At 49.9% G+C, this 71,710-nt stretch overlaps 1 long non-coding RNA gene across 1 annotated transcript; it reads left to right on the top strand.

Moving 5' to 3' along the window:
- The first annotated feature begins 47,915 nt into the window (after positions 1-47,915).
- LOC121476670 lies at positions 47,916-50,226 on the top strand. Its single transcript, XR_005983974.1, has 3 exons — positions 47,916-48,210; positions 48,772-48,861; positions 49,339-50,226. It is a non-coding gene; the product is annotated as an uncharacterized LOC121476670 (long non-coding RNA).
- The last annotated feature ends 21,484 nt before the right edge of the window (positions 50,227-71,710 follow it).

Here is a 71,710-nt window from a genome sequence, read left to right as displayed (position 1 = left end):
ACATAGATGTACATAGTACATCTTTGGCTTCCTCCGAGGTGCCCAGAATAGGACCCTAAGATCCAGGGGGCACTTACTGAGCAAGACTTAGGGTGTTGGTGCTATAGGAGACATGGAGATCCCATAGGAAGGGTGACAGTTCTGCATATCATACAGGTCGACCTATGTGGGGTAGTGGCTAAAACAGAGGATTCTGGAATTTTACAGGGGAAACCATCTCTGCCTAGAGGGGATGAAGGAAACTGTATGGAGCACTGGCATTAAAAATGGGTCCTGGGATGTGGAGGTGGGGTCAGGGCATTTGAGGAAGAGGGGATCCTGTGAACGAAAGCTGGGAGTTGGGAGGGTGTGAGCTGGGCTCGGGGTCCTGGGAGATCCTATGGTTTGAAGACAGAAGACCAGTCTCCTGTCCAAGCTTCCATCTGCCCATGGGGAAACAGGCTCAAAGAAGGAAAGTTAAGGTCCAAACCCACAGACCCGGTTAAAGGCCTGTGATTAACCAACACAGGAAATAGTACAAGATGAACTATAGTTGATCACTAATTGACTAGAAGAAACTCTTGAGTTCAGAGGAGATAGAGTGCCATAGGGGACTGCAGAAGCCTTCCTGGAGAAGGTGCAAGGGAAGCTCCTTAAGGATGAGAGAAGAAGAAAAGCAGAGAACGAGACCTCACCAGGGGACCAAGGCATTGGGTCAGGCACCATATACACCTAATGGAGAGAAAGATGAATTAGTTACTATTTTTATGGACCATTTATGTTCCAGGTGTCTTATTTACACCGCCTCTGATCTTCGAAATGATCCTTCTGGGTAGGAATAATTATTCCAGTTTTGCAGATGAAAAAACGGAGGGTCACAGAGTTTAAATACCTTACCAAATCCACCGTGCTGGCGAAAGTCAGAGCCAGGAAAATCGGAAGTGATGTGCTTCCTTTACCACATTGATTCCCAAGGTGTTTGGTTTGGTTTGGTCTGGTCTGATCCAGTCTGTTTTTGCCTGTTAACATATGAGGAAACAGGTTCAGAGTAGTGAAGTAACTTGCCCAAGGTCGCACGGTAAAGGTGTGGCAGTCTCTGTCTACGGACAGAGCTGATGTTTGCTTGTTTTGTTTTGATTTGACTTTTGAACACATTCTTTCACCCCCGTGGGTTTGGATGGGGCACTGGGCATGGGCAAAGGGAGAGTGGAAAGACAGAGAATAGAGGCAAGAATAGAGGCACCCCTGCAGGGTGCTGCGGCAGCTTACCTCCACCCATCAGACTCCATGGACCTGAGGGGTACAAAGCTTTGAGCTTGGTTCCACCTCCCATTCTCACCCAATACCTTGTCTTCTCAGGCTGCATCCGGGTATCCTTTCCTCTCCCCCTACCTTGTGCCTGGAGTGATGAAAAGTTGGAATTACTAAACCCCCTCTCTTTCCGGATCTTGCACAGCGTTTCGTACCAACTCTGCAGCTCCCTAAGCTCTGGGCAAGTCAGTTCATGTCCCTGGGCCTCAGCATCCCCCTCTATGAGATGGGCGTGCCAGTCTCGATTTCCAGAATTGCACGACTACAGAGCGAAACAATGTTAATTAAGGGTTAAGAACAATATCTGATGCGTGTTCGGCCCTGGGTGCACAGGTGTCCTCCCCAGAATCTCATCAGTGGGTGATGTGGTTGCGGATACTAGTATTTTCACGTAGCCCGACTCATTCGGTCCGAGGCCCTGAGGATCCACCGAGCCTGAAGCTGCCCTTTGACGTGGGCTGACGTGGGCTGACGTGGGCTGCCTCCGAGATTGCTTGCCCCTGCGTGGCAGGAAGGCTGGAGCTGGGGCTGGGGGGTGAGGGGAGGGCTGGGGTGCCCCGGCAGCGTGGCCGGGAGTGTCCTGGCAGGAACTGGGGCAAGTGTGGTGACATCTGGGCCAGGGGCGGCGGAGAAAGGGAGGCCTGCTCCCCGGGGAACCGGGTCGGAGAAGGAAATGAAGTCTCTTTGCCCGCACTCTTCTCGGTCCTGCCTTGCCCTCCTTTGCCAGCTCTGGGCTCCAGCTGGTCTGGGAGGCAGCTCACCTCTGTCTGGCCATTAACAGTTCATTTGCTTAAATACCCATCATCATTACTGCCAACGGCTCCTCGGGGCACCATTGCATCTCAGGAACTGCCGCAGACATTCTCCTCTGACTGATGGCCCCGTGCTCGGCCCTGCCACCTGCTAATGACTCCTGGGCTGACAGCCCAGCGTGGGGGCAGCAGGACGTGGAACACGAAGGAGGCCTGCCTTTCTCCTTGTCAGGCCTTCTGACCCGCACAGTCCTGGAGAGCGCCCTTGATGCCCCAGATGCTCCCAGGAATGAGCCCAGGACTTAGAGGAGAGGGGAGGTGTCCTCAGTGCCCTCCCTGTCCCATGTCGCCTCCTGGGAACTCTGCTCGGCCTGCGCAGGTGGGAGGGGGGCCCACCCCATGGAGCACCCTGTCTTCCTCTTGCTTGCAGGATACTTCTCTGAAGTGTGCTGGTAAGTGCGAGTGTGAGAGAGAGAAAACTGGCACCTGGACTCACACACATCACGCACCGGGTCAGGGAGCGGCCCCCTCCTTTGTCCTCATCCCTGTCCTACCAGCTTGGCAGGTTTGTGCCCATTTCACAGATGAGCATCCTGAAGTCTACAAAGTTTAAGTGAGGCTCCCAAAGTCACAGAGCCAGGACCTGGAAGAAGTTCAGACTCAATTTGGTCTGAATCCAAAGGGCCATGCTTTTTTTCCTCTGCCCCCAACTGTCCAGAGTGAAGGAACCCTAGGGATTCAGGAAAATTCAGAAGCTGATAGTAAGGGCCCAATGGAGCAGCTGCCCCGTGTATGGAAGCATTTTCTCTTAAGATTTGCTAGTTCTGAGGCACCTGGGTGGCTCAGTTGATTAAACATCTGCCTTCGGCTCAGGTCATGATCCGAGGGTCCTAGGATTGAGCCCCGCTTCTCCCTCTCCTCTGCCTGCCACTCTCCCTGCTTGGGCTCTCTCACTCTCTCACTCTGTCAAATAGATAAATTAAATGAAAAGAATTTTTGCTCAGTTCTGGAGACATTTTGGGATTTTGCTTATTTGGGGGAAATTCCACTAATTTTCCCTTTCTGACTCTCTGACCCCGTCCCTCCTCTGCTTTCTGCCTCACCTCATAGGAGGTGGCTGCTCTTAATTACCACAAAGACTCACTGTTCTGTGCGTCAGGCACTTTTTAAAGAAGTTGATGTGTGTCCAGTCACTGGGTCTTCACAATAACTTTATGAAGTAGGTCTTGTTATTAGGCCCACGTACAGATGCGAAATGAAAGACAGAGAAGCTAGATAATGTGTTCAAGACCAAAGCTACTAAGCTAGAGCCCTCAGAGGGCAAGGTGAAAGGGGAATATCCCTCGGGGCACCTTTCTTGTGGCTCTTTCCCCATCTGATCTTCTTAAACCAGCTATAGCTGCTGCTGTAGTGTCAGGAGTCAGAGATCAGACGCTGTGGAATAAAACAGATTTCGAAGGGCCTGGACTCCAGACATGCTTTGCAGGGGGCTGCAGCCTGGGGCCTGACCCGGTGACGGTGGGGAGCGGGCATATTTCTGGACAGGTGGAGTGGAGGGCCCAGAGCAGGCAGGAGTGATGCCCGTGCCAACTGGCGGAGGCAGGAGGGAGCAGGGCAGGGCGCGGTTCTGGGATAGGTTCTGGGATAGGTTCTGCAAGCTGCTGGAGTCCAGTCGGCGGGGTGGCCCAGTGGAGGCCTGGCAGCCCGGGGTTAATTTTGGACCCAGGATCAGAAATGCATCCAGAGGAAGGCCTTGGGTCCCAAGGATGAATGTCTGGTCTGGCTCCCAAGCTCCCTTCCTCTCACTCCTCAGCACACTGCCCACACCCCGTTATCATACTGGCTTCTTTGTCCAGGTGGTAAAGCTGTCCATGCCATTCCTTAGTGTACGACCTTTCAGTGGCTCTCCAAGGCTGCACCATAAATGCCAAACTCCCTCACATGATTTAGAAGGTTCTCCGTAATGCAGCCTTGGATTGCACCGGCAGCTTCAGGTGCCACCCCTGGGAGGTTTTGTCCCACCGCATAGCACTTCAAATCCGCACGGCAGCAAGCTTCCTCCTGTCATCATACCAGGTGTGTAGGGATCCCTCACTTGGCGGACACCCTCACTTCTCCACCCAGAGCCCCACCATTCCCCATTGCCTCCCATCCACATTGACTCCCTATTGCCTGGTGAACTGGCATTTATTCTCCAGCTCAGAGCTTGCTGCTATGGAGAGCCAGTCTCAGATGGCTCTGCCCCAGTCCTAATGGCCGAGTCAAGTTTAAATGTCCTTGCTGTGTCCCCTAGTTTGGCACTGTGCCCTCTGGAATAAGATTGCTTATTTGTCTGCGATGGGTCGCCACACTCAGCTCCATGAGGGCAGGCACTCTATCCTTTTCATTGTTGGGCAAGCAGTATTGCTGAGTGATTGGGTGGCCGCCATGTTTTTACTTATTGGTCTATTTCTTTTCTAGAGTGACTCAGAAACTGTGTTGGAGTCCTTGTCAGGACTGAAGAGCTTCCCACAGGGTGGGTCCAGAGCAGGCAGGAATATACTTTGATTTGACTGAAGACCACACAGGAAATGGATCATGGGGACTGATTTTCTTCTGCTGGTCTGGAGTGAGATGGTCAATGAGTCATGCGCAGGCCATGGCCACTGGAGCCAGTTTGTGCTGGGCCTTGAGGTCAGTGTCAGGCTGGATTTGGGGAGGCCATGCTAAGTCTCCTCACATCCCCAACAATACCTAATTAAAAGTACCTCTGGCTGAGGACAGGTCTGGCTCCTGAATCTTGTTTGGAGCCATAATTGGTATCATGTGATTTCTCTGGAGGACAGATTGGGACCATGGGGGTTGGGACTGAGGCAGAGTCCATGAAGGAGACAAGGCAACCAGGGGAAGGTGAGGGAGCTGTGTCATCCAGTCACAGTCTGATAGTGTGTGACTGAGAGGCACAGTTTTCCCCCTTGGCTTCCCAAGGGAGAGACTGGGCTGGAGGGATCCTTGAGGGAGAGGTCCCTAGAGAGACAGAGGTAGGTGTCATGTGAGGCTCCAAAAGGAGCAGGGATCCTGTCTGAGGCGAGTCAAGAGCTGACAAAGCTGAAAGGAGATCCGTGGTCAGGTTCTGGCTGTCACTTGGCCACAGCGAGCCCGACAAGCTACCTCCTATTTTTGGACTTTAGTTTCCTTCTCACCTAAATGAGGGAGTTGAACCTACAGTCTGCAGTTACCTAACCTACTTAGTCTGGCACCTAAGACTCACTTGTATTCCTGCCAACTTTATCCAGTTTTATCCATTCAACCTTATCAAACACTAATCTGTATAGAGATAAAGAGCCCTGAAGTCAAGTCAGTCAAGGCTCTGAACTCCAACCTTACTGCTTGCTGGATGTGGGACCTTGTTCTTGACTTCTCTGGGACTGGCCTTCTCCATCTGTAAATGGGGATAGTGTTGGTACCAACCTCATCAGGCTGCTAAGAGGGTTTCATGAGTCGGTACAAATGTTGCACAAACTGGCACATGTTATGTGCTCAGTAAATGCTGGCTACTATTACTCGGCCAGAGTTCTTTGGTTTTCATGAAAACACTCAATTGATTTGCATTTATTTTCTCTTGCCTTTGGCCTCACCCTCAACCTCTATTTAAATCTAACCCTCCTGTAAGGGTGTGTACTGGTCAGAGTTCTCCAGATAAATGGGATCAATATGATGTGCGTGCGTGTGTGTGTGTATGTGTGTATGATATAAACACAATATCTATAAAGAGGCTTAAGAAATGGGCTCATGCAGCTACAGAGGCCGGCAAGTTCCAACATCTGCCGGAAGAGTTGGCAAGCTGGAGACCCCAGAAAGCCAGTGGTATAGTTTTAGTGTGAAGGTTAAGAAAAAGCTGATGTCCCAGGGGGAGGGCAGGCAGGCAGGAGAAATTCTCTCTCCTCAAGGGAGGGTCAGGCCTTTGGTTCTATACATGCCTTCAACTGATTAGGTGGTGCCCATTCACCTCTCATCAGGGAGACCAATTTGCTTAAGGTCCGTCTAGTAATTTCAATGTTAATCTTATGCAAAAACACTGCACATAAACACCCAGAATAACGTTTGAGCAAATATCTGGGCACCCTGTGGCCCAGTTGAGTCTTTATATAAAATTAACCATCACCAGGTGATTCAAGGCCTCCCTGCTCCCTAAGTGACTTATCTCAGTCTTGCATTGCCCTGGGATCTTGAACTGTCCTTTCTCTGAACTCCTAGAATATATTTGTGGTGGTTTTATTTGTCTTGGCCATCAGTCCCCCAAGACCTTGCATTATAAAAGAAGGACTGACATTTACTGAACACTTACTCTGTGCCAGCCCCAGGGGGTGGCCATTATTATTCCTGTTTTCAGATAAAGAAACTGGAGTCTACAGGGTTTAAAAAACTTACTGAAGGTATATTTTGTTAGTGGGAGAGCCAGGATGCAGATCTGGATCTGTTTGGCTGTCTCCTTCACTGATAATATTTAAATAACTCATATCTGTGTGTCTTCCCTTTCTCATTGGATTGTAAGCTACTAAAAGGGAGACCTCTGGATTTTTCATGGAGCATCTCGTGATAGTTAACGCTTGGTGAAATAAAGACTTATCTGGTCATGATCTTTTTTTTAAAAAAAGTATGGGTATGATGGGGGTGCCTGGGTGGCTCAGTCAGTTGAGTGTTTGACTCTTGGTTTCAGCTCAGGTCATAATCTCAGGGTTGTGGGATTGAGCCCCACATCAGGCTCTGTGATCAGGGAGGAGTCTGCTGGAGATTCTCTCCCTCTCCCTCTGCTCGTCCATGCAGGTGCATGCTCTCTCTAATAAATTAATAAAATCTTTTAAAAAATAAAGAAAGAATGGGTGTGACAAAGGACCAAGGGACCTTTGAGCTGCCTGAAGGCTCTGTTACTTTTTTCAGTTACCATGCACTCTGTCTTTGGTTTTCAGCTGGGGGTAGGTCTTTTGCCAGGAGACTGAGAAGCCGCTGTCCCCGCAGTTTCCACCTTGTAGTCGTTTGCTCATGTTTCCAGCTCTACCTCCCTGGTCATTCACTTCCAGGGTCTCCACCTCTCTCTCTAGACCCATTCTTGTCCTATCTTTAAGTCTCCATCTTTGCCTATTCCTGAGTCATCCTAACTGGGGCAGGAAGTATTTAACTTGCACTTTCCCTGTCCATCCCCAACACAACACTCAGCTGCTTGGGTCCAGATGTCTCTCTGGCTCTTGAGTTCATCCCACTATTCAGGTTGGAAGCACTTTGTGTCTTCATATTATAAGAGATGGTCCTGCCTTCTTATTTAGGATCCTCCTTTTCTGCTAGATTCCAGTTTGAGTGGGTTTCTGCTACTATCACTATGAGATTCCTGCCTCAAACACCTCAGACTCAGAAGTTTCATCTAAATTCCACTTGCTTTTAAAAGTCACTTGAAGAATTACTTTATGGTTAGAGTAAAGCTCATTTCAATTACTTTATTAAAGTTATCACAGGCAATTTAAGGATTTTTTGGGAAATAAAACATTGTGTCTAAGGATGTTGCAAATAGGTCAGCGTGGCTGGAACAGAAGCAGCAAAATGAACTAGTACAAGATAAATGGAGAGGAGTAACATGATCATGATGGAGGGAGCAGTTCTGCAGGACTTTACCATTAGTGAAAGTTTTTACTTAACTTTTTATTCTGAAAATTTAAAATATTTACTTAATATTTCTTTTTAAGGATATGGAAAGCCATGGGAAGATTTGGGTACAGGAGTAGCTTAGTCAGAGTAAAGTTTCAACAAATCTCTCTAGCTGGTGTATTGAAAATAGACTGTGATGGGGGAAAGGTGAGGCAGAGAGACTAGTTATCGTACCATTGCAGTAATCCAGGGAAGGGCCAGGGGCAGTCTGGGTGGTATAGTGGATTTGTGGGATCACAGTGATAGGATGTGGCAATGATGATGGTGTCTCATGGATTGAGACATATGAGATTGAGTGTCTCATATCTGCTTTGTGAGGGTAGAAGGGTGATGTGTGAGATCCCATGGGCCCGTCCCAGACAAAAACTACTACAACTTTATAAATCTTGAAATTGGCAACAGGGGTCTACTGATGACCGAACATAAGTATGTGCGTATGTGAACGTGTTACAAATTTTTATGAGGACTCCAGGTCCCTTCTTGGAAAGAAAGGATTAAGGACTAAGCCTCTGCAGGAGATAGATCTTGAAAAGAAATCAGTGGATACATGGCTGTGGGGATGACAGTGGACCCAGAAAATGGCCTGGCCATCCCCCAGACAGACTTGTGCCTGAAGGAAGTAGCTTAATGAGTGAATGTAAATGGGGGAGCCCAGGCCAGGATGGGCTCAGATGGGCTGAGCAGACCTTAGGGGGTAAGGGATCATCTCCCTGGCCTGTCGTAGAGCCACTGTGTCCTGGGCAGGGTCTGTTCTAGCATACCCAGCAAAACTTCTAGCAGGATGCTCCGCCCCATGACCCCCACGACATCCAGCTCAACCAGCAGTGAGAATGCATCTCAGCAGGGGAGGGAGTGGGCAGTAGCAGAAAGTGGACATCTGGTCGGATTTCCCCCATGTCTGAAGGGACAATGGGCCTCAATTTACACTCCTTTAATGTCAAAAGGCTAACATGGATCACGAAACAGATCTCTCTCCATCCTACTGGCTGCGACGTAATGGCAGAGCTGTCAGGAAAGACATTTGGCGGAACGCATCCTTCCACTTGGCATGATATAATTTGCACCACTTCTACAAACTTTTCGTAACTATTTCCTAAAAATAGTGCTTCAATTAGAAACTGACACAACTTCTGTTGGGGAAGGTGTGAACAGCCGTGAAATGCTCAGTAAGGGAAGGAACAGGTGAGACCTCGGTAGATCATCAAATGCCAAATGATATAGTATAATGTATGGTAATTGGTTATTATTAAAATAGTCTATTGCTTATCACACAGTAGCTAAATGGCCTTTCAGTTGCTCTATAATTACCCGGTGATGGGTGATCTGTTTTCTTCTTTGGGAGCCGGGTACCAAAGGTATCAGAGCAAAATCTGTCACAACAGAGGAAGAGAGCATGGAGAGGGGAGGGTTTCTGCCAAGGTGGGGCCAAGCCGAGTTCTTTCAAACATCCCCAGTAGGGCCAAATGCTCAGAGGGGTCTCCACAGGGCCAGGAAGCAGAGGACGAGGATCAGACTCTGCAGGCCTCCCCTCTGGCTTGCTTGGCTTCTTACCTGTCCTTGAAGCTACCTCTTCTGAAGTTTTCTAAAGGTTTCTGCTGCCGGTGGAGAGAAGACACATTTGTGTGGGGTGAGAAGAGGATGGGGTGCCAGTCCCTGCCGCTGCTCCTTCACTGAGGCCAGGCACCACAGGGGGATGCTGACGTTGAGGCTCTCGGCATGAGAAGTGAACTCAGTGGATGTCAGGGGAGGCCTGGCTTGGCCCCCCAGGGCAGTGGAGATGAAGACGCAGCCCAGGACAGCATGAGAGAGAGAGGAGAAGGCAAGGTCAGAGGACTCCAGGAGATGGGAGGTGCAGAGTGGTCATGGGGCTCATCTTTCAGCTCTCAGATGGGAGAGAGGGAGCCGGAGGGGAGGAATCTGTCCAGAGTCACATGATGTGGTGATGTCCAGAGCTGGGCTGAGGGTTCCGGTCCTCTGAGCCCATCTGGACAAGCCCAAACCTGACAGTGCTGCCAACAGGTCTGTCCTGAGGCTGGAAACTCAGGAAAGAGGAGGGACACAGGATCTGCCTCCCCCTCCTCATCCCTCACTCTGTCCCAGCTGGCCTCATCCTGGCAATATCAATGGGAGAGGTAAATCCAGATGCCTGCCCCTGGGCCTTGGAAACCAAAGGGGTCCCTGAGTCTTTTCATCCAGACCCAGGGATAAACAAGTGGTCAAGCTTGGCCAGTTGATTTCTCTCTGAGTGTCTGGTTTTTGAGTGAATGATAGATGAAAGAGATGGTCAGAGTTCACTTATCCTCACAGATCTCTGATCTGATTGCTCCTGCCATGAGAAATTACTTGTAGTTCCTAATTCTGCTTCTTTATTTTTAAAATTAATTAATTACTTAATTTTTGCTGCTAACCTACTTCTAAGACTGGTTCTTTTATGAATCCCATTGATTCATTAAGGATTTATCCTTCCAGTAAATCCCCTCATATTTACACCAGCACGAGTTGGTTTTGTTGCTGGCAATCAAAGTCTTCTGACTGATACTGTCACAAATTCACATCTGAGCCTGAGTGGGTGCCCAGCAGAGGGCCTGGACTGTCTGTGGAATAAATAAATGATGTCCGGTGGGTCCTCATTTAGAGCTGCCAGTCAGAAATGTTCCTGAAGTTACTGATTGTTTTTTCACAAAAATCACCAAAGCTCAAGGGTTTGAAAGCAAGTCTAGATTTCTCTCTTGGCATGTCCCAGACTGAGAGGAGTGAAATACATGTTCTGGAAACCTGCCAACTGCATTTGGGTGGACATTTAGACACTGGGAGGTCAGAACCCTGCCAGCCTAGAGAGCCTCTTCGGTCTTAGCCAACAGGAGGGGTGCCCGGCTGCTGGAATAGACCCACCTGTGATCAACACCTCCCCTCAGGGTGGGTCTTGGTGACAGGGAAGGCGGTGAGTGAGAAGGCGCCACGTTTACGCACACCCAGGAAAAGAAAGGGAAATGGAACATAGAGAATTTCCTTTAGCCAGAGCCACTTGATTTTCCAGCCAAGCCCTGACAATACAGGACTTTGGAAAACAAATCTTCCAAGAGAGCATTTCCCCAGGCCTCCACCATGGTGTGGAGTGGTGACGGTGATAGTTAAGAGGAAACCCAGGGCAAGATGGTTTTTGTTTATAAAGACACTAAATGTGTTGAGCTGGAGTATCTTATCCTCTCTGTGAGAAAGATGAGAACCAAACCTGTTGGGTGTAGATACGGCGTTGCCACACGGGCCAGAGTGGCCTCTGCTGCTGAACATCTCAACCCCACAGGGCTGGTGCTGGGGCTTGGGGTTCAGGTGCTGGACAACCACCAGGGCCTTGGGTGGGCACTGGGAACATTAACTGGGAGCCAGTTGTTCAGGGAAAAGGAAGCTAACTAGGAGCAGTGGAAAGAAAATGAGCTCCTCTATCACACACAGCCCTATGGGGTCATAAGAACTGTTAGGCCACTACGTCTATAAAATCTATGTCAGCTCCTTAAGGAGTACAGTCTGTGAGATAAGTGTTCTTGTACCCATTCAACAGGGTCAAAGCCGAGGTCCAGAGAGGTGAAAAGTCGTAATGGTTAATAGAGGAGTTCAAACTTGGAGATTGTTCTCTGATTCCACATCCTCTGCTCTCTCAGCTGCCGTGCTGATCCTCTGTGGTTTTGACTTTGGGAAGATCGTTTTTGCTTCTAGACTTCTGTGCCTCCCCAGTACAATAGAGAGATTGGGTCAATCGTCTTCGATCCCCTCCCCTCCAAAGTTACACTTCTTCAGGACCGAGGATCCGGGACCACTGCACCCACACACACAAAACAATAAGGCAAGCACCTGCTGGTTGATTCAAGCACCACAGGAGAAGCTGAGCCCTTGTTCACAGACGGACAAGAGCAGGTCCTCCGCTGGAGGCAGAAAGGGGGGCTAGAAGCTAGTCCGTAGACCCATGGTCTCTGATGGTGTTGCCCCAGGAACCTAGGGGAGAGAGAAGGTTAATTCTGGGGAAGCTGCATGGTGGATGGATGGAATGTAGGATTTTAACTGGCTCTTAAAATGATGGCTAGAGTTTAGAAAAGGAAAAGAAAATTGAGCGTCTTAAGCACTGATAAATCGTAATACTTGCTAAAATGGGACAAGCATCATTAATCACAGAAGACGTTTGCAAATGCTAATGGCATTTATTGACCACCGGAGTCCAAGGAGAGATGCAGTGTTATTATTTCCACTGTACAGATGGGAAGATCAAGACTTTGAAATCTCAAGAGACTTTCTCACAGTCAACACAGATGTTCAGCGGCAGGTACGGTGACCGAGGCTTCAGCGCCCGGGCTCAGGGTTGAGAGCTGCAGGGAGCGCGGAGCAGGGAGGCCAGGCCTCACATCACAGAGGAGGGGATGGAATCGAGGAGGATGTGGTCCATGGGAGCCCTCGGAGAGGTCCCACCTCGGGGGGTGGGGGGGCAGCGGAGCACAGGGCAGGCGGTGAGGACGGTTCCTGTCGGTGGGATCAGAGCAAGAGCCCGAGCGTGTTAGCAGAACGAGAGCTCTTGCCGCGTGCCAAGCATGCGTGTACTGCTCCTGAGGGTTTGTGTGCGTTAACTGCTAGTCCGTACCATGGCCCTTCGAGGAGGTCCCAGTTCTGAGCCCCACTTCAGATGAGGAAACTGAGGCACAGACAGGTAAAGGAGCTTGCCCAAGGTCTATAGGCTCAATGCAAGGCAGTCCTGCTCCAGCGCTTGTGGCGGAAGCCCTCCGCCTGCCACCCCGACAGGCCAGGCCGTAAGCCTGGGCCCGGGTCCTGGCTCCGTCACTTCGAAGCTCTGAGGGTGACCCTCTGCACCTGCAGAGCAGGAGTGCCGTGGCCTGACTCCACAGGTTTGTGTGAGGGGTGAAGGATGTGACAGTCCCAAGAGGCTTGACGTCAAAGGCAGGCTTCCCTCCAGCCTTCCAGCCCTCTCTCGCGCTCCCCAGAAGGTTTCCTCCTCAGGAATCTTAGGATTTCCAGACTCCTTTCCCAGGAGGGAAACCTCTTTTTTTCTGGGATTGTTTGTAGCAAAGCAGCTTGAGGAGTTTCGGTCCAGACTGCACTTTCCCAGAGGGGGCGGCCTGAGGCTTTCTTGTCCCGCTCTGCTCAGAGATGCTGAGAGCGTTGAAGGATCGGGGATTTTCTCACGTTGCCTGTGTCTTTTCCAGAATTGCTGTAAGATGCTCCAGAGACTCCAGTGCTTAAAATAGGCCCCGGCAAATTCCCCCGTGCCTGTAATTGAAGAGCAGTGTGGGGAAAGGTAGCTCCGATAATGGTGCCTTTTAACGTTATGGTACTAGCTGTGCTTAAGGGCCTCCGCTTTCATTCCAGAACCTGGCCTCCTCACCAGTAAAGTGGGAAGGGAGCAGAAGAGAAAACAAAACATTTTTCCCCCGAACCCACTGAACTGCAAGGCACGGCGTATTCCCAGGCAGAGAAGGGGCCGCTGGAGTTTCAGGGGGAGGCATGCCCCTAGCTGCTGGGGGATCACAGGAGGAAATCCTCCGGCAGCATCCTTAGGCTGCAGAGGACGGAGGCCCAGAGAAAGGAAAGCTCTGTCCAGTATTTAGCTCCCGTTGTGCAGTGAGGCCCGAACGGTTTTAAAGTGCTGCTTCCAGGTCAAGGAGATCCCATTTTACAGATGAGGAAGTTGAGGCCTAGTGAAGTAGGCGCCCAGGACCCTGCCACCTGTTAAACCGGAACTTGGGTTTGGGGGACCTAAGGAGCCCTGTGGACCTTATTGGCCATGACAGAGGGAACCAGATTACTCATGCAAAACGGCCACTGGCTGTCCTGCAAGCCACTTTCACTTGCCACCTCTCGCTAGCACTTAGGGCCTCCCGTTTTTCCCGCTTGCCCACCACACATTCCCGGGGATCTGGCTGACTCTCAAGCGCACAGTTAGACATGTGGGTACCAGATGTGCACCGCATTGCATCCAGCTGTGCTTTTGCCAGCTGTAGAAGGGACCAGACGCCAATTCCTACCCATAAGACATCTGGAGAACAGGGCCCACGAGGGAAGAACCTCCTAACCTGCCACTAAGACAAAGTATCTCTCTGGGCGACAGTTGCAATGTCCTCAAAACTTACTTGGAGCACAAGTAAAAGCTGGGAACTGAATTCTGGCCAACACATTCGAGATCTCCTTATTGAGCGCTTCATCTGTGAGAGGCACCTTGCTCGGTGCTAGAGACTAGTGAAAACAAGCAGAAAGGGCCCCACTTGGGAGGAAGAGAAGATCCGTGATCCCCAAAGTAGCCAGGATAATCCTTTAGGAAAGTCAACCCGATCAGGCATTTGCCCGCTTAGAGTAAAAGCCACAATCTTTACAAGGGCTTAAATAATCTTATTTTCTTCTACCTTCCTAACCTCAATTCCTAACTCTCTTCCTCTTGCCCAATCCACTTTAGCCTCATAAGCTCCTTTGCACTCCCAGAGCACACTAGGCATGTTTCTACCTTGGGGCCTTTGCACTTACTGCTTTCTCTGGTGTAAGGTGCGCAGCAGGGACTCAGTTCTTGCTTCCCTTCCTTTTCCTTTTCTTCCCTTCCCTTTGACACCCCCCCCCATCCCCAATGAGTATCTAAGTTTTAGGAGAAGTTTATCTAAGTTTTAGGAACTAAAACTAAGTTTTAGTCACTACAGATGATCAAAGAGGAAACAGAGTGGGTGATGGCTTAGTTCTGTTCCTGCTCCACCTTAACTTCAATTCAGCGTCCTGTGCCCACACTCGGAGTCATGTCCAGCCTTCAAGTTAGAGAACAGACTGCCCGTGGGCTGGCCTGCCATTCCCACCAGCACCACTAACTGGCGTCTCTTCCCTGCCCCTGAAGGAGTGAGCTGGGCCACTTTCCAGACACATCCCAGGCAACAGGCCTGCTCTGTGACACTGTCAAGAAGCGAGGAGCCTCAGGAAAGTCACAGACATAAACAAGATAAAGTCTGTGACCTTCTAGGGCACTTGGGCCTGTGGACCAGAGAGCTGTCAATGGCCCAGCCCTCGTCCTGATAATGGAAGGCAAAAACATTCCAGGAGATGTATTTATTTGTCTCTGAGCCCAAGGGGGGTGTGGGGGGGGCGAGCATCCTTGAGAAGCCAGGGTGGGGGAGGCAGAAGGGGCTGCCTCTGGGAGGTTCTCTCCGAGGCTCAGAGCCAGCCCTGCTGTGCTTGCTCATCCTGCAGCCCAGATTCTACAAATGCTAATTTACCACCCCCCCCCCATCTGGCTCGGCTAGGGGCACAGGTGCCGAGCTGCCAGGGCTCCATCCCTGATCCCTGAGGGCTCCAGAGGCTGAGCAGACCGGGGTCCATAGCCTTCCTTGGCAAAGGAGCAGGGAGCAAGGGACAGACTCCGGGGCTCTGACCAAGGAGGCGGTCATCCCGTGGGGGGCGTGGGAGTCCTGGGATGGTTCTCAGAGAGTGAGGCCGCCAAGTGGGGCCCAGAAGGGAGGGGGTGATCCCCGCGGGAGGAGAGGGCAGGGGGACCGCTGGGTGGAGGCCATGAGCTCTGCAGCCTGAACATCCTGGGCAGCTCGGGGGAGGCCCTGAGAGCTGTGGGGGCAAAGAAGCTGCAGAGGCAGATCCGGGTTGAAACAGGAGGGGCGGGGCAGCCCTGGTGGCTCAGCGGTTTAGCGCTGCCTTCAGCCCAGGGCGTGATCCTGGAGACCCAAGATCGAGTCCCCTGTCGGGCTCCCTGCACGGAGCCTGCTTCTCCCTCTGCCTGTGTCTTTGCCTCTCTGTGTGTATGTGTCTCTGATGAATAAATTTTAAAAATCTTAAAAAAAAAAAAAAAGAAAGAAAGAAAGAAAGAAACAGGAGGTGCAAGAGTTTGGACCCCACCTAGAGGCAGCTGGAGTCAGGGAGGGCTCCCATGGTGGGGCGGCCAGCCGGGCTCGGAGACGTTGCTGAGTGTCTCTTTGCCCTCCTCTAAGATGGTCGTTGGCAGCGATGAGGCCACTTGCACGTGTCTCGAACACTCGGGAAATGGGTTCTGAGGCAGGAAGAGCACCCAGGGGTAAGTCTGTGCCGCACACCTGGCCACGCAGAGGTTACTGGGAAATGCAGGTGCCCAGCCAGGTGAGCACCAGCCAGGTGAGCGCCTGGCCAGGTGAGCACCAGCCAGGTGAGCACAGGCTTCCAGGATGCCCGGGGCTGCCGGCCGCCCTTCTACTGCAGAGACCCGGCCTCACCCTCCTCAAAGCCTCCATTGGCCCCGTCACCTGCACATGAAGCCAGGATCCTTGGCTTGGCAGTCGGATCCTTGTGAAGGCCCAACCCCTTTCTCCCATCCCACCCATGGCTCCCTCCCCGCCCCCAGGGTAAGGCAGTATTTGTGACCTTGGGTGCGAGTTCAGATCACCTGGGGACCTCTTAGAGCTCCCGAAGCCCAGACCGTGCCCCAAACGGACCCAGTCACAAATCGCCATCTCTTAGATGGGACGCAGCTCCTCAGATGCCCCAGACCATCCTGGGGAGTTGGAAACAGGGCCTGCACCCCAAGCTCCCACCCCACCGCCGGCCAGCTGGCTGCCTCCGTCGCCGACTGCTGCAGAACCTCAGTGGCCAGCGACAGACCTGCTCAGGCTCACATAAACGCACCCTGAGTGGGATTTGGCTGACGACGCTGGCGGTGGCTCGGCCTCAGGCCTCAGGCCAGTGGGGTTCCACTCTGGTGATTTCGCAGGGGGTCTCATCTTAACTGGGAACAGCTGCTTCCTTGGGACAAATTTTCTTTTTCTTTTTTTTTCTTACATATTTAATATTTCAGAAGATTCATATAAGGGGATCCCTGGGTGGCTCAGCGGTTTGGCGCCGCCTTTGGCCCAGGGCGTGGTCCTGGAGACCCGGGATCGGGTCCCATATCGGGCTCCTTGCCTGCTTTTTCCTCTGCCTATGTCTCAGCCTCTCTCTCTGTGTGTATCTCTCATGAATAAATAAATAAAATCTTTAAAAAAAAAAAAAAGAAGATTCACATATAAGATAATTCAATCTACTGATACGTACAATTAGCTCTTGCAATGCCAACATCCCCATCATCATATGCAGATATTTGTATACTGCTGAACAACAAAATAAATATTCCGATGCTGTATTTCATATATCTCTAAGAATAAAATCTGTAAACTTGAATTTAGGTTTCGTATCACTGAATCTAATAACTGACAACATGAGAATCTTTCGTCATCCCTCCAGTCCAAGAATTTAATGTTTCTTTGAGGAATAGAATATAGCTCTGGAACCAGCACAGATGTATGTACCATATTCACACATAAATCTGGAAGTAATATGTGTTGATAAGTTGCTCCAGTCTCCATTGGTAAAACTTGGAAAAAAAAAAAAAAGAGGAAGAAGAATACAGTACTGACAGGGGAAATACAACAAAAAGTTTGTAGTAAATGTAAATATACCAGCCACAATATGGAGCAGACATAGAATAAAGTACTGTGAGCGTCTTTTAGTTCTGTGCTGCAGACCCTGGTGTGTATCATTTTCAAGACAACGCCAGAGCGCGAGTGCCCCTTGAGATTTTCGACTTTTTTTTTTTTAATTTTTATTTATTTATGATAGTCACAGAGAGAGAGAGAGAGAGGCAGAGACACAGGCGGAGGGAGAAGCAGGCTCCAAGCACCAGGAGCCTGATGTGGGATTCGATCCCGGGTCTCCAGGATCGCGCCCTGGGCCAAAGGCAGGCGCCAAACCGCTGCGCCACCCAGGGATCCCGAGATTTTCGACTTTTATCTGGCAACGTTTCACTTCCACTCCCATCCCGTTGGTCAAAGCAGGTGACACGGTCAAGGCCAACATCAGTGGAGCAGAGAGATGGATCCCGCTCTTCTGCTCTGTGAGTCACAGGGAAGGAGGGAGAGAGGAATAGAGAATAATCTGATCTACCTCACAAGCGTGCTTGTGACTTTGGGCAGGTCACCTCTATGAACCTGTTTCCCCATCTGGAGAATGGGAGAGTGGCACCGGATGTTCCATACATGCCTCTGTACTTCACTGCCCATCCAGCCCTTCTCATGCACACACACCTATGCACGACCATCCACTTACGTCCACACGACACATTTTAACCATGACTATTAATTTTAAATGCTTTGTAATTCCCAGAAGGCTTCTCAGTGGCCTCACAGCGGCCATATACCCATCTGCACCTACACACACTGGTACCTACACTCCTATACATGTATATATTCATTAGCATTCATTTTTTTAAAAGATCTTATTTATTTGGGGGAGGGGGGGAGAGTGTGATAGAGACAGCACAAGCAGGGTGGAGGGACAGAGGGAGAGTGAGAAGCAGACTCCCCACTGAGCAGGGAGGCTGATGGAGGACTCGATCCCAGGACCCAGGGATCATGACCTGAGCTGAAGGCAGATGCTTAACCGAGCCCCCCAAGCACCCCTATTCATGACTATTCAAAGGTATTTTCACATGGAAGTACCGTGCCTGTATGCAAATGTACCCAGATGCACCACAGGCTTGTGTGCATCATTCACACCCAGGTGCGTATATTTGCAGACCTGTTTATTTACAAGTACACCTTCTTCCACGTGCCTTTACCCTCATTCACGGGCGTGCGTGTACACACACACATATCTCTCACACATCAGAGTCACGGCTTGCTGATGATGGGGCTCTGGCCTGGCCCCCTGGGAGTTGCATTAACTCTTTGCTGCCCCCGTCAAGGCTGGCTATACCCAGTGTCCTCACGTGCAGGCCCCAGGGAACCAAGGGGCCACAGAGCAGACGGTTGGAGCTGCTTTCTCTGCAGGCCTGGGACTTGCCTGGAGAGGCAAGGCCAGGGAGGGAGAGCAGGAGACAGATGCCAGCACCGTGGACCCTCTGCCTTGGCTCCGTGCTGCCTTCCTCAACCTCAGGTCCACTGTATCTCCTAAGTAGGACCACCAGAACGCTTATCACCCAAACCAGGATGGAGCCAGCGGGGAGAGGGACATGATGCACGATTACCCAGGGCAACAGGGTCACCTGGAATTGAAACGTATGACCCTCCTACTTAGGAAGGACTGGATCTCAGCTGATGACCCTGAGCTCACCTTCTGGCATAATTCCAGTCCAGTGCAAGTTGAAGGGAACTTGAAGATCGAAACTGCTCATTTGGCATCGAGGCCCCAGGGAGAACCTGGGACTTGACTACAGTCACACAACACGACGGTAACAAAGCAGCATGTGGATGTCTGCTTCTCGGGGCCCCCAGACCAGAAGTGGGCAGGGTCCTAGGTACAGTTCCTGGGAAGCAGGTCAAGACAATCAGATTGGTGGGCAGGTGCTCACTGAGGCGCAAGAGCCGCAGTGGGACCGTGGCCTCTGCTGGTCCCAGGGGGCTGGAGCTGAGGAGGCCCTGCAAAGCTCCCCCAGATTAGGACAAGGAGGCTGCTGTTCTGCGTCTCCAGAGGGGGTGCAGCCTTAGGTGGAGAGGTGCCCCGAAGCGGAGCACAGTCCTAGACAGGGACCTAGTGAGCCCAGCAGCCGCATCCACGGACTGGGAAGCGGGCAGCCCCAGGCACCCTGCACCCCGTGACCTGGACCCCCATTTCCGGGCCTCCGCGGAGGCTGCTGAAATGAACCCCCTGGGGCCAGGCTGTCCCAGGAGCCAGGGCTGTCAGCCCCACGTTGCCTTCTCTGCGGCTGCATTTCGCTCCACAGAACCATGACTGGACTCCAGCACCCCCACCCCGGCCTCCCCGCACTGCAGGATGAGGGGAAAGGAGGGTTTGGGGAGACCATTTTCAGTGTGGTGAACAAATCAGATTCCTTTTTTTTTCTTTTAAAGATTTTATTTATTTATTCATGAGACACACACAGAGAGAGAGAGAGAGAGAGGCAGAGACACAGGCAGAGGGAGAAGCAGGCTGCATGCAGGGAGCCCGACGTGGGACTCGATCCCGGGACCCCGGGATGACACCGTGGGCCAAAGGCAGATGCTTGGCCGCTGAGCCACCCAGGTGCCTGCAAATCAGATTCTGTGACAAAATGCTGCCTTGGACCTATTCTATTTAAGGGGTTCCCCCGGCCCCATGGCACCCAGTCAGGGGAGCCCAAGTAGAGCCTGGAAGGGGCGCTCGGAGTCCTGGCCGAGAGGAATGCGGCAAGTCTATCATAAAACTGAAGACAAAAATCAAGATGAGAAATTTCAGACTTCCCGAAGGACAGGCGACATGCCACATGGGCTTCGGAGGCTAGCAACCCTCATTTTCAGTCCCAGCTGTGCTGCCGACCTACTGGGGCCTCTGCACACTTCCAAGTCACCTGCTGCGAGGACCCCACGTGGCACCGTGGGAGCCAGCCTGGGACGACGGCAGGGGCAGCGGGCACCACCCCAGCCTGCACCCAGCACCCCATTACAGATGAGCACGCTTGCTCCGGGGCCCAGACCCGAACTCGCACAGACGTGTGATTGCAAAGTCCTCGCTCTTCCAGAGTGCTCTACTGATTATTCCTGACACCAGCCATATCATCATTCCAGATTATTCCTGACACAGGACAGCTCGTTTTACTCTAGCAGAGCTGGGATAAAAATAATTGTGGTCTGTAAGCTTTACTTGGTATTTTATTATGTTTCCATCATATTGATTGCAGTCATGGAAAGGAGCAAGATCTTCCTTCTGAAAAGCCCAAGAGCTTCAGTGCCAAAAGCAATGGCTCCAGAGTTTTTCCATTTGAACACACCACATATACACACATACACACGCACACTCACACACACATAAAGCCTCAGAGTTTTCTCCTGAAGGCCCTACAGAATTGTTTTTCACAAAAGAGAACAAATGGTGCAGGGCTTTTCTGCACAACAGATCAAATGGGTTCCCAGATTTGGGGTGGAGAATTTTCCCAGTCACTGGGGCACCTGCTGGGCCAGCAGTGGGGACTACTGATCATAAATGCAGCTCCTCCAGTATGGAGAGCTGACTCTCGTGGGCCAGGCTCCCACTCAGGAGTTCATAATCTATCGGGGTAAAAAACCCAAAAAACAAAAAACATAAAAACAGGAAATTACAACAGGTCAATAAAATTACAACATGGAGTAGTGGAAGCAAGTACAAAGTCCTCAAATAACTCGGAGGAGGCACTAGCCCTATTTTGGAGACTCACGGAAGATTTGCTAAAAAAAAGAAAAAAGAAAAGAAAAAAAAAAGGAAAAAAAAAGTATCAACCTATTGAGGTTTTGAAGGGTGAATAGGAGTTTTTATTTTGGAACTATCATTTATTTTCCCATCTGAAGAGTGGAGAGAAGGAAGCAGAGGAAGGAGCCTTTTATGTGTAGTCTACGCGCTACTTGCCAGGCGGCATTTGGGGCTTTACACACATTTGCACATTATTAATTCTCACAATAGCTACGTGACATGGGATTTTCACAAGAAGAAAACTTAGGATGAAGAGGGGTAGGTTGAGTCCTTTACCCAAGGTCATAAATGTAGGAAGTGCTGGTGCCAGAAACCCATCCCGGTGCTTTTGGCTCTGATCCCCTGGCTCTTTCCCAGCTGCTGGCTTCTGTAGCTGACAGGAGGTGTGCATTAATGGGGTTTATCTGTGGCAAACTATACACTTTTAGAGATAGAATGATGCTGGGTAATTAGAAACTGATTTAGCAAATGGTCTTATTCAGAATTAACCCTACGTAGACCTTGTAATCTGTTCACAGAAGCTTCAGGACCCCAAAGTGCCGTCCTACCCACCCTGCCATTAGCCCAGCAGTATAACCAGCCCTATAACCTGGGGGTACATCACGGCCAGAGCCAGGACTAGAATCTCAGTTTCTTGACTCCCGTTCCAGTGCTCTCTGCATGACACCAAGGCTGTCCTTACCTTTTCCCTTTTGTATCTCCGGCACCATGAAGAAGGACCCCTGCAGCGGCTGGGCACTTCCTGCATCCTCGTGTAGGGTGAAATGCCACGTAACACAAGATTGGCACCGGACATATTCCTTTGTATGAAGGGGTGTGGTCTTGAATTTCCGCACTGACCACATCTTACTTGCGTGACGTTGGGCCATGTTATTCAACCTTCTAGAGTTTATCATCTGAGAAATGGGGCATGAGGATAAAGCCCATTAACTGGGGCAGTGTTTCCATGTACACAGAATATTGGTACTTACTAGGTGCTCAGTAAGTGTGATTCACCTTTTTTTTTTTTTTTTTTAGCCTTTGAAGACCTGTGTCCAGGGTAGACACGGTGAAGCTGGGGACCCACAGGGACCTTGACGTCCCCACAAAACCAGGGCAATTATTGCCTTGCACCATAATTCTCTAGCTGATGGACAGCCTGGTCAGATCATGGAACAGACTCATGGTTTTCAAACTGGGTTCCAAGGGCCCCCGGGGTCCCAGGAGGAGAAGGTGGGCTCAGGGGTCAGGACTTCAGGCCACCAGCCTCCCACCGCCTCCCCTGGGTCAACAAAAGCAACATCCTGTGATGTGCTTTATAGGTTGGGCTTCTGGGTAGAATTTTATTTTCTTGAGAGCAAGGGCCGAAGACAAGAAAGTAGAAAACCTGTGTTTGGAGAGTAATAGTTCAACGTCACCCATAGCATCTCAAAAGTGGGTTGCTTTTCTTCTGGGCTCCCTCTCTCCTGCCCTCCTGAATAGGAAATGCCCCATGGGGGCCCCCTCCCCGCCTCCAACCCCCACTCGGAGACCCACGGAGGGAGATGAGCTCCGCAGGTCTGAGCACTTGGCGGAGGCGGAGAAGCTGCCGTCTGGGCTTTCAGTCCCGAGATAGTGTTCTCCATCCTAGCACAGGCCGTGGGGGCTTGTTGGCTGAGGCAGTTTAGAGACGGGGGCCCACGGGGCCCGGGGCAGCAAGGTGAGGGCCCAGGAGAGTGTTGAAATGAGCCAGTGACTGTGGGAGGAACCCACGCCCCCCAGGCCGCTCCTCTTCCTGCCGGACACCCTGTGAGGGGGAAGACATACTGACTTTGGAGCCAACAAGAGCTGAGTTCAAATCCTGAGTCGGCTGCTGATCCCCTGCATGGCCACGAGCAAGTCAACGCCTTCCAGTCTTCACGTCCTCATCTACCACATGAAAAGAGTAAAGCTGTCACAGCACCAAGTGTGAGTGTGTATGTTAAATACAGTAAACGTGTAATAATACACCAAAATACATGCAGTTTAAAGACTGCAGCAGATATTGAATGAGAAACGACGGGTGCACACGAGCTGCCCCTGAGTAAACACAGGCCCCTTTCCCTAACCAGCTATCCTACCCGTATATTCCAGACCGTACCCTGGGACACGGGCTCCTGAAGGGGCGGAGTGACATGATGGAGGTCAGGGGCCTTGGGCAACTCCGGGCATCAGGAGGTGTTGTCTGCATACTCCCCTCCTCTGTGCAGTATGTCCTGGCCGGGCTCCTGACTCCGTCTCCGAGAGGCACCTGTCCCAGATCCCTGTTCCCATTTCTTGCATATGGACCCACCCTAATCTTACCCCCAAACAAATGAGCAAAATAAGACAGATGTCAAAGGTCCACCAGCAAGTTCCTGAGTTCCTACCCACCAAACACAGCATTTTCTGGTTTGATTCTCCAGGCAAGCTTCATACCAACCCATGACCTTGGTGTTAAGAGCCTTGCCTTCCCCCTTGTTATGATGTCACAGCTCAGAGAAATGGGCAGTTTCCTAAGGGCCCTCGGCCTGATGGGGGCAAAGCTGAGGTCTGAGGTCCCATCAGGACCAAAAAATCTTCTGCAACATCACGCCGCTCCCTGAAATGGGCGGGCTGGGAACCGGGAAGAGAGGCCTGGATCGGGGATCCCTGGGTGGCGCAGCGGTTTAGCGCCTGCCTTTGGCCCAGGGCGTGATCCTGGAGACCTGGGATCGAGTCTCACATCGGGCTCTCGGTGCATGGAGCCTGCTTCTCCCTCTGCCTGTGTCTCTGCCTCTCTCTCTCTCTCTCTGTGACTATCATAAATAAATAAATAAATAAATAAATAAATAAATAAATAAATAAATAAAAGAGAGGCCTGGATCCCAGCACGGGCTCACCATTGGCCTGCTGTACCGGAGCCTGTTTCCTCCCCTGAAAATGACAAGAGTCCCTCCTGTCCTCAACCCACATGCCTGCCCTCGGGTCCCAGGGCCAACCCACGTGGGCCACAAGCTCTGTCCTCTGTACCTTTCCCCAAGCTGTTCCCTGCACTTTGACGACCTCCCTCACCACCCTGCCTGGTGAATTAAGCTCTGTGATTTTGCACAATCGCCTCTCGCCTCCTCCAGAAAGCCATCCTAGATGACTCCAGACCGAGTCCTGTGCTCCGTCCTCTGTGCTTCCCTAGTCTTGCATCTGCACCAGAGCTATGATCCCGGTCCTGGCGTACACGTGTGATCGTAGGCCTCTCTCCGAGCAGACTGGGAGCTCTCAGGTGCCTCATTTATCTTTATGCCAGTGTCTGTCACGGGATACTTGCTCAGATAAAGCTTATGGAATGAACACATTCATGAATAAATGCAGAAAGGGAACAAGGGAGGGAGGGAGAGCATCTGTAAGTGAGTTCAGGGTTTTGTTAGGTTCCATGACTTAGGAACAGATCATTGCAATTCTTCTATTGTTGACTTGGTGTCACCACGGGGACCAAGGCCCAAAGTTCACAGCATCGCATCCCCCTGGGAATCGGCCTTGGAGCTGGGCCCCAAGTCTCTGTGACAAGTATCTGCCCCGCTGTCAGTCCCTAACCAGGACATGGGTCCTGTCTTCCTCTGGCCGGGCATGTTTCACATCCAGGGGTTCCAGTCCTCTCCCCACCTCCAGACCTCTCCCTCCAACGTGCCATCCTGGCTGTTTTCGCTGGTGGTAGGACCTGCTTGCTGCCCACGGACAGGACTCCCAAATGATGACCATGAGCCCAGTTTCCCCATACATATCTCTGTCTCCCTACCATCTAGGTCCACCTCCCTTAATTCCCCTTATGGCTGGGAGAGGGCTACATCCTTATAAGCCAGGCTTTGCCCCATATCAGCAGCCCCTGACTCCTGGGTCACACGTCCCTCATGTGCCCAGCCTGCGGGGCATCCCCAGACCAGTGCCCAACCTCTTCCTGCCTGCCAGTGACAATCGGGACCTGCCTGGTGAAATCCGGGGACGGGAGGGAGGAAGGAGGTCGGGGCTGGGGATCTCCTCCAGCGAAGGCCTGGGTGTGGGCACACATGGCAGGTGTTCAAGCTTGCCCAGGTCATGGAAAACATAAAGGTTACATGAGGTTTGTAACATAAAGGTTTATAATATAAAGGTTATAAACCTCAGGCGTGTGCCTTTGGATGACGCATTTTATTGCTCTGTGTCAAAGGGTTTTTCATCTGCAAACCGGAAGCAAGAATGCCCTATAACTAATTCTGCAAAGTGCTTTCAGGAACACGTTACCCAACGCATATTCACCCCAGTGCGTGGTGCGTGGTGAGAATTTAAAGCGTGAGCCTCTCTCCCCATCACCGTGTCCTGGAGGCCTTGTTGCTGCCGGTGTCGTTACGAAGGATGCACAGCCCGCCCAGGTATGTCTCCCGTGCTGCTGCTTTTCCTCAAACTGTTCATTAATATTCTGAAGACTAAGTCAGAGAGGCAGGAGCCACACACCAGGCTTAAAACTAATCAAATCCCCGTCAATCCAAATGAACTTTTCTCACCGATTCTCAGATCTTCTTCATCTTGCCACTGGGTGCATTTTTCCCACATAATGAAGTTTGGGCGGCCCTGGCTGCCCACTGTCAGCCCCTGCCTGGTCCCCGGGTGTGACCTCCACACAGTCACAGCTGTTCCCAGGCACTGCGCTGTGAGCCCCCCCGTCGTCTGTTCGCCTTCTCATCGGGGGACCACGCGACCCTGGAAGATTAACATGATGTCCTTGTAATTCCGCATCCAAGACACATGTCATTTTCCTTCAACACATTTGGAAGGAGGGCAAGTTCTACTTTGTAAGGACCGTCACTTATTTTGAACTGGAGGAAAATAATTTATTTGGTCAAAGTTGTGTTTTTCCATCAAGGGCACATGTTTCCCTTTTGTAACAGGAAATGGGTGTTCCCGGGTCCCATAGAGTCTGTTCTCTAGAGCCATTCCAACGTGGGGCTTTCTCCATTTATTTCAACAAACTAATCCAATGACTGAGAGCAAGTTCACAAATAACCCCATGAAAGGAGTCGAAAGGCAGAGAGGCAGGTGCGCTAGGAGGATCCTTCCCTTTCTGATGTTTCCGAAAGAACCATAAAAATGCCCCTCATCAGACTGGAAATCAATTCGAATTCTTTCTACTTTAGAAAGAAATGATTTGGAGGGCTCCTTCCAAGACCCGGGCCCTGCCGCCCGGCTCAGAAACTTTGCTGGAAGTCCCAGCACCACCCATCATCCAGCTAAAAGGGCTCATCAGCATTTTTCTAGCTGCGCATGCAGGGCCTTCTAGCTGGAGCCCCCAACTTGGGGACACCTCTTGGAGGCTATGATTTTGTCAGTGACAAACTGGAAGATTCAAGAACGTGAATAAAGCTGCAGAGCCTCAGGCACTGGGAGGTTTTGCCTGCAGAGACAGCTGTGGAGCGCTCCCACCCGTTTCCACCTCTCCAGGACCATTTTCTTTTCTTTTCTTTTCTTTTTTTTTAAATTATTTATTTATTTATGGGAGACACAGAGAGAGAGGGGGGCAGAGACACAGGCAGAGGGAAAAGCGGGCTCCATGCAGGGACCCTGATGCAGGACTCCATCCTGGGACTCCAGGATCACGCCCAGGGCCAAAGGCAGGTGCTAAACCGCTGAGCCACCCAGGGATCCCCCCCAGGACCATTTTCAACCCATGTTGAGTTTTTGGATGTGGACGGGATGTCCCGTAGGCCCCGTCTTCAGGCTGTGTAAGTGGCAAGCTGTACATTCTCACTTTGACTCAGAGAGAAGAGAGAGGGTAAGTTGCCCAGGATCACACAGCCCGTGGCTATCGGAACTGGATTTTGAATACAAGTTTATATGACTTCAAATCACGCCTTTCTGCTCCGTCTCCAACTGGAAGGCGGTCTCAGCACAGCCGAGATCCCAGTGCCCTGCCTTCCCCAGAGCTGTGAACCCTGCAGCTTACGGCCCCATCCCCGGCCATCTGCCCACTTCCAGAGGGCTTCTCCAAACGCCAGGCGTCCTCCTCTGGGGTTAGCATCCCAAGATGTTCCTGACACTCCAGCGCTCACTCGCAGGGAAAAGCTGGGCCCCCGTCCCGATACTGGACAGATCCTATAGGAAGTTCATTTAAAAGTCTAAGAAGCGGGGAAGGAACGTGAGAAATCACTGAGGCGGTGGCAGGCTTGCATCCCAGAGAGGGACCGTCGCTGCTCACACCTCCTGCTCGGGCTGGGGATTGCATTTGTGTTTAATAACAACTTTGATCCCTCTGCCAGCCGCAACGGTCATTGAGAAATCCTGACATAAAGAAGGTATCTGGGAGATAAAGTTCTGCAAGCGATGATTACTAGCACTTAAGTTCTCTTTTTGTTGAAAGGAAGAATCCCAGATTGAACAGTGCATTGAATGATATGACAAGCAAGTACTTGATCCCTGTCCAGCTGGAGGGGGATTGTACCCATCAGCAGCTTTTTAGCGAAGGACGTCTTTATATTTCCCTTCTTTGTCTGGGCCTCTCTAGTTCCTCCTTTTACTTCATGTCAGCACTATATAGTAGGTATGCCAAGTGGTTTTGAAATTTAAATTACAGTCTCTTTTTCAGATGTTATTGGAAAGAACATGTAATTTATAACCACGTGTTAGGAGTACAGGATGTTCATGGTCCACTGCCAATTTTTCTTTTGTAAAGTTAATAAAACTTTCATAAAACACTTATACACTTGTATATTTCATGGTAAAGATTTTTTTTTATCTCATAGGCTAATGTAAAGATTTATTAAAACCATTTTTTTGTTAAGAGGAGTGTCAATAGTTTGCAGCTGAGTGTAATTTTGAATCCGCGGAAGATGACGGTCTGATGGAAAATGACAGTAACAGCTTTGTTGATTTAGCACTAAAAATAAAGGAGCCTTTCAAACGCGAGAATGCTCTAATATCCAGAGTGGGCTAGGACGCACTCAGGCCAATGAAGGCAAGCTGGAGGAGCCGGCCACCGGCACTCCAGCCCCTGGCAAGAAGGGCTGGATGGAGCCCAGGTGGGAGAGTGAGCAGCGGCCCCCAGGGATGAGCTGGGAAGACAGCTCTCCTCGGGGAGGGAGGGAGGGAGGAGCCCCGAGGAGTGTCTGGGGCCGCTTTTGCTTCTTGGGGCAGGAAACTCCAGCATCTGCCTGCCCCTCCAGGCCTTCCAGGGAGCCTGGTTTTAGCTGAAGGTCAGGGACTACACAACAATGAATTTGTTACTACCTGGCACATTCCTTCTCCCTCCTTCCCCCAACCCCGCCACCCCCGGAAATCCACATCTACCCCAAACTGCTCCTTGCTGAAAGATCATTTGAAGGAACCTCACTTTCATCCAACTATACACCCAAGCATCCTGGAAGATCTTTTTCTGGTTTTTCATTTTCTTTTCCTTTTTTTTTGTTTTCTTTTGTTGGTGTGTGTGTGTGTGTGTAGCTCCCTCATAAATGGGTGCGCTCTCCTATGTGGGCTTGGGAATGGAGTTCGCCACAGAGTTCACAGAGTTCGGCAATTTGGAGAAGTTAGTAGACCTCTCAGAGCTTCTACTTTCTTCCCCATGAAAGGCAGATGATAACTCTGACCTCCGGGCCCCTTTACCAGAGTGTCCTGAGACTCCCCGTTTGCAAAACATATGGCCAGGCTTCATAAACTGCAGGCAGTGGGCATGGGCGCTCCTCTTCTCCAGGCCGGATCCATGACCCAGTAGGAGGCCTGGGCAGAGGCTGGCAGGCTGCACAGAGACCCCCCTCTCTCAGGTGTCGAGACAGGCTGAATTTACAATGATTAAGAAACTCAGAGGAAATAAAAGAGGAAGGGATGATTATTAACTGTGTGCCTGGGCCTTTGCATTAGGAAGTCCTATTATCTCCATTTCACAGGTGATGCAAGTGGGACCCTGGACGGCCAGGCCATCGGTCCAGGTCATAGGACAAGTGACACAAGCTTTGGCCACGCCAGGTCCGAAGCTTACCTTCTTCTACGCCACGACATCAGAAGCAGCAAGGCACTCGGTGGTTCCTTCGCGCTAAGCACCCTTCAGGTACCGTGTCCGCATTCCCTCCCTCATCCCTCAGGCCAAGTCCTGCAAAACCTCTGTCATCCTCGTGCAGGGCGAGGAGCCCTGAAGGTCAGTACAGATCAAAGTGAGTGGCCTCTGCCCTTAGAGTCACAAGTCCCCGCTGGGAAGGCTGCCTTTGGTGGGGGTCCGGAAATTCTACTGCCCCCCTCTCCCCCAGCTGAGAGTCGGCGCCTGAGGTTTGGCTCAGGAACTGGGGCATCAGGCCCCCATGCTCCCCATGGGTCTCTGGCCCAGTTCACCCACCTCAACTTCCCCTTCCTGGTTCCTCCCACTCTCCTGCCTGCTCTTGCACCCTTCCCAACCAGAGCAGGGGTCTCTGGAGCAGCTTTTCTTCTGGGGACCCTCTCTGGCACCCCTGGGGCAAGGGCCAGGCACATTCTTAGCTTAGGGTCACCGTTTCCTTTGCTGGTAACCTCTCCAGCCACCTCCGTCACCTTCATTTACTGGCTAACTTCTCTTCCTCGTGGAAGTTTCTGCTTACTTGTCATTTCCTGGGACCCTTCCTGACCCCTCTGCTCGATGGAGCCATCTGTATGCACTTTCCTACCATCCTGTGTTTTCCCAGCACCTCTCACAATTACCATTACGTATTTATAGAACAATTCATTTGCAGTCCGCGTTGCCTGCTAGACCGTGAGCTCCAGGGGAGGAGCCACATTTGTTGCATGCATTGCTTATGCATCTTCCATGCCCAACATATTGCTGGGCCTGTCCTCTCCCGGACCTCACACCACCTCCAAATCCTCCTCCTCTTCCAGACAGAAGATGCCCTCCCACGTGGCCTCCTGCTTTTACACCTGGTCCAGTTGGTGACTGTGCCCTGGGTCCTCTATATAGTGTCACAGAGCCCCGTCAGGGGAGACTCTGGTGACAGCCTTCACCTGTGAGCTGCTGAAGGGCAAGGTATGGCAGGAGGGAGGGGAGGAGAGCCCAGGCCCCAGCCTCCTTCCGTGTCTCACCCACTGTGAAGTGTAGAGCAGAGACAGCTGTGGGCTCCGGGAGAGGAATCGGGACAGCGGTACAAGAGGCCCAGAGAAGGGGACACCTGGGTGGCTCAGCGGTTGAGTGTCTGCCTTTGGCCCAGGGCGTGATCCTAGAGACCCGGGATTGAGTCCCACTCAGGCTCCCTGCATGGAGCCTGCTTCTCTCTCTGTCTGTGTCTCTGCCTCTCTCTCTCTGTGTCTCTCATGAATAAACAAAATATTAAAAAAAAAAAAGAAGCTCAGAGAAGTGATAGAAGAGCTGTGCATGACTGGGTCACCGTGGGAGCCGAGGAGCAGGGGGGTGGGGGTTGGGAGGCTCCTTCCCATCTGGGGGAGGGCTGCGGGTCCGCTGAACAAGCTGCTTCCAGGCACCCAGGGTGGCCGGGCCTGAGGAGGTGCCGCCCGGAGAGCCCGAGGGTGCAGGCCGCAGGGTGAGCGACCAGAGCTGCCTGCTGCAACCGCCCAGGCCCGGGAGTGCTGGCAGCGGGGGCCGCTGGGCCCCATCTCTCCAGCGAGTTAGCACGGCAGAGTTCCGGTTCTGCTCCCAGAACCTCAGCGTATTAGCGTCATCATCCTGGGGAAAGCACTCTGCATCTCTGGGTGGCAGTCATCATCATCAGCGGGGCCCACTTCCCCAGCTTTGGGGTGCATCCCGCCCGAGGGAGGGCCCTGGACCTGCCTTCGTGCTCCGCTGCTCTTGCCATCTTGAAATTCTTAGTCATTTTTTTAAAAATATTTTATTTATTTGAGAGAGAGAGAGGCAGAGGGAGGAGCAGGCTCCATGCAGGGAGCCCAAGGTGGGACTCGATCCCGGGTCTCCAGGATCACACCCTGGGCCGAAGGCAGCACTAAACCACTGAGCCACCCGGGCTGCCCAATAAATATTTTCTATAAGAATGAGGGTGACGAACGGGGATAAGGCAGTTCTGCAGCTGGCACGCATGAAGGCCCTGATATCAAGGGCCATTATGAGTATCGCCTCCTGCTGCCTACCGCGTACTTCATACCCCTCCAGCTTCCTGGCAGGTAGTGGTGAGAAAGGACATCTCTGGGCTTCCAAGACAGTCAAGGAAGGTCTTTAATCTTCTAATAGAAGTCAGACTGAATAAAAACCAGAGACCTTGGCTGGCCTCATGACACATTTCCCCAGGAACCCCACGGGGTACAAAGGAGGGCCAACAGGCGGCTGGCCGTGGGGAGCAGGCCAGAGGTCACCTGGGGGAGAGGCTGCCCAAGAGCCAAGAGGACAGTCACGCTGTCCTCTCCTCATTGCCTCACCCCCAGTAGCAAAGCCACTTGGCCATACCCACCAAGGTAACCGTTTTGGATGCTGTTTCGCCAGACCGATCATTCATCTCTGCTCCAGCGAGTCTGGGAGGGCGCGACTGGGTGCGCCTCCCAGCTGGGCACAACCCAGGTAACAGAAGCAGGTGGGAGAAACCTGGCATCGCTCTTGTCTCACCTGGCTGGTAGGGAGAATGTCCCCGTCCCTCTCCAGTCCTTTCTGACCGTCGCCTCTGGCTCTTCCAAAATGTGCAGCCGTGGCCAAGGGTAACTGTCTCCCTTATTCTTCTGACTTCTCTCCAATTCATTTCCTAACTTCTGTCTGAATCCAAGTGCTGGAATGCCTTTGCCCATTTGGTTTGAGAATATTATTACCATCCCTCTGTCTCTTTGATGTGTTGTCTACAAAACCAAACCGCCTTACTATTCTATTTGCCCAAAATCTTTTTTTTTTTTTTACTACTTTCTTTATTGCCAACAGCTGGCAGCACGCCGGCCCTTAAGGTCTCTCATGCAACCCAGGTATCCCGTAAGGGTGAGGGGGGCCCTGAGAAGCAGAGGGTCTCTTCAACCAAGGGCTATGTGAGGAGCCAGGGAGGGATGGCAGGTATCCGCAGAGCTAGGCTTTGAAAAGGGGGCTCTGAAACTCAGCCCAGTGCTTTTCTTCCTGCTGCCCGATGTTGTCTCTGTTGAAAAATCCTCCTTCCCCAAACACAGAGTACAACAATCCCATTGAATGCATTGCCAATGATAAACTATGTACGGACAAATAACAACAGTGACAAAACCGCGCACAGAGACAAGGCAGTCTGTGTCGGGGAAGAAAGAGAAAAATAAATGAAATTAACAGTGGGAGACAAAAACAGAGGAAAACCCAGCAATTAGATTAATCATAGACTTCCAGGAAATTGGCCCAAATTTCTTTAAAATCTTGTTGATTGTTATTCAGATTGAAGGGTTCCCTCAGCAAGATTAGCCAAAGCCCACCAAGCTTGCATACCAATCTGCTGCATCCCACAGGCCGGCTGCCCAGCCCCGGGGCTGTGTCCCTGCAGAGGTGGGTCACCTGTGCGGGTGCCAGGTCCACTAGGCGAAGCCCCCTCCCGAGGGCCAAGAGGCGGTGTTTCGAGTCCAGGCTCTTCGGCCAATGCACTTTAGGACTTCGAACAGATCCTGGAACTCTGGACCTCAGCTTCCACATCTGGTCGGTAATCAAGTTCTACCTGTCGTTCTTAAGTCGGAGGGTTTTGAGATTCTGAGCATGAGCACACAGGATAGATGCGGTTGTGCTTGGACTGGTGAGAGGCGCGATGCGAGCAGAACATGGCTTTTGAGTTATCTGCAGGGTGAGAGAGAGAAGTTATGGCCCAAGGGTCAAATAACCCCCTGCAAGCGCTGGGATGGAGGAAAGGCAATGCCCTCCCTCCCCACCCCCACCCCCAGATCTGGTGAGCTGCTACAAAAATAATCCAAAGCCTTCAGATTCAGTAAAACTCTCAGTATGCTTTGACCAAAATATTCTTCCCTCTTTTATGATCTGCATTTAAAAGAAAATTGAATGACCTATCTCTGGATTTATTAATGCTTAAATCATTAGTACCTTGGCTCCAGGATGCTCTTGGGTTGCCAGAGGGACGTCAGTGATTTCAAATGCCTGGAAGTCGCCCTTCACCCATGGTGAAATAATCCAAGCATAAAATGGTTTGGGTTTGGTTTGAAGGATTGAATGCTTGAATGCCTCTCAGAACCGAACTCTTCAAATATGACTATTTTTGGCTCCAGGTAAAAAAAAAAAAAAAGTATATATATATATATATATATATATATATATATATATATACACACACACACCCACATATTGGCTGCCTACTAGGTGCTAGGCTCTGTGCTAAGTGCTTTGCATGCGTTATTAAACATAATCCTTACAACAGCCCAATGTGGTAAGTTCTATTAATATTCTTATTTTAAGGATGTAAAAAGCAGCACACCCTGTAAGTATTATGGAAGAGATTTGGACCAATTTTTTCTTGGCTTCTGTCTATGAGTCTTTGAATCCTGTGAAAAGAATAGCTAATCTGAGGGCTGAAGAGAACAGCCATCCAGTATTACATGTCTCAAAATATGTCTGCACTAGATTTAATAAGCTTGAGAAAAAATTTAAGCAGAATTCTTTGCTGCAGGACTTTTCAGGGCCTTTGAAATGAATAAAGGGGAAGGTACGTGCATCATTTTCAAAACTTATTTGGAATTCTAATATTCTTCAGAAAACCATTTAGAAAATATTAATATAGATCATTATACAATTTTATAGAGGAAGAAACCTAGGTTCAATCAGGGGAAATAGTTTGTCCCAGGTCACAGTGTATTAACAGTAAGGTCAAGAAAGCAACCTAGATGTCCTGAGTCTAGGCCTAGGCTACATTCCAGATTCCACTGCCACAAAGGGGGCTGTAAAAAAACAAACAAACAAAAAACAAAGGGGGCTGTAACCTGAGGATCAGTTGTGGGGTCCCCAGAGTTTCAAGCCAGAAAGCCCCCCACATCTCATCATAGACCACAGATCACACATTTGTAGACTCAAATGGTCACAGATTTTAAGATAGAAGAGAAGAACTCATTGGTTCTTGAAGGGGCTTTATTGTTTAGAATTCTTTAAAGAAACAGAACCAGAACCAGTTGGAGAGATTTTAAGTAATTGGCATATGCAGTTGTGGGGTCTGGAGAGTCTAAAATCTTTAGGGCAGGCCAGGAAGCTGGAGACTCAGGGGTGAGCTGATGTTGCAGCTTGAGTCTAAAAAACAGAATTCCCTTTTCCTTGGGGACCTCAGTCTGCTTTCTCTAAGGCCTTCAACTATTTGGATGAGGTCCACCCAAAGGAAGAAAGGTAATCTGCTCTATTCAGTCTGCTGATTTCCATGTTAATCTCATCTTAAAAAGGAAAAAAATAAAGAAAAAAAAACCTTCACAGGGACATCTGTACTGGTGCTTAAGCATATATCTGGGTACCGGACCAAGCCAAGTTGACCCTTAAAATTAACTTCCTGCCCTTAAAATGCTGATAACATTTTCCCCCACTGTCCTCATCAACACAGTACACACTCAGAGACCACCCACTTCAAGCTGTGTGCAGTGTGGACTCAGGGGTACCATGGAGGTGCCTTGTGGATTTTCTCATCAGTGGATGAGAACAGAGGCAGAGGCCGAGGAGGAAACCTGCACTGGGTATATTCAAGGATTGCCCATGCTGCCATCCCTCAATCAGAATAATTCCACTTTTATCCGTTACGTATTAGACTTCCATTTAAACCGATGCTAAAATTTATTAGAAATCATCTCAGTCTACACTAGCACCCCGCTCCTCCAGACCCTCTCTACTCAAAGTGGCTTCTAAGGACTGTCATGGTCAGCCCCATGCAGGAGCTTGTGAGAAAGGTAGAAGGTCAGGCCCCGACCCAGAACTGCTGAATCAGAATCTGCATTTTGACACAATCCCTAGGTCACTTGTGAGCACCTGGCAGTCTAAGAAGGAAAGCTCTAGAGGTCAAGCTCTTTGAGCTCAGAGATCGGTACATAGCCAGGCTCACAGCAGGCAGTTGAGAATGAACTTTCTTTTAAGTGATGTCCTCACGTAGGAAACCAGCCGAGAGGGGGACGATTGACAGTGTTCATTAGTAGAGCACTGGCACCCGAAAATAAGATGCTCTGATTTTGTGTTCTTTACGCAGGAATACGACTCCTCCCTGGAAAGCCCAAGCTATTGCTGAAAACTGTGAGGTCTCCAGGCTGAGCATTTCAGAAACCAAGATGTTCCAATGGAAGCATCCAAGTTCTTGGGGTGTGTGGGAAAGCTCCCTATAAGGAATTCTCTCCAGGAAACAAAAGCACTTGGCAAGAGCGAGCAGGCTCCCCCGAGAGGCCCCTTGAAATGGAAGAAAACTGAACTCTGCCTTTACCTGCAGGCACATGCAAACTGAAATAAAAAACCTCCTTCTCTGAAGCCTTGGGTCCATCTAAACTGGCCTTTCTGCAAGGACGGGAGAAATTCTGAGCGGATGATCAGTTGAGGAGTTAATTTGCTGCTGTGCTAAACGGCTAGCAGAGAGGCTGTCAGAGGGGAGAAGCAGCAGCAAGTGGAGAAATCTTTGATCCTCGGTTCAGCCAACTTCTTCCGGAAACTTGAATGGGAGATCAAACAGGAACAGCAGTGCAAGCTCTGGGCTCTGTCCAGGGCTATAGGAATCCAATACTCCAATAATCATCCGGCTTCGACAGAAGTCAACCCAGGAAGCTCACCAAGGAAAAGGCTTGAGTGAGAAGAGGACTGAAGCCATGACAAGTGAGGGAGAGGAAGAGAGGGTTGCAAACGTCCTTGGGCTGTCTTCATTGGAATACTCCTCCTGTGCATTTCCTCCCCTATGCAGCCAGCCTCTCTCACAAAACTCGAAAAGGCAACAAAGATGAAGTTGAATAATCATCTGCATTTCTAGACTCAGATGAAAGTTCAAGGGCCTGGTCTTGGATTTTCTCCGCTAAGGATTCACACAATCTCAGCTTGGGGAATCGATTTGCTGTCCATGTAGCACAAATACCGTGGGGCACACCAAGACTTCTGTCCAAATCCCCTCCCCTAGTCATCACAGAGCCCCTCCCACCTGAAAAGCACCTTGTAGTTTCCAAAGCATTTTTGCCCTCATTTTCTCATTTATCCTATGGTAGGGAGGCTGGGAGGGGGTGGGGGAGTGTCTGTGTTTGGGGGGGCTCAGGATTGATTGCCAGCTGCCTCTTCATCCCATTTTTACCCCAAGAATCCTGGTCATAAGTGATATATGGGACAACATGATCAAAGTCCAGCAAATCCTGCGATTGTGGTCACGTAGAGCTACCGCAAATACAAAATCTCATTACAGTCACTGGCATACAGCCAACCGCTCTGATATTTAGTGGAAAGATAGGCAGACGGGCATAATAGTTCCTCTCATGACTGGCGGAGCGTCCAGGCTGCTAACACCCTACCTTGGTACACCCGGACCCATAGCGTGGAGTGGATGCCAAGCAGAAGCTATACCTCGGGACATAATCTCTACTCATAGGCTTGGTCCTGGACTGTGCTCTTCAGCTCGCCTAGCTCTTAAATGTTCTGGCTACCTGCTATGCTACTGGCTCTCCCTTTCTTTCCTCCCCCCAAGTCCTCCCCTGTCCTCCATCAAGTCATGCTTTACAACCCTGACCTCTTGTCAGTGTCAACTGCAACCTATTACCTTGCTCAAAGCTTAGCTCAGTATCATTCTCATCTTATTCAACCTGGCCTAAAGGATATTGTGCGCCGAAGGATGAATATATTAATCTTCGAGGGGAGGAGATACAAAAGTCTGAGAAAAGCTCAATAAATCCACACCTTGGCATGGTCCACTGCAAAGCCACCCAGTAAAAAGAGAGAAACTAGCAAAACCTAGTGAGCTTTAGGACTATTAAGTGTGCTGGGCTCACCAGTTCACCCATCATTAGGGGAGTTGATATGACTAACGCTTTCGGGTAAGAAAACACAGTCCTTTCCTTCAAGAGGCTTTGAGTCCATCAAGGAAGATAGTCATTAACCATGTATCGACAGTCCTAAGGGGTGATTGTGGTAACAGAGATTTCCCAAGTCTTTTGGAGGAGGTTGCAGGTAGCAAGACCACACTGAACAACTTCAGAGGGCGCTATTCACATTAGAGGCAGCTAACAGAATCTACTGGTAGGAGGGTGGCCTCGGCACTAAACCTGTAGAAGCTGATCACGTAATGCCAACGTTTATAACATGTGATTGTGTCTGGCAAAGGTCAAGATGTTATCCTTACGTAATGGGACTGCTTAGCCCAATGAGGGCTCTCAAGTACCCAAAACCCCATATAGCTGTAGGTGGCTCATAGAAAAGTACAGTAGATCCCATCTCCGAAGCTTATGATCTTTGTAAGATGGGCAGTATTGGAGAGCCCATCTGGCTCTAAAGCATAGAAAAGCCTGCAGGCTCTGTGTTCAGAGGACTGGAGCGCCAGATCTGTGACTTCCCGCTCCACCGTCTTGGGCAGCTCAACCCAGTGATCTTCACTCCTTCCCCTGTCCAAAGGATACATTGATATTTTGTTCTCCGGTTTGTTCTCAAGTGCCTGGCACACAGTTGAAGCTGTAAACTGTTTCTTCTTTTCTTTCTTCTCTCTCTCGTCCTAAACTTGGAAGAGAGTCTAGAATGCGGGAGTTGGAAGAGATCAAGAGATCTCTCAAGAGAACAAGAGATCCCCTGAAGTGTTTTCATTTCATAGATTTGGATGCTGAAACACCATTCGAAGTTAATCCGATTATCAGTCATCGCAACCCTCCAAAAATAATATGGAGCAGCTATTATCATCTGCTTAAACTAAATCACTTCAGGTGGGTGAGGCTCGGGGGTGCCAATAGCGTTACCATCTGTGAAACAAGGATTACAATTCTGACAACGTAGTACTATTGTGAAGTTTAAATTAGGAAATACAGGTGAAGTATCAATAGTTCTGTTAAGTTTTAAAGCTTGCTTAAGGTTACAGCCTGCCTTCGCCAACAGGGAGCTGGGGTAAACAAAGAGCCTGTATTTTTTTCTAGCTAATATTTTTTTAAATGTTGGTTATTTAGAAGTGGGTGGTCTCGTGTGAAGAAGTCTCACCATAACCCCTTGGGATAACAAGAGGTCCAGGATAAGAAAACTCTCTTTTCATACCTGATGGGTGTCTTAGAACTAATGTGGAGGCTGTAAGCTTTCTATCCTGTCTGTCCCTGGCCACCGCAACAGAAAGAGTGACTCTGGGGGTGCGTTCAGAAGGAGACAGAACTCATGGAAGGAGGCACAAACGTTCACCTTCTGAAACCTTGGGGAAAGTTTACCTCTGAGTCAGGTTCGAGTTGGGGCTGTATCTGAGTGATCCCATGGCAAAAACCTCCTGAGATTCCATCTGTCAACAGCTTAAATTTCACTCAAACTTCCTCCAGAGCTATGGAGCCATGACTACTGGTGGGGTGTTCTTTGTACAATAGCCTGAAATCAGGACAATTATTGTTGGCAGGGGCACCCCTGTTCATGGCAGTCTGGCATCTGATACTTACTGAGTACCCAGTGTTAACCAGGTCACCCACTTCTAAATAAATATCCCAAAGGGGAAAGGAGAGAAAATGAGTGGGAAATATCAGAGAGGGAGACAGAACATGAGAGACTCCTAACTCTGGAAAACGAATAAGGGGTGGTGGAAGGGAGGTGGGCAGGGGGTGGGGGTGACTGGGTGATGGGCACTGAGGGGGCCACTTGATGGGATGAGCACTGGGTGTTATGCTATATGTTGGCAAATTGAACTCTAATAAAATTTTATAAATAAATAAATAAGTAAATAAGTAAATAAATAAATAAATTCATACCACCAAAACAAAACAAAACAAAAAAAAATCCCAAATGGGAGGGAAAGGGCCAGAAAGTGACCTGTGTTAAAATCCTGTGTTTTGGGATGCCTGGGTGGCTCAGCGGTTGAGCGTCTGCCTTCCACCCAGAGCATGATCCTGGAGTCCCCGGATCGAGTCCTGCATGGGGCTCCCTGCATGGAGCCTGCTTATCCCTCTGCCTATGTCTCTGCCTCTGTGTGTGTGTGTGTCTTATGAATAAATAAATAAAATCTTTAAAATTAAAAAAAAAAATTTTAAAAATAAAATAAAATCCTGTGTTTGCTGTTCATAAGCCATGGGACTTTGGTCAGTTGACCTGGGCCTCAGCTTCCTTATCTATCAAATGAAAGGCAGAAATCTCAGGAGATTCTTTAAAGGTTTAAATGGTAAATGTCTCTGGTACACTGAGTGGCTAGAAATATGTTTTTTCCTTCCCTCTTTCAAAAGCAGGCACTCTGAAGTGGCTCTGGTTTATGTCAAGGTTTTTTTACTCTCCAAATATAGGACTTTCACTGCCCCTCCACCTTGTGAAATGGGACAATACCATTTACCTCCTGGGATCGGTTACTCATGGGCTGAATAAGCATAGATTATTTATAGAGGCAAGGCATTTAAGATGGCACTTGACATATTATGACTTCTATAGAAGTTAACTGCTTTTTAAAAAGATTTTATTTATTTATTTATTCATGAGAGACACACAGAGAGGGGCAGAGACATAGGCAGAGGGGGAAGCAGGCTCCCTGTGGGGAGCCGGATGTGGGACTCGATCCCAGGACCCGGGTTCATGCCCTGAGCCAAAGGCAGATGCTCAACCACGGAGCCACCCAGGTGCCCCAAGAGTTAACTACTTTTATGGTTGCTTTCCTTCCTCCTTCCCTCCTGTCCATCTTTCTCTTTGCCTCCGTCATGGTGCGACAAGAGATCTCCTTCTGAGGACACAATCCATTTGCAATTCTCAGTTTTCAGACCACGGATCTCCTCTCAGCATCAAAAGAGTTAAGATCCTTTCAAAACCAAATGCCTGAGCCACATGCCGCTCCCTCTCCTTTTATAGAGGCTAAGGCCTTGATCATTTCTTAATGTAACTACTTCAGGAAATTTGTCGCGCTAATAATGTTAATATGCCTTATTTCTACACTGCTCACGCCCTGAGCTCTCAATCACTTCAAAACACAGTGATTGAAATTTTTCAAAAGTCTTTGATTTGGAAGTTGTTATGTAGAACACTAGTCAAGTATAAATATGGCAGAGTGATTTAAGGCGGTTGGAGCAATCCAAATGTTTAAGCTTGTTTCAAATAATTATCAATCTTTCTGCTCTGCATTTTCAACACCCCCCTTCATTTGAAGGAGTGGCCCTCGCAGAGGCCTGGAGCACGCTGTTGAGGCTGCCAAGTGCCTCTCTGTCCCCCACACTGTGTCTCGTTGTCATAATCACGTTATTAAATGCTTAATGGTTTGTGCTGCTCCTGGTATCAGACTCAGGTCACGGAGAGAACTGGTCACCCTGGAACCAAAAGCTCATTCTACATCTGCATCAATTCAGGCAGACTCTTCCCAAGCCGTAGCTCTGGGGGGTGTGCAGCCAAGGGGACAGTGCCCTCTGATGGCTTTCCACCTGTCAGTTCAGAGGCACAGCCCGGGAATCCGGCTGAGCAGCCGCCTTGAAATCCAGGCCCCCCGGAGGTCCACGTGATCTGTCGTGGGCCAGGGCACCTTCTGTGGGACCACTTCTCAGCCTTGGGGCGCTTACTTCCTATTGGATTGCAACAGCACCCACCTCCTCGGGTCTGCAGGGATGGTGACAGATTCTCCAGGGGGACACCGGCTCTCCTTGCCTGGGTGAGCATCACATCCCCGCCCTGGGACTTCTCTGACACGACAGTGAGAGCAGCCTTGCAACCTGCTAGGCACATGCACATCCTAGGGGAAGTACGGGCAAGTAAATGACCAAAGGACCACCTGGACCGATGGGGGAGAGAAGCCGATGGATAAATATGCTGTCTCCTTTGCGCTCTGAGTTCTTACTTCCCAGACATGTTTTCCGAGGCTCCTCCGAAGTCGCTGTATGGAGTGTCCGTGGCGTGTTGCAGTGGCCAGGTCCCTAGCTCATCCTCACGTGCCTTTCCCTCCCGTGCTGGGTCGTCCCCTTGGGCCCCTCTCCAGGGCCTGCCCTGCCCAAATAGACTCCCTGCGCACACGGCGTCTGCCTTAGATGCTGTTTCCAGGTGAACTCAGGAATTGCCCCAGCCAGGAGGATTAAGCTCAGAAAAAACCCCAGTCCCTCTCAAAGGGATGCGGAGGAACCAGAGCATATGGATTCCTGAGAATGAAAGGAAAGGAGCCAGAGCCACCTCCGCGCAGAGGGACACGGTGACCCAGCTGCCTGAGCACAGAATGACCGGGGAGCAGAGCTACCTCACCACAAAGGGTCTACTTGACACAATTTTTTTTTTTTTTTTTTTTTAGCACCCAAGAGCCAGCGGTGAAACTAGTTCAGATGGCACAGTTACCACAAATGGCACAGGGGATGCAAGGTCTGAGCAGAGACCAATAAATACAATCACTTTAGATGGAAGCTTCAGATACAGAGGTTGCTTCCATGGCAGTGAGCCAAGGCCTGGAGTTTCCTAGGCGTGGAGGAACCAGAGCCCAAGGTGTCCAGCCACCTCCACCTGCACCTCGGCATGAAAACGGCCCCCCACTGCTCCCACTCTCACTTCTGGGTGCACATGAGGGAGAGTGTAGCATTTGGGCCTGAGGGGGGGGAGCAGAGATGAGCTCGGCCCTGTGTGACTCAGACGTCTCCTGCCCCCGTGTGTGAAACACCTGTCTCTTTCATAACTGAGGAATAAAAAAGCACACGAGAGCGGATACCGACCTCCTCTGCCAAACAAAATATTATGTATACTTAATGTTGACATTCCCATTCCTTATGAAAAAAGTGTCTCACTGAGGCCAAAAGGCATGGAAATGTATCATTATTATGTGAAATAAAACTGGTGTGGCTGCAGCTTGTAAAATATTTGCACATTTTTAAACCCATGGCATCCTTGCATCCTGTCGGAAACTCACCTGGTGAGGGGGACCATGACCCTTCGCTCTAGAGAGGGGGAGGCCATGACTGGGAAGGCAGGAGCCCTCTCAATGCACTGACGGCAAGCGGGGTGGCGGGCCAGGGCCCCGAGTGGGACTCTGGGGGCGCAGCCTTGTCTCTCTGCCCCCCGGCCCAACACACGGCCAAGTGGAGGTGGGCTCCGCGTTTCCCAGCCTTAATTGGAACGATGCCGGCAGATAATAATTGCACTTAAGAACTCAGAGATGATAGTGTTCTGTCTCCGTCTCCCCTGGGGCCATTCCTGGGTGGCACTCGCATCCTGCTGTCACACACAGAAGCTTCTCAGGCCTCTATTTATGTAATAAGACCTGACAGGCTGTGCATTTCTGGGACATTATTACATGCCTGGGGTGCTGGTAGGAGGCTGAGGCCGAGGAAATGTCTTTGAGCGTCGCTTTGGCTATTATGAAATTTCATGTATAAATCAAGATGAGGTAGGAGTTAGCGCAAGAGGTGGCTGGCCACTCAGGAGACCGCGCCCGCGTGGCCGTGACATCACTGCCAGCCAATCCCCTGGCCCCGCTGTCTTGCAGACTCTCCAAGTGACCCAGTGGTTTGAGGCCTAAACAGCATTCAGGTTCGAAGTCACCCTGGGGACCCGGGAATGGTCAGGGCTGCTGAAGTGGGAAGGTCATTCGGGCCATCACATCCCTGTGGGGCCGGCCAGACGTGACCCGAGGGACCGTGGACATGGGGGATTTGGAAGAGACCACCTTCCACACCTGTACCTGCCGCAGGGCAGCCGCTGGCTTTGCACGGCTTGTGGACTGTGGTTGTGGGTTTGCACTATTCGGGGGAGAGGCCCTCGCGCCCCGGCGGGTTCAGTGAGTGGCAGGCATTGCAGGTGATGGTGGCACTGATCAGAAACAGACCTTCTGGGCAGCCCAGGTGGCCCGGCGGTTTAGCGCCTGCCTTTGGCTCAGGGCCTGATCCTGGGGTCCAGGGATCGAGTCCTGCGTCGGGCTCCCTGCATAGAGCCTGCTTCTCCATCTGCCTGTGTCTCTGCCTCCCTCTCTCTTTGTGTCTCTCATGAATAAATAAATAAAATCTTTAGAAAAAAAAAAAGAAAAAGAAACAGACCTCCAGCAGGTCATAGCTGGGTCCCTGGGCTCTGACATCGCAGCCACCGCCGGCGAATCCAGGCCGCACGCAGTCTCCTGGGGGTGTTCTCATGTGCGGCAGCCAGGCCATGCTTACGAACAGTAATATTTTCCAGAGACTTTGCCCTCAGGGAACGGGTAATCTGGAAGAAGGTATAAAAGAAATAGACTCTGATACATCTGATACGGAGTAATAAAAAGAAATACGAAGAGCGAGTCGTGTTTAGCTCTGTCCTTGGTATGTGGCAAGGAGTTGGGGGTCCTAGTTGCCTGGTCACTGCTGCTTGAGGGGAGAGAGCGCCCACGGAGCACACAGTGAGCTGAGCCTCAGGCCTCTGGGCCGTAAAGGAAGGGAAGTGGGACTGCCCTTCCCTGTCTCTCTCGCATGTTAATTTTATTTTTATAGATTTTATTTATTTATTCATGAGAGACACAGAGAGGAAGAGACATGGGCAGAGGGAGAAGTAGGCTCCCTGCGGGGAAGCCCGATGTGGGACTTGATCCCTGGACCCTGGGATCATGACCTAAGCCAAAGGCGGATGCTCAACCACCGAGCCCCTCGCATGTTTAGAGTGAGAAATCAAAATGTGAAAATGACAGCATAGGCCGGACAGCACTACCCAGTTGTAAGTTTGCCCTGGGCCGACGATCACACACCTAGCCAGCGGGGACTGGGACCACTCTTGGGTCCCAAGGGAAAAGGCTCTTGGGGGCCGGGGAGAGTCATCCCCATGTACAGCCTCTCTCCCCTCCTCGCCCGCCATGTGCGACCTGTGCTGGGCCCTGCTTGCAAAGAGCTTTCACCTGCTGCTCCCTTGGTAAGGTCTGCCCTGTATACTCAGTTGAGTAGGCTGAGAAGTTTCCTCAGAACTCCGTGGAGGTGCATCCTGATCCATTAGTGATGTCTGCCATGGCCCTGGGTTGGACAGGAGCAGCGTGCATAGCATTCATTCTGCCACTTTTGCCCAGACACTTACTTCCTCATTTGGTGCAATACCTTCCTTTTTTTTTCTTTTTTTTTTTTTTTTTAAGATTTTATTTATTTATTCATGAGAGACACACAGAGAGAGAGAGAGAGAGAGAGAGGCAGAGACACAGGCAAAAGGAGATGCAGGCTCCATGCAGGGAGCCCAATGTGGGACTCCATCCTGGGACCCCGGATCACAACCTGAGCCGAAGGCAGACACTCAACCACTGAGCCACCGAGGTGCCTGCCGTGCAATACTTTTCTAATTGGTCTTCATCTTCTGTTGTCATTCCACCCTCAGCTCTTTCTCCCTCTGCCCCCAAAATAGTCTCTTCCCAAAACATAATTTGAACTGTGACATTCCCCTATTATAGTCCCTTGAGGATTTCCTTCTTGTTCCATAGGATGTAGCCAAACATCCTCAGGAAGGCCTGCAAAGCCCTCAGTGACTTGGTTCTTACCTGGCTAAGCCATCTTGGCTCAACACCCTCAGCCTTACCTCCTGCCGCAACCGAGACAGCATAGGCAGCTTCCTCCCCGATCACACCCTGCCCAACCCACTGCCTTAAAATCTGCTCATCTTTAGCCCCTAATGAATTTGTTGCCACCTCTGTGAAGTCTTCCCTCATCGCCTTCAGATAGAATCAATCTCATCTTTTTGATCTCCACATCGCCCCAGATAGAGATCTACTGTGGCACTGTGCCTGTGTAAAAGGTATTTGCCTGCTTGTTTACCTCCATCACGAGACCATGAACTGTGTAAAACAGGAGACCATGCCCCACATATATATCTTTGTATTTATCCTGCACCATATCTGGGATAAAATACATGCTCAGTAAATATTTAGAAGAACAAATAAATAATGGAGAATGTACTAAATTGACCAGACTTATATATAGCCCTTCTCCTTCTTCGTAAGTCACCATTCCAACTGGGTCTGGGGAGGGTAGAGAGCAAAAAGAGCCGTTCTGTAATCTGGGTAGTGCTTCATGAGCTGCTGGATCCATCAGGACATCTCTGATAGGCAGTGGGAAATGCTAACTAACAACCTATATCTTGTCTCTCAAATATCTGGACTTGAGGTACAGTTAGTCAATTGGCAGGAGTAGAAGATACCAGACACAAGGAGAGGGTCACTTTGGTCACCATGAGACAGCAGAAGCTATGATGAGTAAATAAGAATTACGAGCAAGACAAAGATGACACACATGGAGTAGAGAACAAGGTAATTGGCTGGTAGCAACAAGAGGGTAAAAACAGTCAACGCTGGTCTCTGAGAGATGATCTCTAGAATTCTTGGATCCTGAACAATTTTTTGGTTTCTGCATTATATTCTAGCTGCTTTGTTAATTATACCCCAAAAACCCACGAAAAATAAAAAAACAACAGGAAAGCCCTGAATGTGTTTCTGCTAAATCGAGAGGATCTATTTGGGATAGTCTGATTTAAAATGCAAAGTACATAGTTCCATGAATTGTGCAAGTGGGGTTCAAAGACCAGAGCCCTATAAGCTCACTAGTTGACCTCAGAGCTAAACAGAGACGGTCGGGGACGAAGCCCACGGGTGGAGGGGGACCTGGTGCCCAGGCCTGGTTGGAGCCTCGTCACTCCTGCAGAACTACTTAGATGTGTAGAAACTGATTTCCACCTGGAGGTTCACCTCATCATCAAATGCCTGGAGGAAAAAAGATTGAGTTCAAAGAGCTGAGTAGCTATTGAATAGATGAAAAGCTACTCTTTATGCGGTAAAGAGCCGGCCTACGTTACAGGAGTTACAGGAGTACCTCCCAAGTTTCAATGGACGCACAAATCACCTGGGAAACTTGTTGAACTTCAGACTCTAAATCCACCGGAGTGGGGTGGGGCCCAGGATTCCTCATTTCTAACCAGCCTGCAGGTGACCCCGATGACGCAGCTGGGCTGTGGACCTCATTTTCAATAGCAAGGCTCTGTGTGACGCCAGAGGGGAGAACTGGAGCCCAATGGAAGAAGAGAAAAGGCAAGAGTTCTAGCTCAGGAACCTTCTACCAGCTAAGAGCCCTGTGGTGCTTCAGTATCAAGACACACTGAGCAGAAGTTAGGCCACAAAGTGGCAGATGCACATACACACGGAGTACGTGCTCCGGCAGCTGGGCCTCCACAGGCGATTTCAAGATGTTTTTATTGATGTTGATAACTGTGTACCGACTTGACTAATTTTAGATTGACGTGTTAAAGTTTTACATCATATATTTATTCTTTTTTATATTTATTTTTTAATATTTTACTTATTTATTCATGAGCGACACAGGGAGAGGCAGAGACACAGGCAGAGGGAGAAGCAGGCTCCATGCAGGAAGCCCGATGCAGGACTCGATCCCGGGACTCTGGGATCTCGCCCTGAGCCGAAGGCAGATGCTCAACTGCTGAGCCACCCAGGCGTCCCCGTATTATATATTTAATTCATTTATTTCCTACTAGAAAATAAATCTGAAAGCAGCCATGAAACTTTATCCATGGGTCTTATTTATTACATCTCAAAAAATGTGGTAGCCTCACAAAATATTCCAGGTACATTTTTAAAAAATGGTCAAAAGAAAATGATTCAAAATTTGATCCATCCCTATCTTGGTCATAATATCGAGATTTCTTTTTTTTATTTTTAAGATTTTATTTATTCATGAGAGACACACACACACACAGAGAGAGAGAGAGAGAGAGGCAGAGACACAGGCAGAGGGAGAAGCAGGCTCCATGCAGGGAGCCTGACGTGGGACTCTATCCTGGGTCTCCAGGATTACGCCCCAGGCCAAAGGCAGACGCACTTAACTGCTGAGCCACCCAGGCGTCCCAATACCAAGGTTTCAACGCTAAGTTATACTTTTATCAGAATTTTGACCAAGACAGGAAAAGCTCCAACGACCTATCCTATACAATTCCGTGGTTACCTTTCCCGGGCACGTTCTCCTTCTGAACCTGCATCATTTTGTCCCACCTGCAGGTCAAAACATCATGAAGATCTGGGTTACGGCTCCAATGCCAAGGACATCTCTAAAGTACCGTAGGGCCCTAGTTTCATCTGGAGTCTCTGGGTGCCACGTTCTATGCACCAAATGAAATTGGTCCCCGTGCCCACACGAGTGCCCACGGGCCACCCTGGCCGGGTCCCGTGTGCATGGGCAGCATGAGCAGCAGCTACGTGCTGGCCACTGTCAACACGAGCAGTGTCGCCCAGCCCCCTGGCATCTCCTACTTTTTGTTGCCCTTTTGGGCCATTTGACTCTTGCCCTTGGCATTCTCTCTGCCCGCCACTGTGGTTTCCTGAACTCTGACCCTTTGGCCAGGAGACCCCCTTGCCGGAATCGTTTTGAGTGACTCTTGTCTCTGTCCCCCACCCACGCTCAACTGCCAGCTTCTTCCCTAGTGACACTGCTGAGCCCGCCCCGGGGCTCCAGAGTTTCCTCCATCCACACCTCCACCCTCAAATCCTAACTCAGACCCCAGCCTTTATTCTCTTTCTTCTGGAAAGAGTCAGGTGCCACCTGCAGCAAACCTTGTTGGAAGGGAGGTGCAGCCAGCCAGCATCGGCCTCCTCCTCCTTGCTTGCGGCCCACCTCGCTGGGCGGCAGGCCCGGGGGCTTAGTCCACCACGGAGAGGGAAACGGGACTGAGAATGAACCCTGGCCAGACAAAAAAATATTTTTGATTTTCCCTGTTTTTTTTTTTTTTTTGAGACACAGCATAACTCGTCTGCCCGAAGGCAAGTGGTGATATTGCAGTGTCTGTTTGATAAGCACATCAGAGAAGCCCACGGACCATGGGAACCAAGAGAAAATGGCACTGCGGGGTGACGCGGGCCTCGGATGCATTCCCGGACAGAACAAGTGTTACTGTGGGATGACACAGACCAGAGCTCAAAGCAGATGCTCGTTTGTCCTGTTCTCAGAGAAAAGGCCGGCTGGAAGCGGAGCTCTGAGACAGGGTCAAAAGTGGCAATGCTCTTCCTGGCTCATAGCCCTCCTCCAAGCCCTGTCTCCACAGACTTTCACTGGGAAAAAGACAGACCCCAGAAAAACCTCTGTGACTGTCTTTAGAATTAATCGTGATTGATGCTCATCCAAGGGAGTGAATGGATCCAGGACAGGGGGAGAGAGATGTCTGATCGCAAGCCTGAGTAGGCTCTTGCCCAAATTTGTTTTCTGTCCCATTAAAATCTCATCAGGACAAATCCTTTGGGGGACCTCAGACCGTCACCCTGGAAGCATTTGGAAAAGCAGTGATCCGGGCAGGAAAGAGGGTGTCAGTCTAGATGTTCTCCACTGGATGGGGATAATAGCAAGAATGGAGCAAACCGAATCATCGGAACTGGTAAGAACCTTGGAGTTTGGCAAATCTGGGGATTTGGGAAAGAAAGTGGGGCTTGGAGAGAAACGAGGACATGCCCAAGGTCACACAGTCAGTCACAAGGTGCCAGGGGGGTGCGGGGAGGAGGGAAGGTGAGCCAGGACGCATCCTCAGTTCTGCCCACACCCAGCCCGGAGCTTTTTCCTCTGCACTGAGCCTTGAAGGACAGCCTAGGAATTGGCGAGGACGCTGCTTCCCTTTCCTGCTGCTCTGGGGCTGGGGAGAAATGGGCCAGGTCCTAAATGCAGCTCTCAGGGAAGTCTCTAGCAGGTTGTCAAGTGCTCCTGCCAGTGCTGAGCTGGCAAAGGAGGGTGGGGAGAAGTGCTTAGAAATCCTGAGCACTGCAAGGTGGCCTGTAATTGTAAAATTCCATTTCCTTTCAATTAGCAGCTGATTGCATTTGATGAGCTGCAACATTGTTTCCTCCGTGTAGATTAGGAGTCAGAGCAGTCAATGAGCTGTGAAATTCTCTCCCTGCTGAAACAATAGACAGTGATTAAAGCGCAGCTAATCCGATCATTATAGCCGGAGCCCACTGATCATTAGCTGCTAACTAGATCCCAGAGAGCAGCTCCAGCCCGGGCCGGGCTGGCCAAGGCAGACTGGATGCAGCAGGTAAGTACTACCCATATGTGGGCCTCCCTCCTCCCCATTCCCAGAAGTCCCAGTGGGCCCAAGGGCCCCATGCACCCCGGGATGCCACAGTGGAGGCGGGGAATGAGCCCCACAAGGACAAGGAGGCAGGTGCAACAGATCTGGGCTAGACTTCCACCTCCCACCCCACCCCACCCCAACACACATACACACACACACACACACACACACACTCCCTAGTTTGTTAACCTCTGAGCCTATTTGCCCCAAATCCTCCATAATACCTTCCTTGTGTGGTTGTTCTAAGGATTATTATCCACAGCCTAGGTAGGATCCCTGGCATAATGCTAAAAGTCAGTAATAACACTAACCAACATTTCAAGTGTTTGCTACGTGCCCAGCACTGTTCTAAGGGCTTTATATGGATTAACTTGTCTAATCCTCATAAGGGCTCTGATAAAGTAGATGCTATTATTATCCTCATTTTTTTTTTCCCAGAGAGGAACACAGAAGTTCAGTAACCTGCCGGAAATCACTTTAGCCATAGCGACAGAGCTGGGATTTGAACCGGGGGAGCGCAGGGGTCCTGCTATTAACTCCCCCACCTTGCAGCTCCTCGGAGAATGTTAACACTCCTCGTCTCCCTCTTCGAGGCCTGTAGTTTCCAAACTTGATTGTGTGGATGAGCCAGAGAAAGCGTCCAACAGGCTGATCATCAGCCCCAGGCCCCAGAGATTCTGGTTCAGAGAGTTCAGGACGAGGATCAGGAGCCTGGGGGTGACCAATCACCATGTGCCATGGGGGCACGGTGGGCCGGGACCCCGGAGACGGTTCTGGTAAAGTCCTGCTGCGCAGCAATGTGCCTGCCTGGACGGCCTCTCCTGGCCAGATGAGGAAAGCCACGACTGCGCTTAGAGGAGGGCAAGACGGAGGCAGAGCGCGCAGGCTCTCGGCCTTGCAGCTGCTGCTTCCCAGGCTGGCCACATAAATCACCCAGAGGAGGGCGTCTTTAGGACTCACAGAGGGATGTTTAGGATTATTCCCAGCCAGTAAGCACAGACTGAGAGTATCCCAGACAAACTGGGCCTGCTGCACCGCGGCAGTCACTGTGGGTGCCCTAACTGCCCCCCCCAGGTCCCCACCTCCAGGGCTATGGTGGCGAGGTCTGCGACAGCAAGCACCTGCTGCGCACGTCCCGCCTGAGCACAGGACAAGCATGGAAGGGTCCAGGTGATGTCCTCAAGGCAGCACCAGCCAATGACAGGGAGTCCGTGGCTAAATGCCCTAGCATCCTCGCCTTCTTCGCCGGAATAATCACTCTGCAAATGTTCTTCTCCAAGCCCCCGAGTTCCCCAGCGGGGCTGAGCTCCGGTGGTGGCCGCGAGAAATAAACCCATTGCCGCTGAAAGTGCGTTGTCCTCTTTCCCTTCGCTACCTTATGTTTCCCGTCCTTGCAGGCTCTTCCCTGGAGTCGCCCGCCACATGAGCAGCTCGTCCCCGGATCCTTTCCCCAGAGTCTTCTTCTGAAACAGTTACCATTTCAGGTCCCTCTGGTTCAGGTGCCTTAAGGATAAACTGGAAATAACAATTGTTGACACATGCAAACATAGGACATAGCGAGCACCCTGTGGCGATAAACTACAATTCTCTCGTCGCTGCCGTAAGCAGTGAGAGTGCTGGTCCCTGCTCCGATTCACATCTGGAAGCAACTTTTCTTGTGGTGCTGCTGTTGCTTCCTGCTCCTCCTCTGGATGGCTAGCGATACCCTCCCGCGGGGACATCCGCCCTTGTCACGTTCAAGCTGGCCTCCAGACCGCGGCCAGGGGACTGTCCCCTCTCTCATCACTACCTGCTGTCTACCAGGCCGAGTGCTGGGCTCCGAGAGCTTGTAACGTAGTGTTTTTCGATCTCTTTTGACAAGTGACCCCGGATGACCACTTCCGAAGGAGACCACCACATTTATACACCAAATGCCAAAAATCTCACCCTGATGCTGAAGCTCGGCACATACTTCTAAAGTCCCGAGTTTATCTTCGCTCTCTCTTTTAAATACCTGTCATCGCTGCCACTGAACAAAGTCCACATGTGGCTTTCAAGGTCACTTTATAAGACCTCTCAGCCACCCAAAAGCTTCGCGGACACTGTTTCTGCTCAGAGGCCTCGCTGGGCCACAGAAACGCCCTCTGCGAGGCTCAACCCTTCTTTTCCTTCGAAGGAAACCAATGTGAGGTGTGCTCGCCTACTCCTTTTAATTTTTTGCCAAGCACAGTTGAACAGCTGATTTCAGTTATTTCTACCTATGGTTTCCTCCTTAAAGCTAATTAGTTTCTTTTCAAGTAATTGCAAATAGTACATTTTCCAGGCCCTTGGAGTCGAGGCTGACAACTAGCTGGTTGGAGTGGGCTCTTATCAATAGCTCACGGAAATTAGACACGCAAACATCACACTGGGGCCCCGAGGGTTGCTCTAAGTTGTTGAGAATAAATAGCTTATGGAAGTCCTAGGGCTCTTTTATGAATGGTCCCACTCATGCGATACTCCGGGGTGGTGTGGGGAGGGGTAGTCGGGACCTTCCCCAAGCGTCAACGGGATCAGCTCCACAAGTGCCAGATTCGCTGGGCCCTCGGCCCCGTGACTGATGCTGATGGTGGTCCCGGGGGCGCAGGGGGCAGGGGTGGAAGACGAGAGATCGGGAAGGTTTAAAGAGATGGACAGTGATGTTCCCTGGAGGAGGAGGGATGGGCAGGCTCCCTGGGATATTAATAGCCCCCCCCCCCCCCACCATACCAGTGATTGGCCAGTCCCAGTACCTCACCCTCCAGGAACCAAAGCTGGCTTCATGCCTATGAAGTTCTAGTTCAGTCTTTGGGACGTGGTGGGAACTCATTCTGGATCTGCTGTTTCCATCACATCTGGTGTTATCTGTTGAGGGGCTTTCTCTTATCCTCCTTTTCCTTTGATTTTGACAGCATTATTTGGGACCTTGGACGAGGAGGGCAGACGTATTCAGACTCCACAGTTCAATGCACGTTGCCGACCATCAAAACCCACGCGAGCCCCTCTGTCCCCGGGGTGGTTTCCTAGGGCTGCCAGGACGAATTGCCACAAGTCCAGTGGCTTCAAGCCACACAGATGTAACTATTTCAGAGTTCTCTAGACCAGAAGTCTCACTTGGATCTTCCTGGAGAAGATGAAGGTGTTGGCAGGGTGCCTTCCCTTCTGGAATTCCCTAGAAGAGAATTGTTTCCTCCCTTTTGCCAGCCTCTAGAGGCTCCTTCTTTCCTTAGCTCATGGTCCCCTCTCTCCACCTTCAAAGTCGGCAACTTTGGGCCTCGTCCTTCTGCTGCCATCACTCCTAAATAGTCACATCTCCCTCTGACCCATACTCCTGCTTCCCTCTTCCACTCTTAAGGACTTTGGTGGTTACACTGGGCCCACCTACGTAATCCAGGCTCCTCTCTCTACCTGCTGATTAGCCATGTTAATTCCATCTGCAACCCTAATTCTCCCAGGCACATCACAAAACAGACCCACAGGTTCTGGGGATTACGATGTGGACATCTCTGGGGGCGGGGGCCCGGGTGGGGGCATTACTCTGCCTTCCACTACCCCATTCCTATGCTCACTCCTTGTTGTCAGCATCTACACTAAAGTAAGCATGTATTGAACACATGCCCCCAGGTAGGCATGTTTCCTTGTACACATGCCATCAGCACATGGGTTTTTAACTGGCATATATGGTATTGTTCTTCCGTTTCTATTGGACACCATCGTTTTAAGGTCCCCCATGTCGTTCTGGACACACTGAGTTTGATGCTGCTGATGACCCCACGTGAGCACATACTGTGCATCTGCCTTGGTTTCCCCATCTACTCCTCCGTGGGTGACTCCTAGCCTGCCATCGCCCCCACTCCTCACGATGTCATGACAAGTCACTGTAAACCCATGCAAGCACTTCTCTGGGAAGCACACTGAAGCTAGGATTGCTGGGTCACGGGGTCTATATCCCTGCTTAATGTCACAAGCAAACATTTGGCTCTCTTGGAGCCATACGAGCTAGACTGGCACCAGTATAGGCTCCACTCCTCTTTACAATGATGGTGGTTCATGTCTCCCCATGTCAAGCCTCTTGCCCACGAGCAGAGCTGAGGGCCCTCTCTGCATATCTCCCATGTGCATTTTTGTTTCCTACACAGGTTTCAGGGCCACTAAATTGACTGTCTTCAGGCAAAGTTTGGGTCCCCATCGGTTCCCCTTCTTCGTGTGTGAAGGGCTGAGCCAGGACCTGGGCTTCATTAGAGACCCGCTCTGTGGCTCTGCAACTTCAGAGTTGTATTTCCATCCCTTCTTCTCCATCTTCGTGCCTCTGGACTCTGGTTTCATTAAAGCTACAAATATTTCTTGAGCTCCTCCTGGCTGGAGTATGTCACCCCCCCATTCCCCACGCTGGACACCGAGGATGTGGAAGGAACAATGAAGGGGTTACATTGTCATGTCCTGTCAACTCAACCTCCAAAACCCAACTTATGCCCATTTGCTTCTCCCCAAAGCCAACTTAGAGCAAGCCATCATCAGTGGTCACCTGAACAATTGCTTTTGTTTCCTACTTGGTCTACCCATTCCTACTCTTGCTCCATCCACTTCTTTCTCCATCCAGCAGCCAGAATAAGCATTTGAACATATAAATCAGGGTCCTTTTAGTTCTCCATGTCTGTTGACATCCCATTGCTCACAGAATAAAATCCATGCCCCATGGCCTTGTTTGCAAAGCTCCCTGGCAGCTCCCTGCTGCCTGTCTCTCTGACCCCCTTTCATGTTGTTCTTTCTCCATCCACCACATTTCCGCCACCATATCACTTTCTCTCACTGCAATAGGGTCCATCTGTTCCCGCCTCTCGGCCTTTGCATTAGCTGTCCCCTCTGCTTCAAATGTTCTTCCTTCCAAGCTGCTTATGGCTTGCTTCTCCTCATTACCCATGCTTTGGTCTTGTTTTTATTCTCTGGATAGTACTTATTTATTTATTACCACTATTTATTTATTCATTTATTAATGGGTTTATTGCCTGCCTTGCGCCATCGAGTGTGAGCTTCATGAGAATGATTTGATCTGGCTTGCTCACGGCTCTATCAATGCCTAGTAGACTGCCTGCTACAGAGTGGGTGCTCAAGATTGATTTCGGAAGAATCAACGGATGAGTCTAAAGCAGTAGTCAAGCTTGGCTATTCTCATCACTGGCAGCGAGTTGTTAAAAATGCTGACATCCAGGTCCCCCCAGACCAAATGAATCAGAATCTCTGGACACAGGGCTCAGGTACTGACACTTTAAAAAGCATCCTAGACAGATGTGCATCTAGAGTGGTAAGCCATCCATTTGAAAGATAAGTGCCCATCTCAAGCACGGCGAATTAGGAACTTTCCCTGGGATGTTGTATCCAGACTCGAGAGAGAGAGATGACCTTCCTCTATTTCTGATGTGACGAGGAGGATGCTGTAAGCCTGGAACTGTCTGCAGCCCAGCAGCCAGCACGCTGCCACGGACCCTGGCTGCGCGGAGGAAGCCAGGTTGAGGGGGAGGGAAGGACCAGCTCACAGACAAGTGGAGCCGTCTCAAGGGGGGCTGGTGGGCGTGGCAAGGAGGAGGCAGCAGGATCGCTGGCGATGCTGTGGAAGCCCCACTGCAGCTGGTTTTTTTGCTCGAGCAGATGGGGGCTAGCTTTCCATCTCTTGCAACTGAAAGAATCCATCCAAGCAAATAACTGCGGGCCAGAGAAAGACGATTTAAGTGGAATCCAGGAGGAAGGACGTTAAGGCAGTGCCTTTATCGATAAACCCACAATCCCAAAGACAGTCTCCTGCAAAACTAGGAAGAAGCCCTGGCTTCTCTTATTTCGGCAGGTGTTGGCGTGTTCCCAATGCGTCACAGTGAGGTGCTTCCACGGCCGAGGGCAAAGGATTAGATCCCTCACTGTCCTCAATCGAGGGGACAGCTCGGCACTGGGCTGCACTGTATGTTCACCACAGGCCCGTGCTGGCCAGCTCTGTCAGGGGTGCTCCTCACCCAGCAGGCCCCCAGGAGAGAACCACACACAGGCACTGAATGCCGAGCCCTCTCTGATTTCCCTGTACTCTGCAATCCATTTTTTTTTTAAGATTTTATTCCTTTATTCATGAGAGACACAGAGAGAGAGGCAGAGAGAGACACAGGCAGAGGGAGAAGCAGGCTCCCTGCGGGGATCCCAATGCGGACTTGATCCCAGGACCCCGGGATCCTGTCTTGAGCCAAAGGCAGATGCTCCAGCACTGAGCCACCCAGGTGCCCCATCCTCCGCAATCCTAAAGGTCTGGCTCCTTTTGAGCCTTTGGAAGGATGCTGAGAGGGTGGAAGCCGTGGCTTCTACAGGCCTGATGAGCCTGCGTGGTCCCAGCTCAAGCAGGAGTGGGGGAGCTCTGTGGGAAGGTGTGTGAGTCGCCGATGTCCTGGGGGCACCAAAAGGTTGAGAGAAACGGAAGACGATGGAACAGATTGTATTTCAGGGCGCTCCTCTCAAAGAGAGCATGTGGTTGAAAGGCCCGGGCAGCCCAGGTGGCTCAGCGGTTGAGCATCTGCCTTTAGCTCAGGGCATGACCCGGGATTGAGTCCCACATCGGGCTCCCTGCATGGAGCCTGCTTCTCCCTCTGCCTGTGTCTCTGCCTCTCTCTGTTTCTCTCATGAATAAATAAATAAAATCTTTAAAAAAAAAAAAAAAAGAAGGAAAGAAAGAAATAAAGAAAAGCCCTGGGCTGCTGGAGCAGAGATGCAGCCTGGCACACCCTGGGGGACGTGCCTGAACCCCTTAAGCCTCGGGTTGACAAGCCCCATGTCACGAAATCCCATGTACGCCTTCTTCCCGCGACCTTCCTGCATTCCTCCCAGAGATGAGCTGTAGGGCAAAGAGAAAGATGTTCTGCGGGGTCTGACTTCCACATACAGCCCCGACCAGGGAGAGGGCAGCTAGCACTGCACCGGGGCAGTAGGTTAGCCAGGCGGCTAGGCGGGGGGTAAGAGCCGGCCTAGCTTGCTGACTTGCTGTCGGGCTCCTGCCCCGGCAGCCGCTGTGGTGTAGACGTGGAGAGGCCCCCATGTCAGCCCCAGTGGCGAGGCCGCTGTAGCTGGTGCCTTCCACCCCCGAGGCTGCCCCCCTCCCCCCTGCGATGGGCTAGGGGCTGCAGTGAGCTAAGGACAGCTATTGAATGGGATAGCAACCTGCAGTGGCATCAACAAAGCAGAGCCGTCGACCTAGGACAGTGTTCACGACAAAGGGCTAGTGGGTCGGTACCGGATAGGATCCCCCAAACCTGTGCCAAACAGCGGCCTGCGGATGATGAGTCCGGTTACCTGCGGGGCTGTGTTTTGCTAAAGGAAGCATGCAAGTTTGGGGCCAAGCAGAATGGTTATTACGGCAGAGGAGAAGCCAGCCCAGCGCCTGGGTCTCACTCCCACCCCTTCGCCCTGGCGCTGCTCAGCCTCACAGCTAAGTAGGTGTCGAACAAATTCCTCAAGCCTGTGTGTTTGAAGGACACATGCCTGGCTGAGCAGCTACATATGACCAGGCTGTCCTGCTCGTGGCCATCGGGCAGCCTCTCTCTTCCCGAGGTTGGCATGGGAGGTTGGCATGTCCCTCCAAGGACAGACAAAATGAAGGACACTGCATGACAGCCTACAGGATGTCTCTTTACTGCTTTTGTATTCCAGGGTTTGTTTTTTTTTTTTTTTAAGATTTTATGTATTTATTCGTGAGAGACGCAGAGACATAGGCAGAGGGAGAAGCAGGCTCCCTGTAGGGAGCCCGAGCAGGACTCGATCCCAGGACCCCAGGAGGAAGACCTGAGCCAAAAGCAGATGCTCAACCCCTGAGCCATCCAGGTGCCCCTGTTTTTCCAGTTTTTGAACCTCAAATTACCCCTGGTCCGTTAGCCCTGCCTTTTGTGGGTTTTCTGTGGAAATGATTGTACTTTGATAGAACTAAAGCCTGAGTAGAGTTCTCCACTATCAACCAAAGCCCTACAACCAAGCTCATATAAATCCCTCCATTTAACAAGCTCTCCGGCACGGAGAGAGAGCCCCTTCATATATTCCGTGCTCGACCCTCTGACTGGGATGAACGTCTACATAAACCTCTGCACACTGGAGAGGTTTCCAGATTGGAAAATGGAGCCTCATCCTTCATAATTACCCCTTCGTAATTACCCCTTGCTAGCACTCTTGCCCACCTCCTGACACCACATCCTAGGGTCACTCCCTTGTTTAATGCAGGATCTCTACGATGCACACACACACACACACACACACACACACACACACACACACACGTCATTCAATGCAAATAGAGAAATAACTGAACAAAAAAACTCCAAACAGAGGATCCCTGGGTGGCTTAGTGGTTTAGCCCCTGCCTTTGGCCCAGGGTGTGATCCTGGAGACCTGGGATCGAGTCCCTGCAGGGAGCCTGCTTCTCCCTCTGCCTGTGTCTCTGCCTCTGTGTGTGTGTGTGTGTCTCTCATGAATAAATAAATAAAATCTTAAAAAAAAAACCCAAACAATAAAACTGCTAAAGAAAATGATATTATTGTTTTTAAATTTTAGGGGTATAATATTCTCCTCTCCCCCCAGTGTGATCTAAACAATATTTCTCCTCCCCAGTTGACATTGGTCTTGGCTGTACTACTTGCCTTCCAATAGGATGCTGTGGATGCAGCATAAGCAGGTGCACGAGCTAGTCTGTGTGTCTGCCATCGCCGTGAAAAGAACACACCCTGCCGGCCCACTGATCCAAGGAGGATGAGAGACAGGTGGACCAGGGCTGAACCCAAGCTATAGCTGAAAGCCAGTCCTGATTTAGGTCGGCTAATACTTAATCCATCGATGCACGGATGATTACAGTTTGAGGCCACTACATTTTGGGGTGGTTTAGTAAGATACTTTTGTTGTGACTATAACTAAATAAGACAGAACAATAAGGATTTTTTGAAGCGAGACAGGAAATGCAGATGTCAAAAGAGAAAAATTCCCAGAGCTGGGTATGGATTTTTAAGAAGACAGGACCATACATAAGCTTGCAAAATGAATCTGAACCAATAAGGAATGCTATCTTTAGCAGAGTTGGGGGTGAGATGCAGGGAATGCAGAAAGGGACGGAATGTGGGAAATCTGTGTGCAGTGATGATTCTCAGCCCCGTTGTCTGCAGAACATCGTGCAGCTGATAAAAAGAATGAGGGCAGTTGTTCATGAGCCACCACGGAAGGATGAATAGAAATTTCAGAATACTCGATCGGTAAGATAATATCTTGAAGAGGGATCTGGAAGGAAAAAACCACTATTTATTTATTAAAAAACCACTATTTATTTTGTTATTTGTTGTTCCTGGGGATTGGAACTGAGGGGGCAGGGGTGAGGATGGGGAACTTCAGTTTGGCTGTGACTGTGTCGTTAATCCTTTTCTAATGACCATGTATCAGGTCTGCATTTGGTCTCAGATACCCTTTTGTCCAACCGCTCAGTATTATAATTGTGCCGTCATCGTGTGGTCGCCAGCTCCTTCAGCGATGCGAAGCCCTTTGATAAATGCAATTTCTAGAAAGTTCCTCCAAGTATCTCCACATATTTAGATGAAATCTGCTGCCCTTTCTCCAGATTTCGGGTTAACTTTCCTCAGACAGTTGCTACATCTTGTTTGTGCTTCATCTTCCTCCCAGTGAAGGTTAGTTCACAGTAGGTGTGTTTAATATTGGAACATGCAGAAACGAGGGTGTGCAGCTCCACTGTCTCTTGTGGACTCTGAGAGAGATCTCAGACCGTGCTGTTGGCTGCTCCCTCTTAGGACAGAGAGGAATATGAGGCTCTAGAGGGACAATGACTTACAGAAGTCCCAGAGGTGGGAAGTCAGAGCCAGGACTCAGAGGCAGTGAGCTAACTTCCAGGCCAGTCCTCCTTTGCCTCTCCCACCAGAGGCCTCACCAGTCCTGTTCTTTTTTTTTCATTTATTTATTTATTTATTTATTTATTTATTTATTTATTTATTTATTTTATTTATTTATTTTTTTTAACCAGTCTTGTTCTAAAAACTGTTTGGGGGCAGCCCAGGTGGCTCAGCAGTTTAGCCCCTGCCTTTGGCCCAGGGCGTGGTCCTGGAGTCCCAGGATTGAGTCCCACGTCAGGCTCCCCACATGGAGCCTGCTTCTCCCTCTGCCTGTGTCTCTGCCTCCCACTCTCTCTCTCTCTGTGTCTCATGAATAAATTAATAACATCTTAAAAAAAATAAATAAAATAAATAAAAGCTGTTTGGTTCTAGGGCCTGGGAAAGCAGGGAGGTAGCAAGATATGATGGCAAGAGCGTGAGCTTTGGCATCAGACAAATATGGTTCGAATTCCAGTTCTGGGATTTGCATGAACTGAAATGTCAGGCACGTTACTTAACATCTCTGAGTCTCTGCGCCCTCACTCATAAAATGCGGTGGTAACAGCCACCAGCAGAGTTATTGTGAGAGAAAAATGAGACAGGGTTTATAAAGCACTCAGCACAGTGCCTGGCAGAGAGTAGGAGCTAATTAAATGTGAACTCCATCCCTTCTCTGTGGAACACCTCGGTAGCCGAAACACTCCTTTATCCATCAGGAAATTAACACCACTGTTATGAGATTAATTCACGGCAATGCACATGAAAACAGTGATTCGGATCATGGCAAAAAACTATAATTAAAGTATCTGGTATTGTTTGATTACAGGGTTGGCTTCACTCACTTCACCACTTTGTGGGCAGAGAGCAGGCAACCTGGGGGCAGAGCAGCTTTGTTCTCGGGGAGCCTTCTGACCACTTCTCTGGGCCCTGCGGGAGGTCATGATCCCCCTGATTCCTGTTCGGCACGGCCGAGAAAGGGGACTTCACATTTACTGAACATCTACTATGCACCAGGCCCTTTAAATGCTCGTCCTCACTGGATTCCCCCAGAATTCCCCAAAGGTCAATACTTGGAACTGCGTTTGACAACCAAGAATGCTGAGGCCCATTGGTAAATTCGGTAATGCTCAAGATGTCGTGCCCGGTAAGAGATGGAGCTGGACTTACCGGACTCCAAAGGCTACGTCCCACCTGCCTGGCAGGCTGCCTCCACCGAATTCACAGCCAACTAAACAGGCACCAGGTAAGTGTTACAACCAGACTTCTGGTTAGCGATCAGATTGCGTTCTCCCCTTCTTTACTGCCAAAACCCCACATTTTCATTCTGAACAGCGGTATGTCCAACCGCAGATCACTTTCCAGTTTCCCTCGCAGCTAAGGAAGCCCCAAAACATCCAAGAAATTATTGGTTGGAACTACCAGGAGATTTCCTCAACAGATACTGACCCACTTGACACACATGACTTTATGCCCTCTGTTCCCTCTCCCTTTCCTTCTGCCTCCTGTTTAAAATATAGGCTGAGAGTTGGTGCCTGGCAGCCTTTTTGAACCATGAGGCTCATGAGGTGAAGATAGGGCCAAAGGTGGAAGAGCAGCAAGGTAGACAAAGCCTGGGCCCCCGACAACTATGGAGCTGCCCTGCCAATAGAGGATTGTCAAGTTTTGAATTTCTTTTAAATGAGAGAGAAATGTGCCTCTACTAATTTAAGTCACTTACTTTTTTGGTTGTCGAGGCAAAACAAGATCCTAACTTCTATGCCTGTAATACGGTGTTTAATCTTCCAATAATTCTCCGAGGTAGGTATCATTTTTGTTTCTCAGTGATGTAACAGAAACACAGAGAGGTGAAGCAACTGGCCCTAGATCACTGAGCTAGGAAGTGACAGAGAGTGGATTTGAACCCAAGCCGATGTATACTCTTAATAATTATATCAGACGGCCGACTTGGACTAGACATCAAAGACTATTTTTCCAAGCTGAAAAACTTTCATGTCTCAGTGGAATTTTCTTTCAGAATCAAACTTTATTTCTGATGGCTTGAGCCCTATTTGCATCTGGCATGAGGTTAGTTTTTCACTTTGTAAGAAATAACATTCTAATGGGTTTTTAAGGGCCCAGAAGACTTGTTAGCCATTCCCTGGCTGCCGCAGGACAAACTCATTAAAAACATCTGAACAAAACCAACAGAACTTGAAGGGCAACAAGAAAATGAGGAAGACGCTGCGTGCATGGGGTTAGAGAATCTGAACAGTAAATCACAAATGTCAGAGGGCCCACTCGCCCAACTGGAGTTGGGACTCCGTCCAGGACATTGAACCAGTTTGCCTTCCCCAAGCTCAGAGCTTAGGAATGAGGATTGCAATCACACATTCATTCTACCAGAATTTCTTTCGATGAAACAATCTGGATGTTCCTGCAGTTTTCTCTTAACAGGATTTTACCTTTACGGAAAAGAGTTTGCTAAGTAAATGAAGGAAGCACATAAAATTAGAGGAGAAATGTTTGGAGAGCTGAGGAGGGCAAATTATTTTGTGGCACCAGGAAAGTACCCAATCGTAGTAAAATGCGGTTTTTTTCCCAAGGTTCTATTGATTGGGACTTGCTATTAAGTGTCATCTGTAATGTGAGGAGAATCGCAATGACGTTCCAGGGTGGTGGTAAGGAATCCTCGAGGTACACCACGTAGAGGTGACTCAGTACAGTGACTACCACAGAGATAAAAATACATTGAGATATGCTTTTATTCTGCTATGGGGCTCCAGGCCCTAGGGCTGGCCACCATGTTCCCTCGTCCAGCTTTTGAGAAGCAACCTATGGATGACACAGAGGTAATTTTAAAAATAATGAGCAGAGAAAAAGCGGCAACTCCTCAACTTAAGACCGATGCATTAACAACTCAAGCACAGAGCAGATAGCATTGGCCCGAGTACCTGCAAATAATTTTGTGGGTTTTCTGGCTACTTGGTTTTTGGAAGCCCACCTGAGCAAACATAGGCAGCACAGCATATGTTGTCCTGGGTTTGAATCTTTGCTCTTCACCTACATGGCTGGGTTAGTTAGATGTTTGCAAAGTGGAGGTGGTAATAATACCCATAGTCGGTTGTGGCAAGGATGCAATCCTATAATACAAGTGAAGTGTTAGAAAAATATCTAGTACACAGTTAGGGGTCACTCATGGTCAATTTAGTGATCAGAATTATCGGCGCATGGTCTGCCGTGATTGTTTTCCTCCCCCTCCTTCTGTGACAGTCCCATAATGGTTGTTCCCACTCTTATGGGGTGGTAGCAGATTAGACTTCAGAGCATACTCAAGAATCCAGCACAGAGATCCATCAGGGGAGACCCTGATAAAAGGTCTGGCAAGCTTCTATTAAAATATTGGAGCTTAAAATTTGGAGCCAGGTCCAAATTTAAATCCTTAGTTTTCTGATGACCTGTTGGCCCTGTGACCTAAAGAGGATCTCGGACCTCAGAATGTACATGTATATCTCTGCGTACCTATGAACTTTGCTAATTAAAAAGTAAAATAAAGATAAATTAAAAGTAAAATAACTCTTCCTCTTGTGAGTCTTAAACTTTGTAACTAGTGACCTACTCACTGCCAGGACTGTTCTGAACTGATGGACATGTTAGAGGGATGGCCTATGGAATTAAATTTAGAGGACCCCTGCACAATAGACCATCCCAAACCTTAAGCAGCTTCAGACAACAACCATTTGCTTAGCTGACGGCCCTGAGGGTTGCCAACTTGGTTTAGGCTCAGCTGGGCGGTTCTTCTGCTGGTTGCAAATGGGTTCCCTCACCTGCCTACAGTTAACTGCCAGCCTGCGAGGTGACTGTGCTTCTGGGAATTAACTGGCTGTTGATTGGGGTGATGGAGGCAATAGGTTACATGTCTCTCATCATCCAGCAGCTTGGTCCAGGCTTGAGTACACGGGGGTAGTGGTGGGGTTGCCAGGGAAGCAATAGAGGGTTAGGTCCCAATACACAAGCACTCTTCAAATTGTGCTACACTAGCCAAAGTAAATCATACAGCCCCACCCAGATAAGTGTATGGGGGGACTCCCCAAAGGCATGGCTACAGGATGGCATGAACCCATTAGGAGCCATCACTGCCACAATGTACTACAAGCACCACAGAAACTAGTCTGAGAGAGATAGTTCTGAAATAGGCACTTTGTACACATGAGGCAAAAGTGACTTTCCTCTTCATAAATCCTAAGGAGAAATCTTTCAATCCAGCAGTCTAGACAAACAATTTGAATGATAAAATTATTTTTCCAACCAACTGAAAGGTTGGATCTCGTGTATAGATTTTCTTAACCTGTGAATTAGGGCCCCAGAGCAGGAGGTTTCTAAATTCCCTTTAAACTCTGACATTCTGTGAGTCTGTACTTTTCCATTCCAATTAGATCAAAGCAGAAGCCCAGACCAAGAAAGCTCCGTTTCCTCACCCAATGAGGTAGACAGGAAATTTCAACCCAATGCAAGAAGCAACTGGTCAACTATTAGGATTGAGTGAGCATGGGTTAAAATGCCTCAAGAAATAGTGAACTCTTTGTTATTGGAGGTGACCAAGAACAGACTGGACAGCTGTTTATTTTATTTGAATGATGTGAATCTGTGGTTTTTATGGTAGGTGCATGTAGGCACATCAGAATTTTCATGCTGCTCCTAGGGATTCTGATGCTGGCCCCAAAGCAGACCACACAGAAAGGAGGGATTAGCCCTTGTACCAAGTAAAAATTTAGGTTAGATTTACCCAACAATAAGAACAACAAATGAGCGCTTGCTGTAAGCAAATCAAAGTGCTTTTCCATGTATACCCTTCTACTGTTTGAGCGCCAGTAATTTCTTTTTACAAACAGAAGAAGAAAAACTCAGAGAGGTAAAAAAAAAATTTGCTCAAGTAATTTCCCCATATATACTGATAATTGTTAAGTCCTCTTGTTAGATAGATCCTTTAAGTATGATATGGTGTCCCTCTTCATCTCTCACTATAGTCTTCGGGGTGAATTTCAGTTTATCTGATATAAGGATGGCTACCCCTGCTTTCTTTTGAGGACCATTGGAATGGTAAATGGTTCTCCAGGGGGAAGGGAGAAGAAATGGGTAGAAAATATCAGAAAGGGAGACAGACCATGGAAGACTCTTAACTCTGGGAAACGAACTAGGGGTGGTGGAAGGGGAGGAGGGCGGGGGGTGGGGGTGAGTGGGTGACGGGCACTGAGGGGGGCACTTGACGGGATGAGCACTGGGTGTTATTCTGTATGTTGGCAAGTTGAACACCAATAAAAAATAAATTTATTATTAAAAAAAAGTCATCTCCCCAATTAGTAGGTGTGTGAGCACTTCTTGTCCTATGTTCTTGGGTGATCTGCTTCCTTTCCTCCTTTCCTTCCACTGTTCATTCATTCATTCAGTCTGTCACTCACCCGAGGCTCTTCTTTAGTGAAATTCCTGCTATGAGTGAGGAAGGACAGGTATTCGTTATCCTCAGAGCGTGTACGCACCTCAAGTTCCACACCTTAAGGCTTGGGTGCAAATGACACCAGGTAACACATGGAAACTAAACACTCCCTGAAGGCTGGCTGCTATCATTCTGGGAGAGTTGACAGGAAGCTTTTGAAACTGAGCATGAGGGACACCTGGGTGGTTCAGCAGTTGAGCATCTGCCTTACCTCAGGGCATGATCCCGGGGTCCTGGGATCGAGTCCCACATGGGGCTCCTGGGACCAAGTCCCGCATCAGGCTCCTTGCAGGGAGCCTGCTTCTTTCTCCCTCTGCCTTTGTCTCTGCCTCTCTCTGTGTGTGTCTCTATCTCTCATGAATAAATAAATAAAATCTTTAAAAAAGAAAAAAAAACTGAGCATGAGCTCAGAGAATCTGAGATGATGGTTGAGAAGGAAATGTGTGCAAAGGGTTAGAAGACAATAACCAGAGCCTTGGTCCCTTGAGCCCTGTGGTTATCACAGGAACCCTGGGGAGGGTGCAGGACACTCTGCACGGTGGGTAAGCCAACACCTCCAGGGGAGCTGGAAGAGAGGGAGCGCAGCCCCGTGTGCACCCGATCCAGGCTCACCCCCTCCCATCATGCAAGCCAGCACTGAGAAGTCCTTGGAAGGGCTGCTCTTTGGAAGCGCTGTGTCTCTCTAGAGCTTGCCAAGAGAGCATGCCACTGAGACCACGCGGGGGGTCTGCTCCACGCGGCGGTGCCCGGGGTAGGCGGGCGATGGAGGGGTAGCTGTCTCCCTGTTCTGTGCTCCCGCATCACCTCCGGTAGCCCCCGTGGGCAAGGCCTAAGACCGCCCCACACTATTCCTCACAGGGGGCCAGCGTCTGGTCCCCAGAAAATACTCAAGAACTCCCCGCCTGGCAACTCCGGGAGTGCTAGTCACACTCAGCAGCCCGCCCCTTCCTCCTTCGCTCCAAGGACATGACTGCGAGCCAGGTCTAGCTGGGCCCATCCCGGGCACAGGCGGGTCACAGCCGGGCCACCACGCAGCTCGGGGCCTGTCTCGGGCTCTTTGCACGGCCCGGGAAGCCCATCCCTCGCCCTGGGTGCAGATCTGCGAGGAGGAACGTTGTCTCTGAGCAAGGGCGAGCGCTCAGAGGGAAGGACCGACTGTTCTTTATTTTATTTTATTTTTTTTAAAGATTTTTCTTTATTTATTCATGAAAGACAGAGAGAGAGAGGCAGAGACACAAGCAGGGGGAAGCAGGCTCCATGCAGGGAGCCCGAGGTGGGACTCGATCTCGGGTCTCCAGGATCACGCCCTGGGCTGAAGGCAGGCACTAAACCACTGAGCCATCCAGGGATCCCCGAATGTTCTTTAAAAGAAGATCCTGGGCAGCCTCTGTGGCTCAGTGGTTTAGCGCCGCCTTCAGCCCAGGGCGTGATCCTGGAGACCCGAGATCGAGTCCCACCTCGGGCTCCCTGCATGGAGCCTGCTTCCCCCTGCTTGTGTCTCTGCCTCTCTCGCTCTCTCTCTGTCTCTCATTAATGAATAAATAAAATTTAAAAATAAATAAAAAAATAAAAGAAGATCCTTTCCTGCAATTGTTTTAAAGTAAGATGCCGATAAGGCAACTCTTGGCCGTGGGGGGAAGATCAGCATTAGCCACCTGAGCCGCATCGTGGAGCATCAGGTGGAAACAGAGGCGGGTGGAGCAGGTGCTTCGCCTTTGAAGGCGCCCCCCTCGCGGCAAGCGCAGGACTCGGGGCTCAGGCCCTGAGGGAAGTCTTCTTCCCAGGACACTTGGCCACCTCGGAGCCGCGGGCCACACAGAAGCAGTGTCGAGGCCCCCGGGTGACAAGCTGGCCAGAGCAGGAAGGCACAGCATTCACAGTCCGCTGTGTGTGTCCTGATGGGCTGAGCGCCTTCCGCACTGAACCCCACGTAAACAGAGAATCAAACAAATAGGTAATTCGGTGCCATCCGTGGTGCAGTTGGTGTCTTAATTAATTAATAATTATTATTATTATTTTTGTCTCCCTGCGAGGTTCCCTGTGCCCAGAAGGCCCTTCTCCAGCATCTCCACGTTGCAGACTCCGTCTGTCCTTCCAGCCCCCACTCGGATCCCACCATCTCCCTCCGGGAAGACTCCTGCGGCCCCCCTCTGCCAGCACCGCCCCCCCCCGCCACTCCCCCAGCTGGAACCTCTTCATCCCGTACTCATTCGTTCTGTGCTGTAGTCTCCACCTGTAACGTGGACCTGCCAACAGTGGCTGCTCCAAAACGTCCTTGCGGGGGCTCATAAGGACACTTGGACGGAAGCTTAGTATACACACCAAGCTCAATCATTAATAATGATAATAGTGACTCTAATCGTGGTGACTGATGGATGTGCCTGCCCTCCTTTGCTGTACCCTGAGGTTTTATTTCATTTTATTATTTTTTTTAAGATTTTATTTATTTATTCATGAGAGACACACAGAGAGAGGCAGAGACACAGCCAGAGGGAGAAGCAGGCTCCATGCCGGGAGCCCGATGGGGGACTCGATCCTGGGACCCCAGGGTCACACCCTGGGCCGAAGGCAGGTGCTCAACCACTGAGCCACCCGGGCTGCCCCTTGCCCTGCGATTTTAGAGGCAGGGCAGGGACGAAGTCTTACTCATCCCCCAGCCCGAGAGTCCGCAGGTGGCCTTGGCACTCAGCAGATAACAGGCTCAGGAGGCAATCAGGGGGATGTGCGGACAGGAGCGGCGGGGGCCAAAGGCAGGCGTGATCCTCGAGCCCACAAGGGCGCTGCTCTGACCCCTCCATTCTCCTGGCCTTCCTTCGGGGCTGCTGTCCCCCTTGTCCAAGGCCAGGCCACGGGGTCCTGAGGCTGGCTGCCCGCATCCTCGCCAGAGGGGTGTCGCCACTGCCTCGCAGGCGGATGGCCTCCCCGAGGCTGCCTCCCAGGGGGCCGGTGCGGGGGCCTGTACCCGGGAGGTGGGGGGCCCCGCGATGCCGCCCCCCCAGCCCGGCCGGGGTACCCCGCAAGGCCCTGAGCGCCGCGCGGTTGACTCTCTACCTTGTGGCCGCCGCTTCCCGGCACGGACAGTTCCTAAGGGATGTCAGACTTTGAATTTCTTATCATGTTGTTTATATCTAATAAGTGACTCGCCCTGTTTTTTTAAAAGTCAGCTTTTAAAAATACTGTGTTTGAACATCTGTCAAGGGCTGGGGATTAGCTGAATAGGCACTGGATGCCAGGATATTATATTCTCTCTTATCCTTTATACTGTAATTATCTTGATCCTCAAACAACTCAGCACCAGTTACAACCACTTTCGCAGACTTGTTGTTGCTGCAAATTCAAAAAATTATTTTATTTGAATCTAAATTAAACTGATATGTAACAAGGTTTTTTTTTCCATGCTAAGTCTCAAAAAACAGTATCTGCAGATGATTAAAAAACAGTAAAACATGGACAATTTCAAAGTTTATTTCAAGAATAAACTCATGAAAATTCATCTAATTATGCAGCAGTGTACCAAAAATAATCTTTTCCAAACCTAAATTTGTTTAACAAAACACACAGTCAGCTAAGCCAAATGAAAGCAAACGTGTGTTTATGGCACAGTCACCCCCCCCACCCCCGCCCCCACCCTGCCACTGGTGCTCGAGTGGGCAGGAGGGCTTGGCGGGGTTCGGAAGCCTGTTGGCGGCTGGTGTGTCCTGAGCTGTGCCTGTCGCCCTTTCCAGCGAGGGGACACTGGCATCGCTGGTCATGGAAATGGGCCCTCTGGTGGGGGGGCTCAATTCCTGGCCACGCGCACAGCTCGGCGTGGAGAACTTAGAGCATTTCGCCGTCAGGAACCGTCTCAGGCAGAGGGCACTACCAAAGCATAGTGCACGTAAATGATGCCCAGTTGGGCCACGTCTGCCATCGAGTCACAGGAATCATGGTGACAGCTACCATGTACTGAGCCCTTGCTCCGGGTCAGCTCTTTGTTTGCGGGCCTTACGTTCGTTTTGCCAGCTGAGCCCTAGAGCGAAACTGGGGGCTGGCTGCTGTGCCCTTGCTTTACAGGTGCAGAAGCTGGGTTCAGAGGCAAGTAGCCTTCCGAAGATCGCACGAGTGGTTGGCTGAGCAGAGCTATGTTCTTCTCTGCTCTGTCATCTGTGTTGGCTTGGTCCGGGGTCAGCTTCTCTGGGGCATCCATGGGAATCTGATCCCCCAACCCAAATAGGTCCTTGTTCCTCTCTGCATCTCACCTGAAAAATGGAGAAGGCAAACCTTAGGACATAGTAAAAAGTCCAAAAAGTCATCAAAGATTACTCTAGCCCTGGACCGTACACTCTCAGAGAGCAGGAAGGTATCCATCTCCATCGCATCCCTGGTGCAGTATGGTGGCTCTTAGAGCGTTGGCTGCACTGATCCATGGGAAGTGGAAGAAAAAGAGAAGTGTCCTTCCTATTAATTGTTTGCAGCATATTTGGGGAAACAAGACTAATTCATGTGAGCGGAGGAGAGACCCACTCCAGTGAGCCTGCCGTTAAAGGGAATGAGTATGGGTTACCTACCAGCGACCCATCAATAATGTCATCCTGGAACTGTACCTTGCCAAGTATTAGACATTGGTTTCTGGACCCAGTGACTCAATTTCCTGGCTGTGTGGCCCAGGCAAGTGTTTGAACCTCTCTGAGCTTCTGTCGAGGAGAAGCCATGCTGCTCTCACTCTGCTTTTCTCCTTGTACAGTTGTGGGGATCCCCTGAAATACCAAAAATACTGTCACGTGCTATAGGAAAAGTCATGATCATCATTATTCTTGACAATGAAAACAGGCAAATGAGGTTGAACTCCCTGGAGGGAATGGTTAGTGTTCAAACCATGAAGGAGGAGCCACATCTCACAGTGGATTGGGATGGACTCCAGGAGAAGAACTAAAATCAAGGCTCTATATCAGATCCAAATCCTATGTTTCCAGAAGCCTATAGCATCCTCAGGGCTTCTCATTCAATCTTGCCTCCCAGTGGTGATATTAGACACTCACTGAATATTTTTTAAAATTAGCTCATTTGTCTTAATTGCAATTAAAGAACTGGGTTAAATGAAAGGGAATAGGTTTGAAACATAATTAAAATCCACCGACCCCCCAAACACACAAATAAAATAAAATCACCAGATCAACTGTCTTTGCAAAGTTCTGTGGTCTGTCCCACCACTATACCTTTTCCCTAACTGAGGCAGAGAATGCGGGGGAAGAGTCTGGCTGCCAGAAAGGACCACAGAGGAATATGTGCTTGGACACCCAGGAGGAAGGAACCGGGGGCCTCCAGGACACAAGGACTCCAAACACGCTTTACCAAATTGGCTGCAAGAGGGAAGGTCTTCATCTCAGCAGTCAACTATCAATCCACGCAATATTTTTTTTGTCCCTGCTGTGTGACTGGCACTGTGCTAACACTTGGATCTCCAGGCTTTTCTGATTTTCTCTCTCTGTTACCTTGGGCAATGCTCTGATCTTCAGTTTATCCGTAAAACCGATACCATTTTTATGCCTGCCAGAGTCAGTAGGACAATTGAATTAGACTAAAATGCTTAGCACACTATGTGACATATAGTGATTCCTTTAAAAGAAATAGTAGTGAAAGAAAGAAAGAAAAAAAGAAGAAAGAAAAAAGAAAAGAAAAGAAAAGAAAGAAAGAAAGAAAGAAAGAAAGAAAAGAAAAGAAAGAAAAAAAAGAAAGAATCTAATAGTGAGATAAGCCACAGAAAGAACTAATAAAAGTTGGAAGTAAGGCGTGCATGTGCAAAACGCAGTCCAGATTATGCTATTCCATCCCCAAACACCTTCCGTGCTCACCACACTGTTCTAGGGAGCCCAAACTCCTGAGGCCCTGACCATTCTCCAGACTGTTCTCCAGACCTACCTGTCACAACCCCAACCCCGGCCCCTACCCCGTGGCCTCCTTTTCTACCACATGTGGGTTCGTTTGGTTGGTTCCTTGTGTATGTGTGTGTTTTAAAGATTTTATTTATTTATTTGAGAGAGAGAGAGAGAGAGAGAGAGAGAGAGAGAAAGAGCTTGCACAAGCAGGGGAAGGGCAGAGGGAGAGGGAGAAGCAGGTTCCCTACTGAGCAGGGAGCCTGACATGGGGCTCGATCCCAGGACCCTGGGATCACGACTTGAGCTGAAAGCAGGTGTTTTACCAACTGACCACCCAGGCGCCCCAGCTTGGTTGGTTCTTGAAGAGTCTGTGTTCTTTCAGGCATCTGCACCTTTACCTGAAAAGCCCCAGCAATTCAGCGACAGCCTGCTGAATGGCAGCCCTTCTGGGAGACCTCCTGGCCTTGTACTCTTGTTCAGGTGGAGTTCTGCTCCCTCCTCTTGTCCCCGCAGCATTTGGACAGTGGATGCAATGTTCATTTTGTGACCAGTTCTCCAGTAGACCACGAGCTTCTTGAGGAAGATGCCTACCCTTCATGGATCCCACGATTGGAGGGGTCTAGCACGGTGCCTGACGGGGGGGCCTTGGGTGACGGAAGGGTGGGAGACAGGGAAACCCACAGGCAGGAAGACGTCAAGAAATTCTGGACAGTTGTCCCCAAAGGGGGGAGGGTTGGTGAGTCCAGAGATGGGCTACTGAGACTCACCTGGAGAAATTCTAAAAACAAAGCAAAATCAAGCACACATATTTCCACTCTCCTGAGATTGTCAGTGTGTGGACCCAGGCAAAGATGGACTCGCCTTGAAGCTACTGGAGCTTATACGCCAGCATCCTTCCCTTGTACACCCCATTCCTACGCCCGGAGGGGAGCTCCAGCATTTCTTATTTATAATCATTTATATATATATATATATATATAATAGTATATATAAATGTATATATACATTTATACATGTATATATATATATATAATAGTATATATAAATGTATATATACATTTATATATAAATGTATCTATATATCAATATAAATATGTATTATTTATATATCAATATAAATATATATCAGTATATAATTATATGTTATAAATTTATCAATATATGATTAATATATATGTTTAATATATAATTAGATTATATATAATATATTTAATATATATGATTTAATACATAATTTAATTATATATTAAATATATATATTTAAAAGGACCCTCCATATGGAATGAGCTCAGGCTTCATAAAACCTGGACCACCTCTGGCCCCCAGGATCTAGAGCTTTAATACGCCTGCCAAGTAATTCCAATACACAAATACGGTTGGAGATCACTTGCTACTCAGTGCAATCAACAGACTGGAAGAATCAGTGTCATGGGTGAGTGTCTTACAGTTCAGAATCTCGGGATCCCCCTCAGACTTATTATATCAGAGGTTGCATTTTCACAAAATCCCTGAGCTGATTCATATGAAAAAAAAAAATCAGATCCAAAATAAAGTTTGTGAAGCGTGGTCCTCAGAATGTCTCTGAGAGAAAAAGTATTTCCAGCCAT

This window comes from Vulpes lagopus, chromosome 15, assembly GCF_018345385.1.
Source record: "Vulpes lagopus strain Blue_001 chromosome 15, ASM1834538v1, whole genome shotgun sequence".
Taxonomy (NCBI): Eukaryota; Metazoa; Chordata; class Mammalia; order Carnivora; family Canidae; genus Vulpes; species Vulpes lagopus.
This window is presented reverse-complemented; position numbering and strand designations above follow the sequence as displayed.